General features: G+C 47.5%; 3 protein-coding genes across 4 annotated transcripts in view; all 3 read right to left on the bottom strand.

The window, feature by feature from the left end:
• Positions 1-9,760, bottom strand: part of LOC119432744 (uncharacterized) — a 10,169-nt gene extending 409 nt beyond the window's left edge. Inside the window, exons 1-3 of the mRNA XM_049658636.1 lie at positions 9,411-9,760; positions 4,949-5,282; positions 1-128 (exon numbers count right to left, since the gene is read on the bottom strand). The exon at positions 1-128 is cut by the window's left edge and continues 409 nt beyond it. Coding sequence (XP_049514593.1) covers positions 1-128; positions 4,949-5,282; positions 9,411-9,752 — 804 coding nt within the window. The 5' untranslated portion in view covers positions 9,753-9,760. The remainder of the gene's footprint in view (positions 129-4,948; positions 5,283-9,410) is intronic.
• A 12,107-nt stretch (positions 9,761-21,867) lies between these two features.
• LOC119433506 (A disintegrin and metalloproteinase with thrombospondin motifs adt-2-like) lies at positions 21,868-32,237 on the bottom strand. Its single transcript, XM_037700745.2, has 9 exons — positions 31,927-32,237; positions 31,041-31,450; positions 29,607-29,724; positions 29,404-29,484; positions 28,570-28,716; positions 26,726-26,982; positions 25,581-25,740; positions 24,441-24,530; positions 21,868-23,932 (listed from the first exon to the last, which is right to left on the bottom strand). Exons 1-9 carry the CDS (start codon positions 32,050-32,052, stop codon positions 23,735-23,737), a joined length of 1,587 nt encoding a protein of 528 aa, XP_037556673.1. The 5' UTR covers positions 32,053-32,237; the 3' UTR covers positions 21,868-23,734.
• Positions 32,238-40,440: 8,203 nt separating this feature from the next.
• LOC119433505 (A disintegrin and metalloproteinase with thrombospondin motifs adt-2-like) lies at positions 40,441-61,988 on the bottom strand. 2 transcript variants are annotated; one of them, XM_049659402.1, is made up of 9 exons: positions 61,607-61,988; positions 58,865-59,274; positions 57,637-57,769; positions 52,082-52,162; positions 50,527-50,673; positions 48,717-48,976; positions 45,108-45,267; positions 44,551-44,640; positions 40,441-44,089 (listed from the first exon to the last, which is right to left on the bottom strand). In XM_049659402.1, the coding sequence occupies exons 1-9, from the start codon at positions 61,673-61,675 to the stop codon at positions 43,871-43,873; spliced, it is 1,569 nt and encodes a 522-aa protein (XP_049515359.1). In that variant the 5' UTR covers positions 61,676-61,988; the 3' UTR covers positions 40,441-43,870. The 2 variants fall into 2 exon arrangements, with proteins under 2 accessions (XP_049515359.1, XP_049515360.1); XM_049659403.1 differs by lacking the exon at positions 52,082-52,162 and adding an exon at positions 51,811-51,891.
• Between the last annotated feature and the right edge of the window lie 9,348 nt (positions 61,989-71,336).

Genomic DNA, 71,336 nt, shown 5'->3' with positions numbered 1-71,336 from the left:
AACGCCGCGTACGCGACCGTCGCCACGAACACGGGCGCCAGGACCGAGGGCCAGCAGATGGCGAGAGCGCAGAAGGGCTCTCGGGGACCCGTGGGAGTCGACTCGAAGAGCAGCACGAAAGACACCACCTCCGGAACACGTGATAGAGGCAACTTTCAGACATCGACACGTCTATCGCATCTCTGGTCATTACTGTATCATCGTCAGAAATGAAGTCTCTGACACCGGTTCCAGACGAGGGTAATTAACTCCAGCGCCCTCTATGATACTCGTCACGAAATCGCGCTCGCGCTGGACACTACATGGGACGCCTTATCACGCGAGTTGGCACTCCTGTCTATTTTACTCCGTGGGCATAACAGTGATAGGACTACAAAATAGCGTACCTGACGTCATGATAAAGGTGGTTTTTATTGGCGCAAGGGCCAGATATGGCCAAAGAGCGCCATGACAAATGATAGTTTTCCGATGTACTATAGAGTGCATGGTCTACGAATTATAAATGGTTGATGTAACATGGCTGTAAAAAGGCCTAAAAGCAAGTCGCTGTAAATTGCGCAAAATATATTGGCGTTAAAATAATGACAATGACTAATGATTAAAGTTATGACTATAAAAATTCCGTTACAAGTTAATGATGTATTAAAACGTATACAATAGCACTAGTGCCTCAAGAGGTTCCTTGAAATCAAGAGCTGAGAGGCACGTGCTGTACAAACTTTTTGCACTGCAACTGCAGCCTGCAAGACGAGTCTGCGCTACAGATACCCTGGCCAGATGATTTGTAAAGTATTTACATCTGCTAAAAACTTTAAGACTGTATTAAAATCAAAGAGCGCCTCATGGCTAAGAAAGAATGCTGGGTGAAGAGGGATGTGCTTACGATATGCGGGATAAAAGTACTTTTTACGCTGGGCTTCTATTTCAGGGCACTCGACAAGAACATGGAGGACTGTAAGAAGGTCGCCACACCTATCACATTTTGGAGGATCACTTCCAGAAAGGAGGTACGAGTGTGTGCCAAAAGTATGACCTATTCTTAACCTGCAAAGAAGCACTTCCTTGTGTCTTGCCATTTTCTCAGAGATCCATTTCCCTATTCTTGGTTTGATTGTGCTTGATTGAGCTTGTTTGACACTTCGTTGTCCCACTGCCTTTGCCAACATCTCCGCAACTGATGGCGCAGAAAGGCTTTAGTTCTGTGGGAGAGATAGCTATGTTTGTGTCTGTATACTTAAAAACTACTGACGTGGCACTTTCGTCTGCAGCTACATTGCCTTTTATGCCTCTATGGCTAGGTACCCAGCACACTATGACCATTTGATTGCCCATGTAGGCTGAGCATAAGCAGCTGTAGAGTTCGTTAAAAACTGAATTCTTGTATTTTCGTAGACTCATTAGAGCCCTAACGATGCTCAATGAGTCTGTGAACACAACTGCGTTGGTAACATTCATTAGTTTTATGTGTTTAACTGCCGAGAGGATTGCGTATGCTTCCGCTGTAAAAATACTTGTATGTGGATTTAGTGTACCAGATGTTGAAAAAGACGGTCCCAGAGCTGCGTACGCAACACCAGCAGGAGATTTGGAAGCGTCTGTGTAAAATTCTGCACATGAGTAATTCGCCTGAAGTTCGAGAAAGTGTGAGCGTATATGAGTCTCGGGTGCGTGCTTGGAGATTTCTATGGAAGAGACATCGCACTCAATAGTCTGCCACTCCCAAGGTGGTGGAAGTCGACTGGGAGCAGTTAAGACATTCTCCTGTAGTAGTATGCCTGTTTCTTCAGCTGACGCTTCTAGACGCATGAACAAAGAAGTCCTCACAGCCGGCCGGTTTTGATACAGCCTGGCAGCCGATATGTCGCTTATGGTGAAATGGCATGGTTGTGCTACATCTGCCTTTACCTTCAGGGAGTAAGATAGATCTAAATATGCTCTTTGGAGGTGCAGGGACCATTCATCCGACTCAACATACAGGCTTTCTACAGGGTAGTCCTGAAGGCGCCTGTAGCAAGCCGAATACCCAGATGGTGAACAGGGTCTAACATCTTTAAAGCACTAGGTGTTGCAGAGTTATAAACTATGGCTCCGTAGTCAAGGCGTGACCGTACAAGGCTTTTGTATAAGCTAAGAGGCACCTCCTGTCGCTTTCCCATGATATGCGTGACAAGAGCTTCAGCAGATTCATAGCATTCAGGCACTTTGTTTTCAGGTACTTGAGGTACGGGACAAAAGTTAACTTAGAATCTAAGATGAGGCCTAAAAATTTATATTCATGGCTCACAGATAGCCGTTCTCCATTAAGGTCAATAGCGTGGTCTGGTTGCAGACCTCTTTTGTTCGAGAAGAGGACACACGTGCTTTTTTGTGGGTTTAGTCTAAATCCATTCTCGTCCGCCCATTTGGAAATTTTGTTGAGGCCAAGCTGCACCTGTCACTCGCTGATAGCAAGATTACAAGATTTGTAACCGATTTGCACATCATCCACGTACACCGAATAAAACAATGTGCGTGGTATGACACTGTGGAGAGAATTCATTTTTACAACAAATAGAGTGCAACTCAGGACACCTCCTTGTGGCACACCAGTCTCTTGGGTGAATGGACGAGATAAGACGTTACGAACGCGTACACTGAATGTGCGGTTCGAGAGATAACTTTGAATCACGTTCAGCAAGTTCCCTCAGATGCCCAATCCTGCCAGATCACGAAGGATTCCAAAACGCCATGTGGTGTCATAGGCTTTCTCCATGTCTAAGAACACCGACAAGAAAAACTGTTTATGCACGAAGGCATCCCGGATATTTGTCTCGATGCGGACAAGGTGGTCTGTTGTGGATCTACCTTCCCTGAAGCCGCACTGTAAGGGATCTAGTATTTTGTTACTTTCAAGAAAATGGATCAGGCGCCGGATAGTCACTTTCTCGAAGAGTTTGCACAGGCAACTTGTTATGGCTATAGGCCTATAACTGCTGGCCGAAGAGGGGTCCTTGCCCTCTTTGAGAATGGGAATTATTATTGCCTTTTTCCAGGCAGCCGGGATATACCCAGCAGAGAATATGGAGTTAAATATCGACAGAAGTGTTTTGTGGGCTTCAGGGTGTAAGTGTTTGATCATGTCATAAGCTATTCTGTCTCTTCCTGGCGCTGTCTTATTACAGCAACTCAGTGACGCCTGAAATTCCGCCATGCTCAATGGACGGTTGTAAGGTTCATTCTTTGTTATTTTCTGATCCAGGGGCAATCGCTCTGCTTGCCGCTGGTACCGTAGAAATGTATCTGTGTAATGGGCCGAACTAGAAATGTACTCAAAGTGGTAACCCAGAAAATCAGCCTGGTCTTCACGAGTGTTTCCCTGGTTGTTGACTAATGGCAGATGATTAGTTTGCCGGCCGTTTAATTTGGTAACTCGGTTTCAGGCTTTCTCTCAGTCTGTGTAAGAGTTTATGCCTGATATGTATTTTTGCCAGCTTTCCCTTTTGGCACGGCGACGCGTTCTTTGTCCCTCACTCTTTACTTTCTTAAAGTTTAAGAGATTTTCTGTTGTTGGAGAGTCACGAAGGCGTCCCCAAGCCTTATTTTGCTTTCTTCGTGCTTCCCTACAGTCACCATTCCACGAAGGAACACGTCGTTTCGAATGCTTTCCTTGTGTTTCTGGGATGCATATGGAAGCTATATTCACAATAAATGCTGTGAAATATGCTACCGCGTCGTAGATCACCGCGGAATCATGACAGCCCAAGGAGCAACGAACACTCGGTCATTAAAGTATCTGGACGCTTCTGGACGTTCAAAAGGTTTCACTCAGTTTCGCGGGCTCGTAAGAGCGGATCTTCTGCGAATCACCGACGTTTCGCCGCCGCTTCCGCGGCGCGACATTCGTGATCGGACCGAAGTCGTCTCACTCCCTCTCGAGTAGCGGCTCGGCGGCTTTCGCGCCGCGCTTCCTCTTCTTCAGGAGTGACGCTCTTCTTCGGCCGCCCCACCTGCGCCGCGATGTGCTCGGCGCGGAGACGGCGGAGCTTTGGTGTCGCTGCGGAGACGACACGGAGCTATATATCCCGTGGGTCGGCGCAGTGACGTCACGGCTTAGCTCCGTGTCTGCTCAGCCGCGGCAACCACTCCGCACGGCGCGGTGACGTCATGGCTCGGGAAAGCTAAAGCAAAGCGATGCCGCGCGCGCGATGTCGTCACGGCTCACCCAGCTGTGGCGAGGGTCGGCGCGGTCAGCGAAACTGGGGCGAAGCGTTGCTAGGCGACGCATGGTGACGTCATCGCCAGGTGGAGCTTTTGCGGCGTACACTGGACGGACTATCCTCGAGCTTAAACAGCTTCACAAAAGGCCGAGTAACACGTTTACACTCAATGGCCTGTTGTATAATTAGCGCTAACGAAGAAGTCAATGCGTGCCGTTCACAGTTACACGGGGGAGAAACAGCAAGCACGTGCGCCAATGTCTCAGGTACTTTGCACGCATCATAGTCTGGCGAGTCCACCCGTCGGATGCGGTTGAAATATTGTCGCCTAACCGCAGCGCCTAGTCTGCCTCCTTGCGCGATATGCTGGAACTCCTACTAACGGTGCTCCCACTTCTAAAACCACTGAAAGATGTGTATTTATAAATGAGGTAGCATTTAACACCCGTTATTTTTACGCGCAAGCGTATATGGCCCGTGTTAATGTTCATGTTCGCGGCGTCCATACGCTTGCGCGTAACCCGCATTCATGAAGTGAAACGTCCCTGTAACTTTTTTTTTTTCAGTTTTGCCCCTTAAGCTTCCGCTTAAGTTCCGGTTGGGGCAAGAATATTTGTTGCGGTATTCCGTTCAGTTCCGGTTCGATACCCAGATGGTCTTGTTTGTCCTTCACTGCGTATACGTGCCAATTCGATCACGCCCGTCTTCCAATAACCCAACATTGTATAATCGAAACTTGCCCGTTATCTCACCTCCAGCACGCTGACGGCCGCCGAGGCGACGAATCGCAGAACCACGAACGCCATCAGCGTGGGCGCCAGACAGGTGGCGCCGCATGCGCACAGGAGAGCGCACACCGAGAACCACATGACAGGCCGGCGGCCCCAGCGGTTGGACGCCAGGCCCTGCAAATGGGACAGACAGCGCTCCGCCGAACATGAACGCCACCTGAATCAGGTACCCGTACCAGGCGCGGTCGCACACGATGTCCCAGTAGACCAGCACGGTGGATCCCGTGTGGCTCGTGTCGTAGTCCCACGCGTCGCAGGCGACCACCGCCCGCGTCGAGTTTCCCGCGTCGGGGTCCTGCGCGAAGTGCGGGGAACGTTTCATCGCAATAGATCATCGCGCAGGAGAACGTTAAATGCGACGCATTTCTTTGCCTAGTCAGAGCCAAGGTCAAACGCAAGGCCGTCCAAGGTCACAGATCTTGTCGCCGATTCGCTGGCCGCTATTGGCGCCACGCCTCCTTACTCCACTCGTCGATACGGGTAGTGCTCAGTTGCGCTAGATGCGCTACGTATCACGTAGACCTCTACTTGCAGATAACAATGAGCCCTCTATAGAACACGCGGAAGAGAAGCGGAAGGGTGCAATGGTTCTGCAGACACTACAAACGTATTCGATGCGTACCGAAGCGGCGAGGCAAGAGGCGAAGCAACGGGCTGACGAGACACACGCGACCGTGGAGCGCTAGCAAGAGACGCGACGTGCAGCCGCAGAACAGCGGCACGCCAAGCGAACGGCCACAGAACAGGCCGCCAAGACCGAGCGGCGCCGATTGGGGGACCGGCACTTTGGTGCGGGGTGACTCGACCGCCTGTGGTTCGACCGCCTCTGGTTCGACCGCCTCTGGTTCGACCGCCTCTGGTTCGACCGCCTCTGGTTCGACCGCCTCTGGTTCGACCGCCTCTGGTTCGACCGCCTCTGGTTCGACCGCCTCTGGTTATGATCATACGTCTTCAGGGTGTTCCGTTTTCTCGATTACAGTTTATTTTATTTTTTATTTATTACATACTGCAGACCCTTGGGTCCAAGCAGGTGGGTAGTTTCAAAAAAACAGTCATATTACAAAAAGCGACAATACAAACTGTTTGAAGATTAACGCAATAAAATAGATAATAAAACACAAAAGAGCAACAATAGAATCTGTTTCAAGATTAGTGCAATAAGATATAATACAACTGAATGCAAAACAACAACGGAATCTGTTCCTAGATTTTTGCAAAAATAGTGCTACAATAACAGATGTGAAATGGTGCAACAGTGATACTTCGGTGTGGTAGGAGAGACTAAGATGTCTGGATTAATTCGTTCCAATCTAAGACCATGCGTGGAAAAAAGGAATACTTATAAGTGTCAGTTCTAGCAAAATAAGGTGTTAAAGAGTTGGGCTGATGGCGCCTTGTAGGTCTGGTTAGTAAGGGTGATAGATATGGTGATGGATCTATAGCAATTTCGTGATTAAGAAGCAGCGAGAGGAAGTCGATTCGGAACTGTTTTCGGCGCATTTTAAGAAGAGGAATGTCATTGGCTATCATTATATCGGATGGAGAGTCAGTTCGTGAGAATTTGTTATAAATAAATCTGACTGCTTTCCTCTGTATTCTTTCAAGACACTTAATGCTTATTTGAGTATACGGGTCCCAAACTAATGGCGTACTCCATTTTAGGTCTGATTAAGGAATAATAGCAAAGTAGTTTAACATTGCTTGGGGTGGTTTCTGATTAAGGAATAATAGCAAAGTAGTTTAACATTGCTTGGGGTGGTTTGAAGTTTATGTTTCAGGAAGCAAAGCTTTCGAAAGGCTGATGAACAAATATTGTTAACATGTATATTCCAGGATAAATTAGTTGTTAATGTAACACCTAAGTATTTGTAATTGTCAACTTTTTTCAATGACGATGGGCCAAGTCTAAGTAAAAGACAGAGGTATTTTTTTTTTACGTGTTATAGGGAGGAATGCAGTTTTGTCGGTGTTAACAACCATCCCCCAATCTTTGAACCACTTCAAAATGTTATTCAGGTTGTTATTCAGCTCAATTTGATCATCGGAACAAAAAACTTTGAACAAAACGCAGTCATCTGCAAACAGCCGGATTTGCACACCAGGAGTTATTACATTTACAATATCATTAATATAAGCCAAGAAGAGCAGGGGGCCCAGGACACTACCCTGTGGAACCCCTGACGTGACTGGAAGACTGCCAGAAAGTTGTCCTCCAATGTCAGTGTGTTGCTTCGTGTTAGTCAGGTATGCGGAAATCCAGTTGATAAAGATTTCAGGGATGCCAAGGATTTTAAGCTTTAAAATTAGTTTATCATGCCGGACCTTATCAAAAGCTTTACTAAAGTCAAGAAATATTACGTCTATTTGGCCGTTACGATCAAGAGATAAAGCGAACGAGAGAACTACCGTTATAAGTTGGGTTACCGTAGAATATCCTTTTCGAAAGCCGTGTTGGTACTCGGTTAATGCAGCATTATTTTCCAAACATTTGTGTATACAATTAGCAATTATATGTTCTACAAGTTTACATAATTGGGAGGTTAGTGATATTGGTCGATAATTCTGCATAAGTAACCGGTCGCCTTTCTTAAACACAGGGACAATCCGGGCAGTCTTCCAGTCATTTGGCAATTGTGCTGTAATGATTGAGACACGGAATAAAATCACAAGAAATTTGGCAAGAATTTCATCATATCGCTTGAGAAATAAATACGTTAGGAATTTCGTCCGGACCACATGAGCTCTTTGTTTTCAAGTTAAGCAGCATATTAAATACACCAGCATAAGATATTAAATTTACATCTGCTAAATGGGGCGGTGTGACGTCGCATGCGCACACCGTTGAAGCAGAGAACACACTTTGAAAGTAATTGTTGAAGTGCTGAGAAATGGCACTCCGATCCGTCACTGCATTCCCGTCAACTGATATTTGCGAAACTGGTTTCTTCTTTTCTTTTATGTACTGCCAGAACTTAGCAGGATCATTTTTTATGAAGTTAGGAAGCGATATCTTGAAATGATAATCTTTCGCGGTGTGAACTGCACGTGCGAGGTTGTCTTGCATCTCTCGTATTTTGTTGCACTGCGCATGCTTCTTTTTAAATCTTTTTATTCTGCGTTTCAGTTGAATGATATTCCGATTCATCCAAGGTGTTTGTTTGTTAACTTTCTTCCGTTTGTTTGTATAACCCTTTGGCGCAATGTGTGTCATATATCACACACAAAAATCAACTTCATCAAGCTTAGTAGATAAAAAAGAAATTCTTACATATTTAACCCGAATCTATATCACATGTCTAGCAATGAATTACGGAGTGACCGTAACACCGACCGCAACTGAAAAAAAAAAAAATCAGTTGCCTTTTTTTTTTTCTTGAATGTATGGTGACCGCACGTTATACAGCATGCAAATATTTCGTAAATAAACAGGTTATTTTGACAGTTCTTACTGTTAAAATGGGCACATAAAAATGCCAATGGTTGCTCTTCATCAGCCTGCTGCAATGTGTTGAAAAATAAATTCAGGTGGTTCTCTGACGTATACATTAATTTCGACATCATGTATGAAACAGCATGCAGTTATAGGTTGTTTTGTGGAGGGTAGAAGGAATTTTGTGTTCTCGCCAGAGGACAAATTTAGTATTCAAACGTATAGCTTCACTATACGTGAAATTTAGTGGAAAAACAAAGTTTTTACTGGCCGAACTGCTTCTTAGCAAGGTCATTCCACGCCAAACACTTTGCTCAACTTTTGCTCATAATTTAACCGTGCGTTTCTTTAGAAAAACAAACAGAAATATGGGGTTTTACGTGCCAAAACCACGATCTAATGAGGCACGCCGTAGTGCACGGGTGTTTTAGGTGCACGTTAAAGAACCCCAGGTAGTCCGAATTATTCCAGATTACCCCACTACGGCGTGCCTCAGTGGGGTAATCTGGAATAATTCGGACTACCTGGGGTTCTTTAACGTGCACCTAAAACACCCGTGCACCTAAAGTGCACGGGTGTTTTCGCATAAAGTGCATGGGTGTTTTCGTATTTCGCCTCCATCGAAATAAAATTACAAGTAAAATTATTTGGACATATCTGGTCTAAAAAAAAGGATCGTCTAAGTACAAGAAAATAAAATTTCGGGCAGGAAGCGGTATGAGTTCCGAACATAAACAGCAAGAAAAAAAAAGCAGTTATAACGGTCTTCAATGTAGCTAAGGCGTTCTGGCACGCTTTATGATGCGACAGTAGTTTCCGCGTATCATGCGGGATCGGTTGGCTGCTCAGCGGTGGTAGGGGGATCGGCTTCGGCCCTTAACATTCGCCGGCGTCCGCCAATGAAATACAGCAGCTCTCAGCCTTCCCACGTGACGCCGCTCCTAAAAGCGAGCAAAGCGTGTGCGTGCTAACGAGATGATTTGCATATCGCACCTCAGTGGCAGCGGACGCCGGCGCCGCAAGTGGCGCCTCGTAGCGGTGGCAGCTGTCGTATCCTCGGCCACCCGGTCTTCGGGGCAGGTACAGCTCCTTCCAGGCGTCGGCGCTCAAGTTGGCGTACTCGCTGCCCTGGTGGCACCAATGGTCTACGGGGATGAGGTCGCCGGTTGCGGCGAAGCTCTGTGAGAAGGACGCAAACACGGTGATCTGCGCGCACAGCAGCATGAACCTCTGGAAGCGACCGAAGCCGAACACGACCATGCCCAGCATCTGGGTGTCGGTGGCGCTGAGCGAGCCCCGGTCTATCGACGGCTGGCACCAGGATGGCAGCATCATCGACGCCAGGCTTCGGGAGCCCCGCGGCTTCTCCATGACTTGGCTTTTCTTTCTCGCTGCGTTGTCTGGTCCCAAGCTCTTGTAGCTGAGAGAGCCGTGGCCGCCGCCGCCGCTTGGAGCAGGAAGTCTTCTTGAAGCCGCTCGCTCCGCGCGCGTGATCGCGAGCGCTCGTGATGATGATGATGCTGATGATCCTTTATCATGGCTCGCACCCACTTCGGGGGATTGGCCAAGAATTGAGCACCTGAACTTCTAGATATGGATTCTGAAACTACAGTTAATGTGCAATTTAGTAATCAGAACAGACAGATTAATTTTCCTGAACTGCATAATTTATAATAATAATGCCATGAATTAAAACTGAAATATCTCAGAGAATTGTAAAAGTAGGGATTTAAAATTTTGTTCGTTTTGTTGATTGAATGAAACCACAAACGGCATCAAATACGTCCCTGTGGCTAAAGCCAAATACCGAGGCACCGAAAGTGAGTACTGTTTCTGATGTTAAATTTACCCCTAATTTAGCAAGCGGTATTTCAAGAAGTCTTTTTCTTTGTAATTTATACCGACGACATATTAAGAAATAATTGTTCTACGGTTTCTATTTCTAGGCAGAATTGACACAGTGGCGATATCGCCAGACCAGCCCTGTGTAAATTTAGGTTTAATGGTGGGACACGGCAGCGTGATTTTGTAATTATTACTTCCGATTGTCTTGATGGACACCAATGTATTTTCTACGGAAATTTTAGGTGCTGAAATTCAGCACATAATGTTATTGTTTCCATGATATCTCTACGAATTGTAAATTTCCGATATCTTATCGCTGTTATTTGTGCCACCACTGGAAGGACCGATATCATCGGTCCATTCAGGGATGCTCGCGCTAATGAATCGGCCATTTCATTGAAATGTAATCCGCAGTGTCCTGGTACCCATAATTTTACAAGCTGGGGGGGGGGGGGGGGGGGGGGAACTAATGTTAGAAACGTATTTAGAGCTGGTGAATTTGTTGAAGCTGTAAGCGCAGTACAGACAGAAAGGTAATCTGTTATAATAACCGCGCTTGATTCATGTAAAGGGAGTTTACACAAAGCTAGAATCATTGCTAAAAGCTCAACTTCAAATACGGGAGTAAAATCTGGCAGTCTCAAGGAAAATGACCAGCCAAGCGAAAGCGAGAAAATGCCTACGCCCGCCTTATCGTCGTTCACGGAAGCGGCTATTATGCTAATTGTGTGTACGTGTGCAAGGTAATCTTGCAACATATTATTTAACAACCTGACTGAATGAAATTTAGGGTTCTCTGGGAAAATTTCATCGAATTCAGTCTTTAAATTCTGATTGCTTTTGTAGAAAAATAATCTGTCGGGTGTGAAAACGTGGCCAATGAGCAAGAAAGAAGGAGTTTGGATCGTTTATAAATACATATTCAGATCGTCTAATTGGAGAACTGTAAAATTTTAGAAATTTTTGTATCGTTAAGATGCGGAATCTGGAGGGCAATGTAGGTAGGCGCGCTTCCCGATAAAGAACATTGTTTGCTACAAACCTGGGAGTCCCAGGCACAGGCGCAGGGCTTCACGCTCCAAAAGAACCAGAGGCTTAGTTTTATAAGCAGGGCTTCCCAAAAACAATACACAGCCGAATTCCAATATTGGACGCATGTACATTTTGTATATCATTATGAGGGCTTCCCTACGTAGCCCATATTTTCAGTTGCTCAGTCTGCGTAGTAAACCGAAAGCACGCTGAGCCTTAGATGCCACGTTTTCTACATGTGGACTCCAGTTCAGTTTTCCGTCATAAATGATACCTGGAAAATGGGTTCTTGATTGCAAAATGTAGAGATCGAAACCGGATCCATAAGTGGGCACACCAATATTGTGCTTTTATTTACATTTAATGACATGCAAATTGATTGAAGCCATACCTCAAGCATACTAAAGTATCTCTGCAATTTTTTGGTATTAAGAATTAATATATGTCGTTGTCGGCCGCGAAGAATGAAATATCGTCTGCATAAACGTAAACTTGCACGTCCCGACTGGCTGGAATGGAGCTCATTAATATGTTAAATAATATTGGAGATAGGACTGCTCCTTGGGGGACACCACGAATCTGTTTGAATTTAGACGAAGAGCAGCCATCCTTAAAACAATAAAATTTTCTTGATCTCAAAAATTCTGCCAACCATGCAATAATATATTTTGGGACATTATGATTCCGTAGTACATTCAGTAAAACTGTATGTTCCACGGAGTCATATGCTTTAGCTATGTCTAATGTCACTAGAGCGCTCGTGGCCAATTTTGCTTCATCTTTGTGCGCTAATAAGCGGCTATTTGCTCAACAGGGTGGCTCAGTGGATATGGATGTCTCTCCTTTAAGGCAAAGAGTTGGGCTAGTTGGAATTTAGACAAGGACATGCTCCAGCGCGTAAGAAAAATGAAAAGAGGTGCCATTAGATACCAGAAAGTGCGGGGCGCAGCAGCGTGCGCTATAATGTATACGGTTTTTTCAGTAGCTATCATGGCACGTGGACATCCCTGGCCTTATCGCCAAATTGTTGGCATTTCTAGACAACGTTGGCGCGAATAGAGGGCGATGATGGTATCTCGGTTTTACGTCGCATTTTCGCGTCTTCTGTTTTTTCTATGTAAACTTCTCTTCCCAAAAAAATGAAATTTCAGTTCCGTGTCTTGGAAGGTTTCGGGCTCGAGTGGCTCTTACACCATCCGTTACCTGGGCTTCGGGTTGACGAGACGACCAAGGAACGTGCCAAACGTGCTCGGCACCTGTGGCAACGTCAGAAACTCGACACGTGCTTTGGATGTGCCCAGACCTAACATCTTAACACTGAAGCCAGACCTACCAGAAAAGTAGAAAACCGTTGGGTGACGGAAATTAACCTTGCAGAGACATTACTGCAGTTCCTGCCCAATGCCGAGTTGGAAGCTCTTATTTGACTTCCTTTCATTCCCCGTATGACCTGCGGTAAATCCTCCCAAATTGAATAAAAAATATGCAGATCCAATGCAGATGTTGGAATGTATGCAAAGCTTCGCGTGATGTCTTGGATAAAGTTAGCTGGGACACCCTATGTAGTCGAGCTGTGTTGACGCCAGACAAACGCACTCCGGCAAGGCTACGACGAGAAACAGCACTACGAGAAACGAGAAGTACGAGAAACAGCCCTTACTTCTCCGGCAGGTGGCATAAAACGCCGCGCCGCTTAAAGCCCCCTGGAGAGCGCCGCTGAATGGCGCCATTCTGCAACTGTTTTGGCGGGAATTTAAACGACGTATTTCCATTAATGCGACATAGATGGCACCAGCAGGTGTCCTATACACTGAACAGCGGGGTTTTATGAGGATGAATGCCTTGGCATAGGAGTACTGTCTCATTACTTAGTGCCCAATTGGGCACTAAGTAATTATTGGACAAATCCCCATAGCGGGGTCTAAGGACGATAATAGAGTTCAAGGCTAGACATACAATAATAACACGTTGCACGTATGTTTCGTATGGACAATGTTCAGAGTTTCCTCCTATTTCAAAAGCGGGCAGAGCTGTGGCAGCGCCTCTAGGCCCGTCGCTATTCGATATTGCGGCTGTATCAAAGCTTAGTAACGACACGCTAGGAGGTTTCCCAATCGCAAAGGCCTGTTCAGGGCCGGGATTTTGAAGCGATGCCTTTCCGGTAATAATGCCTTTTCGCGCTTATATCGCGCTTTGTCAGTGGTCAGAGCGACGGTCCGCTCGCGTTATCAACGGGATCAGCCGGCCGTGAGCGCTGGATGATAAGACTAGTATGGAATAAGTCATAAGTCATCGCTACAAAATCGCGGCCCAGTTGTCTCGGAACCGACGAGGGGGACTCAAAGAAGAAAGCCTTCTCCGTCTCGTGCAGTCCTTTGTCATATGCCACATCACCTACGTTGCTGCGTATCTCAACTGGTACCGGGCTGAGCAAAACAAGCTCGACACCCTCATACGAGGGGTCTACAAGCAAGCACTTGGCCCTCCCGCATTACACCAGTACTCTTCGAGGGTGACGTACGCGCGACGCTTACAAAATGGCGCTGATGGCCCCGTTTTTCTTTCGTAACGTGACGCAAGTTTGACGTTTCGCCTGAGAAACTAATATAGGCATTGAACCTAGCAATCTTGGTAAATGAAAACAGTTTTCCTCCCCAATAAAAATAAAGCAGCTAGCTCAAAGCGCACGATTATTCCATCAAAATCGTTTCTCGCTTCCGTCGTCTGCATGCGCACAAGCTGTCGTCTACTTGATTAGCTAGGATGCGTATCGTCGGGAAATGGAATGAGTCATCGTATATTGGTGCCCACGCGCTTGCTTTCTACCTTGAGACAACATACACGACCTACCAGTGATGATGAGCTCACGCTCTAGGCCGCGTTATCGCTATCTCGTGAAACGCAAGTGACTCAGCCCGACTCGTCTGGCCGAGAAGCGGCCGAATATCATCGATAGCGTTGCGCGCGCCACAGGTATCCGCTTGCACGACGCAAGCGCCGGCACTGCCATCTCTTGTGCACTTCGCTGCTTTCTCACACCGCGAGAGAAAACTTCAATATGCTGCCTTGCGTACATTTATTTTTATAAATTAAGAAGTCGCCGTTGTCATAGCCTTTGATGACGCGAGAAGACATTAATGTTGATTACAATACAAACGCAGTAGCGAAAAGTACAAAAAGTCGCGAAAAGTTTGCTAGTTTCAACCAATATTATTTCAAATAAACGTGTTTTTATAAAAATGATGGTTCAAAACACAAATGCCAACACCACCCGAGAGCGATGCAAATGCTAAGAGCACGCGTAGTGAACAAAAGATTTTCCTGACCCCAAATGACAGGGAAAATGCGGCGATACGCATGCCTCTCGACCGTCATTGCATATGGCCGCTCATTACCATAATTCGCGCGGCTCGTCACACCACAAATTATGGCGGAAAATCTCTGCAAAGGTGGCCCAGCGCAACGTGAAAATGATGTTTACGATACAGCCCTTCCTGTGACGCTCCTCACGGTATATTCCTTCAGCCAATCAACAAGCTGACATGCCGGCTATCTTGGAACGCCACCACATATTCGCGAAATTGCAGATGCATTGCACGGGCTTATGAGGCTCGCATATAGTGTTTTGTTTATGAGGCTCGTATACGAGGGGGTCTTTTATGGGCTGACGCAGCGAATAGTTCTCACTTCGTATAATTAAACACCACTGTGGATCGAGACATCGTCATGCAGACGGTAGTATAGTGACGATGTTGCATGACGAAGCTGCCTGGAAGAGGCAGCCGAAGCTGCACTCTAGTGCCTCGAGTATGTTATAGCCATTCCAATTGGCGCTGTAAAGGACTCCTTCATGGTTTCAATTCGACGTTGTAGTGAACGGAAGGGTTTCGCGAACAATGCGCGCCTCGTCATAACTTCATAATGATTGTCGGTTGCTTCCGTTGCGGGAGCTGTCTACCAATTATAACATCGCAGTTGGAACGTACAAAACTGAGCTCGTTTTGCGTCGCGGCAGAGTGCTAGTTGTGATATATCAAGCACAATTACTATCACAAATAAAAACAGGGAAGTAAACTGCAAAGTGCTCACCTGTTGTCTTTAAGGATGCGGTAGAATTTCACGCCGCATGGCTCACTTCCTCTTGATGTGTTCGTACACCATCGAGCCATACACGAACAGCGACAGCTGCGAGACATTGCCCGAAAAAGCCGACAAACGTGCAACGGTTGGGTACCACATGGACCATACTGCTAGCGGGGAAGGCGAAAACCGCAAAACTGACCGCATAATGCGAGAAAAAAAATTGCTGCCGTTTTGGCCGTCATCAGCACGGCCGATGGCGAGCGCGGGCCGCGCCGCCGATGGTTGAAGGCGAGAGAGAAACGACAAAGTTGAGAGAGGGTGGACAAGAAAAAAAAAGTAAACGCGATTTTGGGCCGGTATTTTGTAGCGATGCCTTTCCGGTAATAATGCTTTTTCGCGCTTATCGCGCTTCGTCAGTGGTCGGAGCGACGGTCCGCTCACGTTATCAACGGGATCAGCCGGCCGTGAGCGGTGGATGATAAGACTAGAGTAGAATAAGTCAACGTCTCGCTACAAAATCGCTTCCGTGGTTTCGCATCCATTTCATGGATGGCGCTGCAATTCGCGCAGACATAGGGTGCCTCGATGGCCAGCGCCTCAGGCATCGAGGCGCTCTACGCAGACAGAAAACCAGCGGAGTTTCCGAGGCCTGTGCTGGCTACGTGGTAACGCTAGAGTAGAGTTGTAAGCGGTTGAAAAAAAAAAAAAGCATTGAAATTTTCGGGGAGAAAACTTTAAGGTCGACGTTGAGCCGTGCTGAACGTACGCCAAGAATCAGCGCAGCTGTGTGAGGAGTGCGCGCCAGGGTGCGTATTTTGCGTTCGGCGGATGATTCCAAACGCGAGAGATAAAAAAAAGGAGGGCGAGGAGGATGGCTAAGGGTGAGAGAGGAGGAAGGCGCGCGCTGAGTAGCGCTGAGGGTGGAACTAAAGAGAGGGTAACGATGACGTAGCGGTAGACAGATTGAGGGAGAGAATGCGCCAAGCAGTAGTTAAGGCGGAACTTAAGAGAGAGAGAAGAGATGACGTCAACGTGACGTGCAGGGTTCTTCACGCCGAAGAGAGCGTGCGCTGCGTCTACGGCGTAGTTACGGTACAGCGTACTAGAATGTAGTTAAGGCGCGCGCGGCGATGCCGTGGGCGCTGCCATGTTTGATGACGTGGTGACGCGTCCATTGCTTGCCTCAACTGCCTCCTTCTTTACAATGGAAGTGTATGACGCCGGCGCGGCTTAGAAAACCTCTGTTTTCGGAGATATCGTAGACGGTGACTAGGTGGACGACACGAAGCTTTGATCACAGCTTCAGAGAACATGCAAAAGCGCTTTCGGAGCTGATTAAGCTATGCCCAAACGGCGCAAGCAGCGTATATAGTGCTTGTTCTAAAAGCGGGGCTAAATATGCATTCCAAGCTATCCAAGCTTTCCGATTATGAATTCAGTCAGGATTAGTGTTTTGCTCTTTGTTCTTTATTCGGCAAATATTTTGAAGCAGTGGCTTGTCAGTTACTGACTCAGTGAAGTTCCTCGGTGCGGCCACTATCTGATTATTTTCTGCCTAATCACCCGCGGGTGTGCTCAATTCCGATAGATTTGTTCTTGCTGCGTACAATGCTTGAAACGTAGCTGGTTTGTACATTGTAATACCCTGTAGCAAATATACATTACAGCTAGTAACTCGCTTACTCTTGTGGACCATCACGAAACATTCAGCTTCGACCATTCGTGCGTCATATGTGTAGTCCGTCATTTATTGTGCGTATACAGTCCGCATATATTCAAGTATGCGCCCATTCACTTATTCTTGATACGTCGGCGTTAGAGTTGGCGTAAGTTTTCCTGCCATTTGGGACAGATGTCTATAAATAACGTGCGCGAAACTTACTATGAAAGGAAGCGGCGCTACTCCCTTTGTCATTGTTTAACGAGTGGTACTCACTCTTGCCGACGTTCTGGGGATGAAGCCCTTTCTTTGAAGGTTAGCGATACAATTAAGGCTGGCGGATGAGCAAATTTCTGTATCCTCGAGGAAAGCCGTACATCACGAAGTGCCGGTAACACGTTCGGACAGCTTCAGCAGCGGTCCGCGAACACAGATTCATTCTATTCCTTTAGATGCCAGTCACTATTTTTGCAGCCAGCTACTGCGCACGTCTTCAATCCACATGATTCAATCTAGCATGATTGGAGCACAGTGTGTTAGCTAAAACTCAGTTGCATTTCCGACAGCTGATCGCACAGAAGCAAGGTAGAAGCGGTAATGGTTTCGTATTCGTGCGCGGTCGCTGAGGAGAGGTATGGCGCGCCGCCGTGAGCGCCATCTCGTTTCTCTAAAACAAACGAGCGCACCGGCGCAGCCAGCGTAACCGGCGGCTTCAGACGCGCCCCGACGGGCCCGTCGACGAATTGGCTTCTGACCTATTCGCGCGTTGGTCGCGCCGACTGCGCGGACCCCCAATGCAATTCGCGCGAAGAAATAACGGCACCCACGCCGCTTCGCCGATGGTTTAAAGCGGCGCGCGGGCTTGGGATCGTTCTGCGCATGCTACGAAGATAACAGCTGACGGCGTTTCGGATGGCGCAGCGCAACCGGCGTAGCGTGGCTGGCCGCGAACGACGCTGGCCAGCGCGCCAATAACGTCGGACTATAAACGGGCCTTTAGGCGACTCGGGAGCGGCCTCAACGACTGCGCGCAGATACGGAATTCCGAGCAAGGGGTGCTGAAGCAAAGCGACGGAGGAGGGATGGAGATCCAGAGTTTACAGAGAGAGAAGCTGGTTCTCGGCAACGCTAAAATAGAGGTTAAAGCAAAGTTAACGCTAAGTAAAAGCCAAGTTAACGCTAAGTAAAACCCAAGTTAAAGCTAAGTAAAAGCCATTGTATAAGCCAACAGCTCCGCTGTTTCATCAGTCATCGCGACGTTAAGTCTGTGAGGCTGGCAAATTGTTTTCTTTTTGTTTAGTTTTTGTCAGCCAGGAAAAAATTGAAAAAAAAAATTTGTCAGCCCTTCCTCTGGAGTAAGATGGAAGACCAGCGAAGCTGTACTATGGTGGGATTATGTATTTCCAATTATGACTATTAAGATGTGATGGTGTAATTGGTTATTTGAACTATTAAAGAATAAGAAATATGATCCGGCTGTTTTCATTTATTTAGTGACCACAGGGACCATGGCCTTATGGTCGCTACGGTATACCGCCATAGCTAGGGTGTACGGCAAAGGTTGGCACGTTCTTCATAAACACGTCACAAACGCCGCGCGCGTTCGGTGCGAGCGTATATGTATTTTCACGTAGTGGTGACGGTGAAAAAAAAGTCGTAAAACTGAATGACGAAACGGACTTTTTATTGGGCGAACGGTGCCCACAAAAGCAAGTTGCACGACGATAGCGTCGAACACAGTCGGCGATCGTCGAAATCTAATCAGCGGCTAAACGCGTCGGCTTTTATACATGAGTAATCGAAGGTTCCAGACTAATCCCTGGTACCCGCGTGTCAGATTAAAATCAGATTACATAAGCGTCGGTGACAACAGACAACGTATAGAGGCATCGATAACGTTCGAGAAACTTCTGATACAAGCAGGCGCGTCCTGCGCCGGGCGATAACGTTTAACATTTGTTAGCCGGTGAAAATCGATCACCGGTGACACTTCGCCGATCACCGGTGACACTTCGCAATGGCGTGCCTCATCATCAGATCGTAGTTCCGGCATACTCTAACCCCGTAAATTATTTAAAACAATTAACGCGTCATCAAACGTCAAAATGTGGGGCGATGCCGGAAATAGTGCAGTTTCAAAATATAAGCCGAGCCCGAAGTTAGTAAAGTAAAAAGAAGAGTTGAATCCCCTTCCAACTTTTTCCATAATCATCGATAATTACGTTTTAAAGCGCGACATCGGGACTCCTACGCAGGCTGCATGTTTGACTGTTCCGTGATGTTTGTTTATTTATTTATTTAGCAATCCATCATCGTCCTGGTGCTGCGGCAAAAGGCAGCAGTAAGTTGTCTGACCATAGCTTCTAGCACCATACGACAAGCTTCACACCAAGCAGGCCCCCGCCGCAGGAATACGGTAGTGGAAGTGCCGTTAACAACTTCGTGCTAAAACGAGCGTTTAACCAAAGGGAACTCACCTCGATTCTTGCCTCTGGACGTTGCCACAGGTCTTGTGTTGGACCCGCAGACGCACGCAATCGCTGCTGCAGTTGACCCGCCGCCCCGTTGCCTCGTCGAACGAGCACCACGTGCGTCCTGATGTCTGTGCCAACGTTTACCCGGTTCCTTGGCGCTATCGCGCACTAGAGTAATTGGCAGGCAGTGAGCGTTCTGGGTATAATCCGGGAGCGCGTTGCGCCGACTATTGCTTTGCTCGAAAAAAGGCGAAAGCTTGCACTAGGCCGCGCAAGACACAGCGAAGCTGGCGGATTGATTGCGTCTCTTGGTGGTAGCTATAGTTGAACTTGGCTATGTCGAGGTTTAAGCTTGGTTGTAGCTAGGCCTATACTCGTGTACGTCATCTGTGCTAGTACTGCAAAGGCTGCGGTAGTACTGGAAAGGTGCGCGGCGGTAGCGCGACGGTGCGGGGGAGCATGACGTCATACCAGCTGTGACGGCTGCGATAGCGCGGCGCTGACGTGGTGGCGCTTTCCCTGGGCCGGTATTTTGTAGCGATGGCTTTCCGGTGCTAATGCCTTTTCGCGCTTATCGCGCTTTGTCAGAGGTCAGAGCGACAGTCCGCTCGCGTTATCAACGGGATCAGCCGGCCGTGAGCGGTGGATGATAAGACTAGTATAGAATAAGTCATAAGGCATCGCTACAAAATCGCGGCCCTGTACTACCGCAGCCTTTCCAGCAACAGGATACTTGGCATCAATGTGCCACAACAGCCACTTGCTCCTCCCTTCCAAAGTCAAGTGCGTCATTCCCCCCCCACCCCCTCCCAAAAATATCCCTGGCTACGGCACTAGTCTGCGTCTATACCTATCGAAATCATCGACACCATTCCTGGGCGGATTGAACAAAATGCGGCTGCGACGGCCCGCCTCCGCAAGGGCTACCAGCCCTGAAACAGGGAAAGGTGTATGATTCGGTTCTGTGGGAGGAATTTCGACTACATTATTAAGTTTTCACTGAGTAGAGTTCCTCTTTAAACTGACACAAAAGAGAAACCCTAAAGCAGTTCAGGCTGATAAAGTTTTTTTTTCAAAAGTGTATTTTATTGCGATAGCAATTATATGGACACTTCAACCGGATTTATGCCGTCGCCGTGAGGTTCCGTATAAAGTCCAAGGGCGATAAAATCGTCGCCGCGCGCAGTATGCGCGAGTGAAAGCACGCGGGGGACGCGCGCTATCACGGAGAGCGAACGCACGGCGGAAAGCCAACGCGACTGCCGTCGCGCGAAAGGCCGTGGGGGTATGGAAGGGGGGAGGCGGGCGACGCTGTGCTGCGGCACCAAATGCGTATCTTGCAACCCGGCGCAAGGGGAACTGGCCACTCAATCTCCCACGCGAAAGCGGGAAGGCAGCGCGGGAGGGAGAGGGGGGGCAGCTTCCTACTCTGCCATCAACTGCGCTTGTACTTTGCCCTGCTGTGGCGGTCGCTCGCACCGTCTCTTGAAAGCGATCTCCACACGGCTTTGACCTTTGTATGCGCTGTGCATTCGCCGCTCAGTTTCCGTTGGAGCCATAGACCGCACGAACCTTCGCTCGCTGCGGCGGCTGCGCTTGCTGCCAGCGTTTTGACAGTCGTTGTCTGCGGTCATTGGGTGTGGTCTATTCATGTTTGCTTGTGCGCGCTGACACCACGCTTGTTAATTCAGTTAGTAAGCGAATGTGTCCAAGTTTATGCAGCCGATAAAACTACTATCCCTACTCCGAATAGCTCTCTACTAATTTGCTATTGCAATTGATACTTCGCCTTTCGGGCGAAACTGCGACATCTTTTTCTTGTTGTTGTTGATCAAAAGGTTAAAAGTTGATTACTACGTACACGACAAGTGGAACGCTAGACTTACATTTCTTGCATTTCGCGCCGAAACCCGAGTGCCGGTATATCAGTGTGACGTCACGGAGGTCAATGTATTTTCTCATATCTTGGGCCATCGCCGGCACTGCAAACGTTTTCCAAACTTCCTAAGTGTAGTCTTTCGCTCCTTTATAATACCCTGCAGTTCATCTATACCGACAAAATAATAATAGCACTAGTCATAATAATAACAAACTGGACGCGAGCACACGCCGTCAAAATTCAACACGACGACTTGATGCGGGAACTTCAATACGGCGTCGCCACTTGCCTTTCGTTCTTGCTCCTTTTCTGGCTTATCGAGACTTAATCTCTCACCGTAGAAGTGGTTTTGCCGTCATTGTAGACTGTACTCTGCTAACACAGCTCAGCTTAATGGTCTCTTTAGTGCCCCTTTAAAACATCGTTGAGAACGCTCCCTCACCCCTTCAAAAAGAAGAAAGAGTATGGAGTACTGGTAACTCCTGAATCTGGGGGTAACATCTTTTATTTCACACCATTTCCAGGAATTATGATAACGTGTGGAATAAGCTTACTCTCCTTGTGCCTCTCTCAGTGCGAGCGCATTCCATCAGAAGTTACAACTCGAAAAATGGAGCAAGGATGAAACGAGGAATTCCAAGAGGAGTTCCTGTAGCATCCCTTCGTTCGCTCTAGAGCGCCCAGCGCGACTCTTCCGACCCGGACTGCTACCGCCTAGTAATGTCTGTAGCTGGTGAGAGAGGCATCGATACTTCTCAAAGTCATGTGGGTGTATGCTGTGTTTAATTTGTTTTGTACTAGTGCGCATTGAGGCTAAGGAACCAAAGGGCGAATTCATGAACTCGAAGGTACATACGCCACCGCAGACCACGGGTCCCTGCTTATATCCAAATGACACGTTTGAAGAAACCTTTAAAAATGCCGATGGGTTTCATGACTTCACTCTTGCACATGCTTTATTGCATTCTAGTCACAAGGCCACGATAAAGCCCAAGAGGCCAACATGATCGGAATACATCGTTTCGCAATAATATGCGTACACACGCTAGCAGGAGAGTTCTCTTTCGTTATCTGTACATGGCACTCATACGTTTCACATCACCAGGAGAGCATCGCCACCACAATCCCCACCACGAGGTGTCGGCCAGTGCCAAATCGCGCGCAGTCGTGGACGCCTCCGGTGGCGCTAGGTGACCTGCGTAGTTTTGATAGATGCTGTACGCTATCGAGAAGGCATGGTCAGCTGTAGGCTGTGCATCTGAAACGTATAGCCAGGCATATAAATTAATTGATTAAATTCTGGGCTTTTACGTGCCAAAACCACGGTATGATTATGAGGCACGCCGTAGTGGGGGACTCCGGTTTAACTTTGACCACCTGGGGTTTTTTAACGAGCACTCAATGCACGGTACAGACTCGGGAGCACGGTGGCGTACAATTGGGTAGCATCATCTCTCGTGAAGAATGTGAAGCCCTGTGGTTGCTCTTCGCTCGCATGTAAAATAAAACGTGCTTTCCGAAGTGTGCTTAAACAATGTGCTTAACAATGCGTTTACAATAAACAATGTGCTTACTAGCCTGTTGAACAATAAGGTGCAAACGGATATAAACGTGCTCTGCGTCCAGCACACACGTGCTATATTTTAAAGCGAATACCTTTCTTCGCCTCTTTCGCCCATTCTCACCGTTGAACTCTCACTATCAGTACAAAAGGCCACCATGCTAAGGGCGCGCGATTTTTCACAACCGAGTTGAGGGGCGCGTTAACGCGAACTAGCTCTTGGAGACGCAGGTGCGGTGGCACGAGAGCTTTGTGACGCCCGAAGGTTTAGACGCCGTGGTGGAGTGCTCCGGAAGGACAGCTCCTCCTCTCTCGCCGCCCTCTCCCAGAGTGCTGGCTGCGGGAGAGGGCGCCGGCGGGAAAGCAGGGCGGCAGTGGTCTTCCACGCCGGCACTCGGCACTGGAGACAACGCACGTACGAAGACCGGCTTACATGTGCAGCCACCTACACTACCGCTACAGATGCTCTGGTTAACGGCTCTATTGAACTCTTGCGCGACGTGGCGCTATGCCGAACGACGGGAATTATGTGCGCGGCATGGCTTCAATCAGTGTCAACTGAAAGCGATACTATCGAAAGCGACAGACCGAAAATGCCGTTGTTGACTCGCTATCCGTATAAGCACGTAATTCCGCTATCCATGTGCTACACTACAAACCCGCCTGGTAACAATGGGCTTCCATGCTACACACGGTGCTATTCGCGCCGAATGACGCAGGAACTGTCGTCAACGGCTACGCATCGGCACGTGGCGTGATGAGTCGCAAGCGTACGATTTCCGCTCAGAACCACCTAGAAATCCCGCGACCGAACCAGCGGTCCCAAATGTTCGTGACGTCAGGGAAGAAGAGGCCAGGGTTGCGTCGCCTCGGTCTTGGGGTGGTGGTGGTGGTAGTCCTAGTGCTTCGGGTGGCCGTTTTCGACGTTGCGCCGTTGCCGCCATCTTGACCTGCCACCACGCACGAGCCCTCGCGGCAGTACTGCGCTCGAGAGAGAGAACGAATAAGGCGTGGGATTAATCAGTAAGTCCAGCGATGCTGACTCAGGTTCGCAAATAAAAATGCGTAGCGCGATGCTACAGAACTATACAGGGTGTTCCAACTATCATGCACCAAGATCTTAAAATATTCAAATGCCAGGTAGCTGGACAGAACCGTCGCGTGGAGATACTCATCTATTTTTTCGCATTCCGACTAATTACACAATTAGTCTTAATTTATGAATCAACTTCTCAATTATTATAATTAGATTAAAAAGTGTCAATGAGAAAATTGTAGGGCAACATGAAAAACGCGCGATACAGCTTTCCTTGCTCATTACGTGCTACATAAAAGTTTTTTTTTTTTTTTTCGAGCGTGAAAGAAGTTCGCGCATACACGTAAAGTGCCTCGAGCGTCCAGTCGCGTGGCAATTCATTGTTTTTTTACTCTTCTCGTTATTTTTTTTTTTATTGGAGCAACTCTTTGAATATAAGGGACGTGAATATACCTTTCCAGTGGCACAGGTTGTACCATCCAAAGCGGGGTGCGCCGAACTAGCCCACTGCCCTTCCTGGCACCACAGTTCTTGGCACACGTCCTAGAGACAGGCAGAGAGAGAGAGAGAGAAAGTGTGCGTGTAATCAGCATCACAGAGTTAAGGACTGTAAGCAGACTATTACATAAACGAGCGCGTTTCTAAGGCAACTTATCTTAATCGCACGCGACATGCCGGGGAAGGGTACATTGTTCGTGCGCGCCTGCACGTGCTTAGCAAAAGTATAAATGCAGCATTACTTGATTTTTTTAACTGCCTTTTCACTAAATATTATGTATTAGCTACGTCTTTAGTACCACAGAAAAATGACAGGTGGCATGCGTGCTGCGTTAGTGAAGCCTAAAGAGTGGTTCTTAGGAATTAGTTCGATATAATGCTAGTTTTATCTTAACACCGATATAACAGATGTGTTGGTACTAAGGACACATAGATATCGTACACAGTTCAAAATACGGGTGAGCCCATTGCTCTGAATTCATGCAAAACTCTCAACGCTCACCAGTGTAACGCGTGCCGTTATAGACCTATAAATATAGATGGGTGTATCAGGTTAGATTGTGACGCGATGTTGGGACGAATATTCTCGCTTTCTCTCTTTTTCTCTAAAGAAAAAAATATTTTTTCTTTATTTTCGAAAGGTAATTTACTGATACAGCCCAACGTAATTTCTCTATTGGGTATCCTTTAAGAATACGGAGCTTTGTGAAACAAACAACAGACGCAAAGTTAGCGTATACGCTTTCGACCCTGGCGAACAAAAAGGCGGTGAGTTCGGACTGTGCGCATGCGTAGTCAGTCTTACGACCTTTTTTCTCTCCTTTTTTTTTTTTTTTTTCAGGGTGGAGGAAGTATGCTGAGGTCCAATTAGCGCGCGAATGCCACTTTTCCGCCCCTAGCTACTTCTAAAGCTCTCCAATGTTCCTGCTGAGACAACAGCCAGTTGCCGCGGAATACTGCTGTACTCAGCGACGTTATTCTCGACTTATGCAACCTCAAGCTGCCTTATTATAGCTGTACCACAAGGTGAGCTGTTGGCCGAGTTGTGAACGGAGCAGCAAGGAAGGACGAAGCCTCAGCAAGAGGTGCACTTACATTGAAGGGGCTTCTGGACGAAGTGTACGCGCTGTACTTCGTCCCCAGCGCCAGCTTGCACTGGTCGTCCGCCGGAAACACCTGGCCAGGGAGCGGGTCCTCGCTCAACTTTTCAACTGGCCGACTGGTCTTAGACGCCAGGCACGACGACGTCCGCCTCCTGCAATAGAATGTAATGCGTAGTATGGATAACCCGTGAACCATTAGAGTTACAGAATGGATACCAAGAGAAGGGAAGCGCACTTGAGGACGGCAGAAAACTAGGTGGGGAGATGAAGTTAGGAAAATTGCAGGCGCACGTTGGAATCAGCTAGCGCAAGACAGGGGTAACTAGAGATCACAGGGAGAGGCCTTCGTCCTGCAGTGGACATAAATATAGGCTGATGATGATGATGATGATTCGATGAGGTGGACATTAGTAGCACGAGAAATCGAAACACATATTCAACTAATTAACAAAATTCACTAATCGACTTCTTAGTTAATTACATTACGACACATTGCAATTTACAAATTGCAGCCGGTGAGCTTGTCAGACGTATTCACTTAGAATGAATTTTCAGAATGACACCAGTTTGGAATGACACCAGTTTACGCCATCAAACTTGCCGTAAATATGCACTGTTGTTCCACTTACTTTTTTGTCAAACTGCTGTTTTATACATTGAAGCATAATAGCATCTCGCCCATGTATTTCTGTCCCACACTTTGGGAAATAATATCTCGAAACTGGTGTCATCCTGGAAATTTATTTCAAGTGGATGCATCTTGCAAACTTACCGACTCACCGGCTACAATTCGTAAATTGCAATATGTGTCGTAAAGTAATTAACTAAGAAGTTCATTAGTCAATTTTTGTAATTAGTTGAATATGTGTTTCGATTTCTCGTGCTACTAATGTCCGCTTCTTCGAATAACCCAGCTCGACGATAAGAATTATGCTAGCTGCCACAGGCGATTTTTTTAAATTCCGTAAAGCTTAATTTTTAAAACTCGGTATATTAAGGACGAAATGGACCAATCTGAAGGAGGACACCCTAGCCAGCTTCACAGGTAATTCGAACATAGATTATATACAATAACTTTCCCGTAAATACCGTTGCACTCTGCCGTATTTTTATGATGAATGACGTGACAACACTCACGCCAGAAAGTCGTCGAGGTACTGTCTCGAGCAGGCGGACCAGCTGGTCTTTCCAGGGCCAGTGCTAGGTGACATGATGAAGCGGCTCGGGTCGCATCGGTTTCCGGTGCCGTCATGCTCCATACCCAGATTATGTCCCATCTCGTGTGCCGCCTCCAGGGCCGCCTGGAAGCTCTCAGCCTGGATGATGGTGCAGCTGAAGCGGCACTGGCACATGCCTCCCACAAACGCCAGGCCTATCACGTTGTCGTTGTTGCCCTGCATGCGCGCGTGCGATGCACAGATAAGCTGCACGTCCGCAAAGAGGGCACTGGCTTCTTGATTTTTTTATTATTGCGATAGCATCCAGACGAATTTTCACCGTCTGCGTTGGCGTCGACGTCGCCGTGAGGTTCCACATAAAGTGCAAGGGGGAAGCAGGGAGATATGCGCGCGCTAGGAGGGGGTGGGAATGGGGCAGGGTAGCGTGCGTCACCGCTCCTACTGCAGGTGCGCATGCGCGGCTGAACGCGGCTGCGCGTGTCCTATCTTGCAGGTAATTTGTGGTAGCATCGAAGGCTAGCCAACCTGAGATAGTAGATGGCTTCGTGCGCGCTGTGTTCTCGCTCGCCTAGTTCGCGTTTAAGCGAGAGGCCGCACGAAGGGGAATTCACTCGCCGTTGCTGCCACTCTTCATTACGCCAGCGTTCTGACAGCGTATGTGCCGCGTTCGCCGAGTAAGATATATGTTCAAGTTTGCCTGTGCACGCGTGCCACCATGCTCGTTATTTAGTTAGTAAGCGAATGTTTACAGTAGATTACACAGATGATAAAGCTGCTAACCTTACGGCGTATGGCTGTTAATAATTGGATAAAGCAATCAATGCTTCGCCTTTCGGGCGAAACTGCGACTTTTTTTCAGTCTATGGGTAGTTCACAGACAGACAACGTGAGGCATAGTCCAGGCAACATCATTACGCGGTCGTAGCCAGAGTTGTGCGCCGTCGCACAAGTCCCTGACTAATCGCTAGCTGTATACTTTGTTATGTTTGCTAATTCATTTCACCGGAGTTGGCTAAAGAACTAAGTTCGGCCAGAGAAGTGAAGCTTTATTCACATTTTTCAGATTAAGTTACACAAAGTGGGAGCCACGTCCGGAGAGTACACACATAGTAAGCAAGTCCCGACAGCGTCATTGCGTTTTCACATATTCCCAGTCCGGGGATAGCTATCGGCTTTAGGCTTACTTCGCTATAACCGACAATTTACCACATCGACGTTCGCTATAGAACGTGATCCGATTTATACGCTGTACGCTAGAGCAACTGGTGCCCACATTCGAGCAATACACACACTGTGTAGGTCGAGCCCGGTCATTAGTACGCGTGGTCCCACTGTGCACGTCCTTGGCTGGCCGCTTGCTGGTTTCGTCTGCACTGCCACGTGCAGTTGTCTAAGTAGCCGTGCTGCCTCTCGCTTCAACGAGAACTAGGCGAGCCATACGCAGTAAGGTTAGTAGCTTTATCATCTGTATAATGTACTGTAAGCATTCGCTTACTAACTGTATTAACGAGAACGGCGTCACTCGTGCACAGGCAAACATGAACGCACCCACTCGACGACCGCGGACACTCGTTATCAGAATGCTGGCGGGATGAAGAGCGGCAGCAGCGGCAAGTAAGCAAGTCCCGACAGCGTCATTGCGTTTTCACAAATTCCCAGTCCGGGGATAGCTACCGGCTGTATATATATAGGCTTAATTCGCTATCACCGACAATTTACTACATCGACGTTCGCTATAGAATGTGATCCGATTTATACGCTGTACGCTAGAGAAACTTGTGCCCACATTCGAGCAATACGCACACTGTGTAGGTCGAGTCCGGTCATCAGTATCGCGTGGTCCCACTGTCCACGTCCTTGGCTGGCCGCTTGCTGGTTTCGTCTGCACTGCCACGTGCAGAAGTTGTCCAAGTAGTCGTCGATCTCACCGCCAGCCGTGCTAGGACCAGTCTGCGATGACAGTATATGCATTTGCATTAACTGCGTAGCGCAATCTAGATGCTTGCTTTGACTGCTGCAGGCCCATGCAAGTGCCTAGCGCCTGGTTCGGCAATTGTCTCATACTTTTCGTACACTAAGTTGATTAAAGACAGTGATAACATCGCGAGATCTGTGACGTCACACGGATACGCGAAAATATAAAACAAATGGAAGCTTAATGTTTCTTACGAAGTTATTTCTTCTCCGCACCGAAGAGCACTATATAGAAAGTTCCAGAAACGTAACCTGGAAGCCTAGCCTGATGCAACAATTCCTCAAGTTTAGTGACAATTTAATCGAATTACTCACGATTTAAGAACTCGTCTGATAACCAGCAGGCTAAACGGTACATTTAATTAAAGTTATCCTAAGGCCATATATGAGTCTATATAGCCCGGAAAGCAACGCGGTCATTGCTGCACTTCCTGGATCTTGATGTGCAGTTCCGTATGTGAAACACTCGCTAGTGTCTTCTCTGTCCCTCTCCTTGCTCGCCTTTTTAGTTTTATCTCTTTATCCCTCTCCCTGTATATAGGGTAGCAAACTGGACTTGCGTCTAGTCGACCTCCTTGTCCTTTCTTATCTCTCTCGCCAAAAGGTTATCTGCCGCGGCATGAATACCACGCGGGTACCGCAGTAATTCCGGCATGAGCTCACCCTCGAGTCGAGAACTTCAAGGTGGACGATATCCAGCCCGATCGGTGTTCCCAGTGACCTGTACTCCAGGATAAGCTGGATCTGCGACGAAACGGTAACGAGAAACGTTTCTCAAAGAGGTATTTCGATAGTTCAAACTCCCGAAATAGGAACGTCACGCTACTAAGGGCCTCATTTGGCCGGGTCGCTTGGTGAACACCCACCTGTTCGAGCATGGCTATTAGGCGCTTGTGCAGCTCGTTCTCGTTGGGATTTCTATTCCTGAGAGCGTCATCCACGAACACCGCCAGCTCGATGGCACGCTCATTGGAAGCAGTAGCTCTGCAGTAGAAGTAGCGGCCATCATCATCAACCGAATGTGCTTTAAACTTTGCTGCTCCTTACTCACTGCGTAGACGCTAAGCTTCATTGTGCTGTAAAATGACTAAGAATTGTCCGAGTTTAAATCTGCTTGCAGGTTGTACTCCCTATAAATGCCTGTATCCATCAATGTGTTTATAACAACTCCCTCACAACTAGGTATATAATTAAGGTTGAGTGAGTAAACAATAGACGGCAATTATTATTCATCTAAGGAACTACTTCACATATTAGAAATATAATTGGATACTGAATATCAACAGAAAAATCTGAACTGAACGAGCCGGGGTAGTTTCATCAAATTTCGTAAAAAATAACAAAATTATATCCGCAACTCACGTCCCAACTTTAAATTGTCAGTCGTTATATAAGCATTAGAGCACCTAAAGTAACGCTTCTACAATGATCTCCAGAGGCATGATATCAACGAAACTGATCGATTCGCAGAGCTATCCCTGGGGCTGATAAGTACGACATCCAATGACAAGATGCAATTTTATAGTTATAATACTACAAAGAACTAGACAATGGTGAAAACTCCTTCCAAAGAAGTAGCGCAGTCACAAGCAGAGTTGCAGGAATGGGTGCAACATACGAACGGGTGCAACACCAGATCATGCAGGAGCTTCAGTCAGCTTCTGTAATGGAAATCCCCTTGAACCAACGTGCCTAAGTCAGCAGGGTGGTAACTGCGGAGCGCAGGCCTTCTCACAGTACTCCCGCAAAACGAGTCCCCAGAACGATATTTGTGCTTAAGGTGAGAGAGAGCAAGGAGAGGAAAGGCAGGGAGGTCAACCAGACGAGCGTCCGGTTTGCTACCCTACTCTGGGGGTAAGAGAAAGGGGAATAGAAAGAGGAAAATAGGAAGAGAGTGAGTACTGAGTGCGCGTGGGATGATGTACAGGGACACTATAAGCGGTCTCTTAAACCAGTGCACTTCAAATACTGTACTAATGCACGACATCGCTTTTTGTGCCAGTGACGGGTGTAGCTACGGTCCGAGTATCTTTGACTCAGAGAACGATCTCGAGCCCAGTCGGTTTAAAGTTGTCCCGAGAGAGAGGCGTTGTACGTCGTAGCGAGAACAGGTACACAGTAGGTGCTCGATGGTTTCCTCGTACCTACAGGAGTCGCACTTCAGGCCGGAAGAGCGATGGACATGAATATATACTAGACACACGACGTAACTATAGGCTCAAACGAACCGGCGATGCCGTACGTCACGAAGTGGATAGAACAGATACAAGGGAAGCCTCCTGGATAGGATGTTGGCTTACCTGCGTCTTCTGGTGGACAGCTTGCTCCAAGAAGTCAGCAACTTGGACGTTGAGGGCACACGGCGCACCACGTGTCTTCCTTCGTCTTCGCTCCCGTCGGTGACGCCACTACCGCGGTTCTGGTTGGGCGCCACGGTGATCGCCTCGCCCTGAGCCGTGATAATCATAGCGTGCACTTCTTTGTCGCCGGGACACGCGATCACCACCGCCCTGCCAGTACCGCTGACACCCTGCTCGTAGACGATGCCTTCGAAGGTGCAGTTGGCCGGCGACACTGCAGCTCCGGCGAGTGATTCGACCGCGGCCCGCTTGCGGCGAAGCGGCACGTACAACCTGCGCTCTCCGGTGCGCAGTGACAGAATTTCTGGCCTGATGGCCACTCGGGCGTGCTCGTCAGGGATTTCTGGTTCCTGACAAAAATACAGACAAAAATTGAGGCGAGCGCTGTGTTCGAATATTAAGAGGTATGTACAGAGAAATGTTTGTCCGCGGGCTAGTTGCTTCAGCATAACTTCAGGTCGCGCACTAAGTTACCAAAATACCTGGACTGATGGGGAAAATCACAGACGCGTTAGACAGCGGCCGTGTGCCGCGTCATGTGTCTGCGATACTCCCCATCAGTCTAGTTTTCTGGGTAATATAAGAGTACAAAGCCAAGTTACGAACAGAGTCTGATTCAGAAGCCCACTCTTTTATAAAAGAAACACACCGACCTGCTACATAACCAACACATCCAATAATAACAAGCAAATTGTAACGTGGGATCAGACAGTACTAACACCGTGCTTCGAAAACCAGGCACATTCACTCTCAGCTTAAAGTAAAAAAAAAAAAACTATGTCTTCGATCATTAACTGTCAAACAAAATAGATACGTTTCAACTCACCTGATCAGCGGACACTCCATCCAAGAGAAGTAACTGCAGTGCCGCGCTGATGGCCAACAAAGCTAACGTTATACTCGGTGGCAAATGGACGACGGGGCGGGCTGAACGTGCTTCACTAGTTGCCATTCTCTTTTTTTCGAGTAGTGCTCGCTGAAGCAATCTTCTACGTTTCAAAGATGGTACACGAAACGAGAGCAGAGGAGCGTACGTTCACCAGCGGCTGCAGAACTGGTGTATAGCCTTGGCCCTGACTCCTATCGATGGCTCGCTGCATACGCTCATGTTATATATCCGCGGGCGCTATAGACTCACGCTGTCTCACGGGAACCCGCGCCGCCGCGCGTGGGTGGTGTGCGGAGTGAACAAAGCGTGACTCCGCGGTACCGTACACAGCGGGGCGCGCGGAGTCACCTGCTGTCGATAATGTCACCACCGGAAGGCGTTGCCACACTCACGTGCATGCCAGTAACTCGGTGTCGAAACCCTGCTCGTTACACGCCCTGCGGTCCTGGTTTGACGAATGCGACTTTTTTTTGTTGTTGTTGTTGTTTTTCGCCCGAATGTGGGTCTGTCTCCCTTTGTAGAAAAGTGAGGAATTCTCGGTAGCCATCAACATTTGCATATAACTCCTGAGTTGCAATGAGAGTCAGATACAGGCTTGCTTTCCCAGACCATATGGAATTTTGTTTGGCTACACTTTCGCGACATTGCTACTGCCGACGCATGAACTTTTCACGTAGTTCCATGGCAATACCCATTGGTATGGCATGAAAACTATAAAGGATGTCATGTATTTGTTATGGGTGAGTTAGAGAATGGGTGCAAAGGGAAGGGGAGAGAGAGAGAGAAATCACTTTATTCTACGATTTAAAAAAAAAAAATCATAGATGCCCTCAGTCCAGGGGAGCGCAGCCAAAGACGACAGAAAAGTCAGTGGGGTGATGAGATAAGGAAATTTGCAGGTGCAAGGTGGAATCAGCTAACGCAAGACAGTGATAATTGGAGATTGCTGGGAGAGGCCTTCGTCCTGCAGTGGACATAGAAATAGGCTGATTATTATTATTGTTATCTGTTATGGGCGTTCTTTAGCGTAGCATGTGACAGCTGTGCTATTATGTAGTTGCTTGTCAATCTGAAAATCTCTCTTCCAAGGAATGAACTTGTGACCCAGTTGAGAATGTCGAATGGTAGGCCGCGACTCCGCGCACCTAATTTCACTATCTGAGAGAAAAAAAAATTAGTTGTGCTACAGGCATGTCGATTCGAGTAGTTTTTTAAATCTACACACGGTTGAACCGGGTACTCACACGGGCTGGTCGGTCACCGGTACGGTGAGGTTCTCGTCTCAGTTTTCAGGGTTTTCAACCAATTTTGCATTAGTGTTTACGAGTACTTTCGAAAGTCACGCAAAGACTACACTAGCTGCATAAATATCGTTGCCCTGTATCTCACGCTTTATTACTATCAGGTACTTCTACTGTGCTTCGTTCCGTTAAATACTCCGTCATGTTAACAGGATAGTGCCGACTGCTAGCCTCGTTTGAGCCCCACTGTCACTTTCAAGTGTCCGGCGTCATCCAGGTGGTTACGATCGTTGGTCCCTGACTCTCTATTTTCTTTGATAAGCCGTAAGTGCCTGTCTGAATTTCTGTTTTCTATAGCCTCTTCCAGACTTCTTGCCTCCGCTCTCTATCAATAGCTTCATACAGTGAAATGCAGAAAACACAAGATTCTGGCAATCATCAACTATGGTCGCACAAAGAATGTCTCTAGGCCCCAGCGTTTCGAGAAATAGACTTGTCTTCGTCCTGACGAAGGCAAATACGCTTGTCGGAACGCCGGCTCCAGCGACGTTCCTTGTTTGACCACTCTTGATCAATTCAAACCCCTCTCTTCATAAACTTCTGTACTGTAAGGATTCTGGCAAATTATCTGTTAAGGATACTTCGTCGATGTTTCCTGACCTCTCTCACAGGTATTATCATGTTTGTCACAATCGTGTTGCCTTGGCAGAAGACGTCGCCAAACATTATTTGTCTCCGCCAGCTTTTAATCTAATGTACATGACGTGTGAGCGGTCATGATCGTCGCTGTCGTCATCGGATCTTCATTTTCATCGTAGACGGCTGGCCATATGGTATGGTATGAGAACTTTATTGAGCCCTGAAGGTCAACCCTGGGTTGACGCGGGCCGCTCCCACGTTGGGACTGTTAGGCCGAGCCCTTCAGCCACATCGCGGGCCTTCTGGACTGCCCGTAATTGGTCAGAGAGTGATTCACTCCGTAGCATTTGTGGCCGTCTATCTATTTTTTTTTTTTTTTTTGATGTCACTTTAGGCTTTCGCGGCTTGAATGGCCCTCTACAATTTTTTTCGGTTGCAAGCTTTTTTTTTTTTGTGTGTGTGTGTGTGTGTGCAAGATCCCGTACGTAGCAGATCCAGTTCGAGGCGCAAGTCCGAGGCACACTGTTGGTGTCCAAGGCTTGTTTTTTCAGTCTTCTGTCGAGGATGTTTTCCACATTCTGTGCGACCATAGGCTCGCTCCCTCTGAAGTTCCTGTAGTTATGAGTACCGTCTTCATTGTTGTGGGGCTGAACAAATGCGCTTTACTCTCCGTTCATTCGAGATACATTCATGCTCCCGAGGGAGCAGAATAATGGCGCAAGCAAAAGACGAGGACATCGTTGTCTTTGTCCCTGTCGTTTGCTCACACGATTATTCTGTCACGGTGAGTTACAACATAGTTCAAACCAACACTTTGCTTAAATACATAATGATGGAGCGATGTTGCTAGCCGTTGGTGTTACTACGGCCGCACCTAAAAAACCGTACCGGGGAACATGACGCTGGTTTCGTTATTCCGATGTCCACAATGCGACCCGTTTTCTATCAAGACAACCCGCTCGTTGTGGCTGAAGGTCGCGTTGTCTGACAGTCATGGCAATAAGCAAGAAAAAAAATTTACTTTAAAAGGGTTCTTAACCTAAATTACAGTTTATATCGCGGTCTAATTAGATGCTGTCCACGGACGCCTGATAATTTCGTCTGGACAAAGCGACCGTCTGAAAGTATTAGCAGGAACTCAATGACTCCAGCCTAAATTTTCATAATTTTAAGCTGCATGCATCTTTTTACAGTTTAGTATTAAGCTTTCTTCTAAAGGTTCTTATTCGATCACCATAACGTAGTGCTGAGTGCATCTTCACTCAGCCTGCTTGTGTTCGACGTTCTTTTTTTTTTTTTTTATGCACGTGCACTATCTAAAAGTGTGTTGCTCCGTCCAAGGGTCGTGGTATACACGTGCTGTCGACTATTGTCTTAAGCTTGGTTGAAATACTCGCGTGTATGCAGAAATTCTGAAAGCCTTCGACTCACTTTAATACAATTTTCTCCTGGATACTTCGTTTCTTCCACTTAAAGATTATGCTGGCTTTTGCAATGAACGCTGATTTTTTTTTTTCGTTTTTCTTTTGCAAACAATCAAACGACGAAGAAACAGACAGATCGACTGCTTGCTTCCATACGTGACGTGCTTGCGCACACATGCCATCATCAGCAGAGCGTTACATAATCAGCGCGAACGCTCTCCACGGACTGTGCAAGCCACGCGAGGGTCGCATTATTACGTACTGATCTATGCTCCCGTTGCGCTACCTGCGCGTGCAATTTACGTCAGCTGGCAATGTTGGCGCCTAACGGAACCACGGTAGGGGCGGGCCATGGAGGATTTCCTTCGCAGTAAACCAGGCATGAGGGTGCAGGCAACACACAATGGTTCGTCATGCGACTGGGAGAACAAACAAGCAAAGAACTCCCTGCTGACGAACCATCCGGCGAGATAGCATGGCGCGCATGGGCGCGTGGCAAAAAAAAGAAAAAAAAAAGTGTTGGAATGTGGCGCGGCTTCTACGCAGCATTGCCTACGGGAGGACACCTACAGTGCAAGCGCGTGTGCGAGAGAGTGAGGAACCAAGGTGCAAGAGGTGGAGAACAAAGGCTTTGTGACTCAACAATGTGTCAGCGGTTCAACCGCGTCATTACAGTGTGAGACGTAGTGGGACTGCAGTACCGTGTGAGTGCTAGTAAAGAAATGCGCAACGTATATCTAGACATCGCGGTACGTGTGACACCATCGACTTCAGGGTGCAGCGGGTTGAGGTTCTTCTTGCTGACTACGCGACCATGAAAGGTAAGGCAAACTTTATTCATCCGGAGTCCGGCGCCTGGAGTAGGCTTTTAGCAGCTGTGGTGGCTCATCGACTATGATGTTCTGCTGCTGAATTTGAAGTCCGGGGTTCGATTCCTGATCCCGAAGGCCACATTCAGATGAAGCGGAACCCCATAGACCCGTGTGTATTTAGATAAGTGCACGTTAAACAACCCCGGGTGATTTCCAAAATTAGTGGTAGGCTTTCCCGGGACCTATACGGGGTCTTTCATAGCACAGCTGATGCTTTGGGACGATAAGCTTTATCAATCATCGTGTGGGAGTACGCTTCAATACTTTGCACGTAGTAACTATTGTTACTCATAGTGTACGTCGGAAATGTAGCAGATAAATCTATTATACACAGTGCTTATAGACAGTAGGGCTATTTTTTTTTTTTTTACCTACACTGGCTACACGAGGGTAGGTAGTGTAGGAAGTCGTCATTTTTTTTTTTTTTTTTTTTACTTGGTGTAGAAAAGTGTAGCTCCACCCACCTACACGAAGCCATTTTTATAGCTGCAGTGTAGCATGAAAACTACACTTTCTACACTGCGGTTTCGTTGAGTCTAGGCAGCAGACGACAAACAAGCAGGCTGGCGTTGCAAATGCATGGCGCCATTTTGTCTGCGACTGTCGGCGCTGATATAACGACGATAGTGAATATTCGCTGCAAAGACGGTAGTGTTGGCTTGACAATGTGTCACAGAGAAAGGTGAGCGAATTTTCCAAGAAGATAAAGATGTCTTGTTCACGAATGGTAGTAGCTGTTTCGGATTCGATCCGCGCTGTATTACGCACATTGAGACGTTGCCTTCGTGCCCTGCGCATTCGCGATGTATTTCGCTGCAGTTTGTCTAGATTTGTTGATGAAAGGAAACTCACACACATTTTCATTTAGTTTCAGGCAAGGGCATATACGCAGCCAGTAAATGCGAAGTCAGGCGAAATGCGGAGTCGGGCGCTTTTCGTCTGCTGATGCAGAAGACGAGGCGCTGTCTGCTCTGATTGGCTACAGCCCAATGAGTCAAGTGCAGCACACGATGTCATAGCCTTTGCCCTGCACTACACTCGCCTACACGAGCCTACACGAAGTGTAGGTAAAAAAAATAGCCCTAGTGCTTATACACTTATACAAAGCACTGGCGCTGAACGCAAAGCAATGGACGAACGACATTAGTCATAGCGTTCATTGTTGTGAAAGGTTAGGCCTCTCGCCATTCTTATTTTTACGTTCAACCTTTTGTTGTTATCGCGAGACAGGTTGCAAAATTTTCGGCAAAATTAGACCTGCGTTAAAACAAATTAAATCAGGCGCGTCGTAATCTTGATAGATAATAGTTTTTAAGTGAAGCTTTATAGGCTCACAAGTTGCGGCGGTGGTGGTGGTGTCACGCTGAAAAGTGGGCCGATCCTGGTGACAAAAAGAGAGAAAGAGAGAGAAAGTAAGATAGAGAGGAAGAGAGATAGAAAGGAAGAAAGAGAGAAAGAGAAAGAAAGAAATAATAAGAGAGAGATAGAAAGAAGAGAGAGAGAAAGATAGAAAGAGAGAAAGAAAGGGAGAGAGAAAGAAAGAAAATCGCCACGAAGGTCAGATGCACACACGACAAGCTTCGCTTACCCTCATTTTCTCGACAGGGAAAAGGGCTGGTGATTTTTTTTTTATGACTATCTATATACGCGGTGGTAGGCTGATGCTAAATCCCTTTTGGGTCATTTGAATGCTCCTGCGAACCAATGCAGCAAATAATCCGAGTGGTGAAGTTGGCACCTATACAGGCAATAAGAGCTCCATTCAAGTACACATAACTGAATTAAAGTCATTAAGATGATTACTTGTTAATGACAATAAAAAAAGATCGACTAAGGTGGATTTGTGTGCTCCCTGACGTATATGTATAGTTGTTCATGCAACTCGTCGCAATTCTCGCGGATTCTATTGCTATTCTAGATTGCTATTCGTGGCAACATGCTCCAACAAAGGGCTCTAAACTCGATTTGACAGCCCAATCCGATCTTCATTAAACACTTCGATATATCAAACGACATCGCATGCATATATAATCAGAATGATGGAATATGTTGCATGTTATCATTAAACGGTAAGCAATCAACGTTGAAATCACCCCCATTCAAAGGCGATGGTGTGTCAACCTTGTAGCTTTGCGAGTTCAATGTAGTGCAGTGTTTCCTTTTTCCTTTGAATACGTACGCTTTTCTGCCCCTTCAATATCGATATGCAACGCCTTTGTGCGCCAATTAAGCTTAATGCGTCGTTGATGCGCATCGAAAGCCTCTTTGCGTATATGCATCGTCGACACTCGTTTGTGCAGACTTCTTCAGGAACGTGTTCCAGTGTAGATCTTCTAACTTAACATCTCTTCTCCCACTACGTCGGCTCACTGTGCCGATATAGGCCGATACGATGCGACCGCTAGCAAATTATGTTGGTACACGGTTTTACGGTAAGAATTCCAGGTGCGTTGAGATGACATCGCATACTACAGAACACTCGGGTACAGCCGTCGTTTGCGGCGTCTCTCTAAGGCATGGCACCAAGCGGTACAGCAAGCGCAGGCGTTCTGAAGTCTGCAGCGAATCGAATATCTTGTTTGGGCGTTATGGCGCGTAACCTTGCGTCGAGACACCCAATCGCAGTCGCTATTCTTCCACTCCTCGGGAGCAACACCACAAACTATAGCTTTCTTTCCCCCTGGTTATAAAATTAACGACACCTCACAACAGCAGGTGCAGGCATAGAATTGGCGCCGCTTGCGTGTAATAGAATACGCACACGCAGACAACCAGAGACGTGCTATCGACGTCGCGCACCACTTGTAAAGCCGTCAGAGCAGATGAAGGGGTGAGGCTCACGGGGCACTCCTGATTTTCCTAAAATTTGAAGGGTGAGAAGGGTAGTGGCTACATCGGAAGACCTGATGATGGTTTAATGGCATCCCCTTTGAAAGCCATCTAGCCGGCTTGATTTAATCAGGTATGCTATACATGTTTTTAATCTAGCATTTTTGTATACATCTGTTTAAGCATTTTCTTCCCCTCAAAACCTACCTTGTATCGCTACCTACGACTGTAAGAGATCCGGTCGTATCAATCTCTTTCCTGCTTTTTTTTCCACCAATACTCTAAACTTCTCTTGCTTATCTCCGACTGCTTACCGGTTGATGCTTCCGTCCACTTTGAACCCAAGCGCTTCCGGAAGGTGCACGTTACTTACTGTTGTCAGTGGGTGAGTCCCTTCACATTCCATATGTGTTGAAACTTGAGTGGTGTCCGGATCTTTGCTGCAGAATACACATGCCTCATCTAGTTCCGAATATTTGCTCCGTTATGTTTTCGTCCTTAGGAAACCTGCTCGCGCCTCAAAAAGCATCGCACTGCCCTTTGTGTTATCGTACAGATTTCCCCTTCTAATTCCTTTCCTCTCATTCTTGCACATCTTTATGGTCCTTTTTGTTTCCATTCTTTGCATACAATTCACTGTCTCTATTTCTCTCACTTTCTTTCTGATGACTCCTGGTTGTCCATATAAAGTTTCAGTTAACAGATAGTGCCCCAACCCTTCCCTTTCAAACAAACCACTTAGTAGTAAGCTAGGTCCAAGAACCTGCTCGTCCTCACAAGGTCACGAGCTAAGCGGACAGTTTCTTAGCACATGCACTCGTGCCTATAGCTGTCGTTGATGATAGTTGTTGGAGTGCTGGTGACGATGATGACGATGACATAGCTCTATACGCTCTTATGTCCGAGTACGACTTTCTTGACCTCTTATACCTTTGTTTCCGCTTTTGGGCGCAAGCACGTCCATTGTAATGGTTCTCCCACAGGCTGTGCAGCCTGCGAGCCGCGTCACATTCTAATCCATTTAGCGCAGAAGCGGTTTTTGGCTAGATATCCTGCAGAGATTCCGTTCCAGAATGAAACGATAACTATTTCATGGCCTTACATTAAAAAAAGAATTACACCTCGAAAACTAGATTTCACAAGCGAAGCCATTTCAGTTTTGAGAAGATTTTAGCACATTTGAGCGCTAACATTCTTTTTTTTTTTTTTTTCGTTCTTCTCTGATGAACTTCAGTTTAGACTAAGCGCTCGTTCTGTCTTTACTTCGCCTCGTGCGTTCGCTTTTTTTTTTTTTTTTTCCGCGCTGTGTACCAACCATGCAGTCTTACGAACTCGCTCAAGTTTCCGAGCTCCCAAGTACGAAATATTTTGACACGGAAGAGCATTACCCCTTCTCGAAAGGAGCTCAAATCACAAACACGCACGAAAATCACGCAGAGAGCACACTGGAAATACTTCACATTTTATTACATCGGTCAACAAGAACTTCTGGGCAACATGAGAAATTCCGCGTCGTTCCCAACGACAGTGACGTACAACAAGAACAGGGCGTCGTAGAACTAATAAAACACACCTACGAACAACAGTTCCGCTGTTCTTAGGATCGTGCAAACATTCGTACAAAAATGGACACCAGCTTCTGTGTATAGTCGCAATAACAAACGAGTGAGTTCACGGAGTTGGAAATACACGAGCACGACAAGCTCCAATCCCGGACGCGTCTAGGCACATGTACTACAGAATACTCGGTGCCAACCTTCGGCGTCTGTATAAGGCATGGCACCCAGGTGTACAATAAGCACCGGTCTGCTGCAACAAAATCCTGGCAGCCGCGTATTCAGCGTTCGGGCGTGTAAGCTTGCGTAGATGTGGTGGTGGTGGTGGTGAATTCTTTATTTTATGGCCAACTTTTCATTAAAAAACTGCTCTGTCACGCATCGACGCCATGTCGACGCTGGTAAAGAGAAATTACATGCTTTAGGCAGAAGGGCGTGCGACACATAATAGCAGTGGCAAGAATACAGTGCAGTGGCAAAATAAACAACAGTACTAATTGACGGTCCGATTCGTCTTTGTTATATATTTGCTACTTCGTGCCTTCACCAAGAAACTTTGAAAACTTGTCCCACCACCTCGTCTTTTAAAAATTTATGTATTTCCAGTAAGATTTGTCAAAAATTACGTTCTTTTTATTTTATTTTGTTTTTGCAACAAAGCAGAGGCAACGCCACCGCGTCTTCGTGACGTCATTATCCGAAACTTGTCATACTGTTGTCGGCGAGGAGTCTTTGTCGTCATGGCCAAAATTATCACGGGAAGAATAGCTACGACAAACTACGGTCTATACAGCGCCTGGGTGCGCTGTACGCCGAGGAAGTAAACAAAAAAGAGTGTGTTTATGTCTTTGCAATCAAAGGCATTAATTATTGCATTCAGTGTTCATGTATGCGGTAGCGACTAGATCTACACCACGGGCGCATCTTACTTCATATCCTACTTCAACTTTATCTCTTACTGGAGCTGTAATGAGCGCTGGAATACCAGTTAGATGCTCCCTTTCGGTTTGATCCGTTCTGTGCATTCAGAATAGTTATTGGTGATCATATGGACAAAATTAGGTTGCTGGTCCACCACCAGCAAGCAATTATACTCGATGGTGGGGCCGCCTGATGCCAGCCGTTCATGTTTCGCTAGTGTTCAAGGGCAGGGCTAGCACATAAACGACCTTGGTCCATTACGTATCGATCGCGCCATCCGTTGTTGGCTACACTGCTCTCGATCAACCAACGAGGCGCCTAACTTCTACTAAGTTACCAGTGACGCGACACAAAATATCGTAACGAAGGCGCACACCGGAAAGGACAGATATCTCGCCTAAGTTGATGTCGCGGTCAACAATAACGCAAAATCTAGCCTTCTTTCCTCCGGATTACGAAATGAGCGACATATTCGAAACAGCAGGTGTAGGGTAACTGCCGCTCGCATGTGCACGAATATACGGTATACCATATAATACACACACGTAAATAATTTGCCCAAGACACCCCGTCGTTTTCGCGCACTAACGCTAAATCCACCTTGGCCTGCAAGTGAGGCTCATGAGAGCCTCCTGATTTCACAAAGGTCTGAAGGGTGAGCTCTCTAGCAGTCCTATATAGAGTAATTCTACTCTCCTAGGGCACAGGTAGACCTGGAAAGCGACAGGGGCGCCACCACGAGGCCAGTTGGCACGCGCTGAACGGCCTGCGTATAAGAGTACTTTCCACATCGACTTCACGTCTAACAAGAAGATTGAGTCAGAGTTGACAGTAAGCGGCGCTTCTCAAACGGGAATGGTCCACTATGCAAGCCACGACGATTCTGCATTATCTAGGTCTGGTCTAGCAAGTATATCGAGTAAGAAACGAGTAACATCAGGCGTCGTGTCTAACGACTTTCTCCGGTCGGTTCTGCAGCGCACATTATCAGCGACTAAGATAATTCCACTGCATCAGCGCTGCAGTCATGCTCCTTCCTGCACTACATATGTACAACTTAAAGCACAAAGACCAAGACGAATCTCAGCAGGATAAGCGCTCTTACGTTGCCTATCTTGTTTGCACTGTAAGCAGCGCAGATGAAACACCAACTAGGCATTTTCATCGCTTGACTTGCGGTGTGACAAATTTTAGAAGTACCAGAGCACTTCGAACGCGAAGGCTTTGCAGCCACTGCAAGTAACCACGATGCAATTCGCCCGTCTGTTGGTTTTAGAAGCAGGAAAAAAGCGATGGCTTCTGTCTCACTTTTTTTTTAATGCTTTCAGCGAAACTGAGCAGCAATAAATAAATCATTGCATGATTTTATCTGCATATAACGGGTGGCTTGGCGTGGCAGATGTGACGACGAGCTGCTGCGTCACGCGGTGGGACACATGTCCAAGAAACAAAACTTTTGAACAGGCCTTTCAGCAGGTCCTTCGCGTTCGCGGTGCACGACTGCCATGACCATGCAAACAAAGCCTTGTGGCGCAACGCACAGCGCAGTAAGCAGCCCGCGGAACTGATCGCAGAAAAGTGTATAGCGAACCGATTTTGTCGGTATGTGTTGGACCTAACGAGGGAACATTAAACAAGGCATCGAAAGACAGACTACACGAGCGCAGAATACGCAACAGGCACATGGCTAGTACTTCCTATCATGCGCTTCGCGTAATTCACACGCAATAGAACTTGCTGGCACGCCACACTCACGGCAGACGTCATACTTCACCTTTAACTGTGACGGCGGCAAGTCCCAGTTCTGCAACAAATGGCTTCTTCTGCGAAAGACGAGACGTCCCAAATAAGTGCTTAGGTCAAGCCTGAACGAACTTCATACACTGTTCCTGCGAGCCAGGATTAGCTCCGTGCCCATTTGTTTATGTTTCGCGCCCGTAAACATGCAAGACAACCCTCAAAACTACGGCTATACCACGTCTTTCCACATTCTATGCGATTCTCTAGCCCTTGCCTTAAATTGCGCAGGAACCTTCAACTAGAACTGCTTGTACTATAGGCCTGCCGGAACGCAACTTCCGCCTTAAGGCCAACCTACACGTACACGTACCAGAGCACGAAAACTCGAGCCCACACGCCTTGTGTTTGCCGCGATTCGCGAGTAATGGCGGTTCGAACCTACAAGACGCGCGCCAGCGCGCGTTCCCTCGGCTCACTATTTGCGCCTTGGTCGACATCGTTTCGTATTTTTGTGAGATAACCGGAGCACTAAAATTTGCCTGGATAAGATAACGGGACTCTCGCCGGCGCTTGGACGGGTACGATCTGTCCTGCAGCATCTGCGCATGCGTGAGGCACGCGGATGCGAGCTTTCGCGCGCCGGCAAGCGTACGTGCAGTTTAGCTTTTAGAACCAACTGGGAAACCCGCGACGGAACCAGTTGTTCCAGATTCTGGTAATGTCGGGAAATACGACGTTGACCACGGAGCGCCGCGTCGTGGGGTTAGTCCGTCGTCGTGGTGACCACGGTGCTCCGGGGTGCCCTCTTTGTCGAGGCCGCAGGGTCTGCCGCCTTCCTGGCCCGCCGGACGCACCACGCACGACCCCTCGCGGCAATGCTGTGCACGAAGAGAGGAATTAAAGCCTTAGAGCAGAGATGGCACTGACAACTGAAAGCCCAGAGATGGCGGTACATAAGTTGGCAGTGAAAAAATGTTTAACTTGGAAAAAGATCGAATACATTGGTGTTGTGTTTTTCTCGAAGGAGAGTACCGTGTCAAGACTAGCGCAGAAATATAACCGGGATTTTAGTAATCCTTCAGATCTCTGCACACCTTCAACACTGAATAACCTCTTGTTCACATTTCCTTCTAGCGTGCCTTCGCTCGCTCTCGGTCCTTTAATGTTTAAAGGTCATCGCTAAAATCGTGGCACCGACGCGCTATCTGTGTCTGGAATTATTTTACTACGTAGTTACCATGGCGGTGAGATCTAGCGATCCTGGGTGGAGATAGAAATTTCTTTTCTAGCGGGTACCAAGCACATACACCCGTCGACTAAAGCGCGCGTGCATGCTTACCTTGCCCTTAGCGCATATGGTGCCGTCCAGGGCCGGGTGAGCGGGGCTGGCCCAGGATCCTTCCAGGCACCACAGTTCACGGCATACGTTCTGTACAGAGGTACGAAAAGGAAAGCGTTACGCATGTTTCTACTTAACATGATCACAAACGTCGAGCGCGCTTTCGCTCCTTCAGTAGTGGAAACTTAACAGACTGCTCGGTGTTCAATCAGCGCTATGATCAACAAAACCTTGACTGACGAAGTCCCCGTGTCCTTTCACCCCCCAACCCCTTTTCAATAAAGCTATTCCTCCTCCTCCTCCTTCCCGTGTCAAAACGCTGACTCCAGGCCGACGTTTCCCTCGTTCGCCCTCTCCACCTTCATCTCCTCCTTCATCTGACCCACTTAGTCTTATTTTTATTAAAACCGTACACAGTAGCATCAGTTCTTCCCAAAAATCTGAACGTTACCACTGCCGAACAACAGTTTGACAGATTGAAACAGGCTGAATCGCGCAATCTGCATGCAACGTCACACGCTGTCACACGGAGTGTCCGACGATGGGCATGTACTTGCATTGAAGGGGCTCCTGGACGAAGTGTACGCACTGTAGTCCGTTCCCAGAGCCAGCTTGCACTGGGCGTCCGCCGGGAAAAGCTGGCCGGGCAGGGGTTCTCCGTCCAACTCGGCCACTGGTTGGCTGGTACGTGACGCCAGGCACGACGACGTTCGGCTCCTGCGAGCGGACGCAACTATACTGTGCGACCTTGACCGCTACGTCATATCAGCCCTACACTGCTACTATATAGTGGTAAACTGTGCAGACCAGGAACCCAGTAGAAGTAAGGATTGATTGATTAATTCATTGACTGATTGATTGATTCATCCATTAAATGACTGATTGGGTTATGTCATAAAGCAACTTTGAAGGTTACGAGAGACGCCGTAGTGGCGGGCTCCGGATTAGTTTTGACCACCTAGGGTTCTTATACGTGTGTATAAGTCACACTAGCGTTCTTGCATTCCGCCCCCGTCGAAACGCGGCTGCCGGCAATTGGACCCTCGACGTAGTGCTCAGCAACACAACGCCACAGCAACCGACCCAGAGCGGTGGTTTACAAAGTATCTAACTATAGCAGGCTGCTACGAATGTGACTTTTGCGACAAGAACGTTCTGCGAGCGCAAATACTCTTAAATTCTTGCACTGCACGTTACCATGTACCATGTTTGCACTGCATGTTACCAGTACCATGTTTCTTTAAATCTCTGAAACCATTCCACGCATGTGGTCGAGCTCGGTCTGCTTTGAGGGGGGCAGACAGCGACACCTTGAGCATGAACTAATGGCGGCCCACTAAAGAATCACTACGGCTCATGGACACGCAGCAGGAGTCGGATGAAACCTCGCTTATACGGCATCGTCTGAGCGCGGCCTTCTCGACGTCGTCAACTGACGACGACCGCATCATCTCTGTTTACCAGATTTTCTTGGCGCACAAGATTGACGTTTGAGTCACTGACATATGTATATAAACAAATATATATCTCTCAATGTGCGGTATAGTCCCGTCCGTGGGCTGAGCCACTCTAACGTTCGCCAGGCTGAAAACGGCGCCGGTCCTGTGCATACCCTTCGGCGACTACGCGTGAAGTCAAAGCTAAAGACGCTGTCACACCGGGCGAGATTTACCCCAGCAAACAGCCCGTTGTTTGGTGGCTTTGCCGTACATGCTAATTGGTTGAAGACGCTTAACGCCTTATAGGGCGACGCCTAAGGTATGAGAGATCACCACAGTGGAGTGCTTGACATGATAATTTTGGCCACACAGGACTTATCGCATGAACCGAATCTAAGCACACGGACGTTTCTGCGCCCCGCATGCGTCGGAAGAACGCTGCCGCGACCGGACACCAAACCCGTGGCCCCGTGATCAGCAGCAGAACGCCTTAGCACACTGTACGTGTCACCGTTGCTGGTCAGGCTCTGCCATGCCGAATCAACTGTTATTGTTAAGATTCATGACGGAAAACATGCATAGTAGGTTTCGTTAATTCGTGGCGACACGAATCCCAGAATTAACAATTACACAATTTCTCTTTACGCAATTTTACATTACGCAATCCGGTCCCGGAGATAGTGTGAACTGAGGCGGCCTGAATTACCAGGGGCATTATATATACACCGCGAATGCAGACGCGAGCTTCCGCAGAAAACAATGACGCAAAAGCGTGTACCAAGTGCAGAGGCGACAGAGCATCCGAAGAAGCGTCGAGCGGAGCAAGAACGTCTACGATAGGTTGCGAAGCGTGATTTAAAATGCGATCGCATGCTGGCTCGTAAACGCGAAGTGAAGCAGCGTCGAGTGGCGGCGATGAGCACCGAGGAACGTGAAGATTTCGTCCAGAAACACAAAGCAGAGCCGCATCGATATGCAGCGGAGAGCGGCTTCGAGCACTAGTGCACATTTGGTCGTAAATGCGAAGCCGTACAGTGTCAATACGCAGCGAGGAGACACAAGTGGTAAGGGCCGTGTGTTCGGAACGTATATGAGTCGGTATCGTTTACGCGTGTGCAAATGGAGTCTGGTTTCTGTCGGACGTGTCTGCGGTATTAGGACGTTATAAATCGTCGAGCGACGACGCTTGCATTGACAGAGCGACGCTTCCTGGTTAAGTGTGTTCAACTAGCTCGTGCGGTCTATACTTACAAATGGTCGCTAAACAAAGAACAGCGTTCCTCGCAAACAGCGAAGAAGACTTCGCTTAAATCGAGTTGCGCAATGTGTGGTGATACGTGTGACTTTTGATGCGAAAGCGTGAAATAGCCCATTGAACGAGAAAAAAAATTACACCATCTTCCCGTAGGGGAACCCTGAGTAGAATGCGAAGCAGCTACTCAGGGTTCGACTCAAGTTCCCATTAGTTTTCAGATCGGCCTGTCGCCGCTGCCGTTGCGTGGCAGCGGCCGAGCCCTCTTCTCCGCGGCGCTGTCCACGGCGCTGACACTGGCGTTGACGCTGGCGCTGTCCGTGGCACTCATCGCGGCGTTGCGGGAGGAGAATGAGAGGACGAAGTGAATGATGATGAGTGGGCGCAGCACCGGGGGATCATTCGGGCAAAACGCCAGAAGCATTCTCCGGAAGCCGGAAGCTGGCTTCCGGAACCAGAAACGGAAGTGGAAGCGGAACCGGAAGTAGACGCCGCACGGCGGAGGGAGGGAGTGACATAGCCCCGAGCATAAGATGCTTCGCATCTAAAAAAAAACGCCGCCTGTCGTCCGTAGCAGCGAAACGGCACCTAAACTAGCATTACCATTGGCTGCGACGCCAAGTCAAGAGCACGCCTCGACGAAGTTCCCATTGGCTGCGACGCCACATCACGAGCTGCGTCTCTACGGTGCAGAGAGGGCGGAAGGAAACATCTGCTGCCGCGAAAGCGCGCCAGGTGTTGCGTGAGGGGAGAGGGCATCGCCGTTACGCCACGTAACCCTCGCTCTCTGCACGAGCGCTCTTCGACGGAGCAGAGCCAATGCCTCCTAGATAGCAGGCGCCTCTTGACAAGCACCCTTTACTTTTGGCACAATGACATATGCATTTATTAGTGTATCCTCACTTGCCTTGACTGAAAAGGAGCATTCGTATTTAAATGGAGTGCCGTATAGACTTGTGTAAGGGCCGCACTTTTTTTTCACAACTTTGACGAGGTGCGGCCCTTACACGGGACATAACCATTTGGTTCGGCCCCGTATAAGGGCCGCTACTAGATGGTTCTAAATACTATAGGCACGCGGAAGTACGCAGTGCGCAAAAATTCGCCGGTGCACGCGCGTGGCATCGGGGCACCGAACGCGATTACTTCTCCGCTGGAAATTGTTTTCCCCAAATTTTGGGCTGCCAAGTTGGGGATGCGGCCCTTGCACGAGACTATAGGGTATTCGTATCTAGAATATTGAATGCGATAGTCAGATTGAGTGATAATGCGCGTAATTCGTGGTGGTTATAGGGTTGCTTTATGCTGGCGCACGCGCTTGGCAAGACTTTGCGGGTTTAGGTCAACACTAAAGTTCAGTTAGTCTGGCATCATCCCGTGTACTCCATGTTTCTTGTGTAACCGTTTCTTTCGCTGGTTTTCACCTTAGTTGAGTTAGTTTTTCGAGTAAACACAAGGTGTGAAAGCCTACTCACGAGAGGAAGTCCTCGAGGTATTGTCCCGAGCACGTGGACCAGCCGGTCTTTCCGGCGCCCGTCTTGGCCGACATGATGAAGCGGTCCGGGTCGCAGCGGTTGTCGGGCGGCCCGTCGTGGTGCATGCCTAGCGAGTGGCCCAACTCGTGCGCCACCACAAGCGCCGCCTCGAGGCTGCGCGCCTCGCTCAGGGTGCAGCTGTATCGGCACCGGCACATGCCGTTCACCCACGCCAGGCCCAGCACGCGGCTGTTGTTGCCCTGCCCCACCACGTGCGATATGCATACGCTGAAACACTCTTCACACTTGCATCACAAAAGAACTCGGGTGTCACTATAGACGGTTACAACTTAAGGAGCCAGGAGATGCCCCGCCCAGATGACCGAAGCACGGCAGCCGATTGCCTCCGCGACTAAAAAAATAGTCCATCCGACGCGACTCAGCGCGGGCTGCCATGTTCTCCGTCGGCGGGCTCACCGGCCGTCCGGCTCAAGACGTCAGTCCAGAGTGCGCGCCCATTGGCGGAGGCTCGCGTGCATCCGCTTTTGAGGGGTAAATGCCGCTGCCTTCTAAAGTTGTACCCGACGTTTTATAGCGGTGTCACTTCCCATTCTGACAGAGCGTCCCTTACTTTTCGCCTAGTGCCTACGGCGTTATGCGTTGCGTCATGCTTTGGGATGCGGTTAGAAATCGTCACGCTGTTACCCGTGAGAGTCTGAAATTGACTCCCGTTCATCTCTTTCAATTTCTGTGACAATATATTACGGCAGCGAAATTAAGCTAGGTTTCTATGACAGAAAAAAAAAAAAAGGCACCGCACTCCTTCGTGAATCCTTAGCCGCGTTTCCGAATCCTTACGAATCCTTAGCCGCGTTTATGGGTCAGTAGCGAGTCCCATTATCTTAGCGTATCACGGTAATTGCTATGCGAATGCAATCGTCTACACGTGGCTCACTTACTTTCCTCCGAAACTAATTTTCGATTATTTGCGCTCCGACGTTCTCCCCTTAACTCGTATAAATGCCCTCACTGTGGCGACTACGCCTCCCTCTACCACACTACACGGGAATGTCTCCAACCTGTCATGACCATAAAGTGATCTTGCGATGACGTTGTGCTTAATTTGCTGTGTGAACCTCGTGTTGCCACTGTACAGTTGACCGATTCTTGAACAGTACAGCGCGAGCGTCGACTGGCCGGCTGGTGAATGCCTTCTAACGGCGCGAAACGACGAATATCAGCAAGAACTTTTGCATCTCTCGAAGATCTGTCTCGCCCTTGCTAATTTCGTCGCTTCGCGCCGATAGAAGGCGTTCACCCGCCGGCCAGTTGATGCTCGTGCGGTACTGTTAAACATTCGGTGAACAGTAGCACGAGCCTGCGCTGGTTTCACAAGTTATTCTTTTTTTTACTAATCATTCAACAATGTTCACGACCACCACCATCACCATCATCAGCCTATATTTATGTCCACTGCAGGACGAAGGCCTCTCCCTGCGATCTCCAATTACCCATGTATTGCGCTAGCGTATTCCAACTTGCGCCTGCAAATTTCCTAACTTCATCATCCCGCCTGGTTTTCTGCCGTCCTCGACTACGCTTCCCTTCTCTTGGTATCCATTCTGTAACCCTAATGGTCCACCTGGTTATCCATCCTACGCTTTACATGGCCTGCCCACGACCACCATAACCACCACTAACGAAAACGACAGGAGGGGCTTATAAGATCGAAATAGCTTACAAGAGCTGCCGCTACAAAATATGAATCGCCAAGCTTATCTTGCACCAAGATTGTCTTAGGAGCACGCACCTTGACGAGGTCAAGTCCCGAGAGCATGAGTGCGTGATCCCAGCGTCCCAGTCCCTGCTTCGCGGCCAGCTGGTTGCGGTTGCACTGCCACACGCAGAAGTTATCCAGGTAAGCGTCGATGTCACCACCGCCAGTGCTGGGACCCCGCTGCAATGGAGACAACACGACCACGCGCCATCGGTTATACGTGTTACATGAGCAGAGCGTCCACAAGCAACACAGTTTACCTGGCAACGAGGGCAGAGTGGCACGTCATAAGTACACGCAAAATTTATAACTACGCGAAAAACATACTTCTCACATGCGCCTCCCCGAGACTGTCCCGTTAACCAGCATCGTTAAACCATGTTTATGCCCCCACCAACCCCCTCGCACACGCATACAACTAATTCATAAAAAAATTGGTGCACACTTAAGCTTCGCCTTTAAGAGTGGAACGCGATAGCATCCAAAGGTCCCCGACTGCTTCTCACGCTTCCCGGCAACTGCAGCTTATGTAATCGCAATGTTTACCGGGAAACGCTGGCGGCGAACGCTATGCACGAAGGCGAGCTTACTGGTAGAAACGCGCCCTCTTGCGTGGGCCCATCTTCTGTTACTGTTTCGCACTTTTAATATTTCAGTCTGAGAAGATTTAACATAAAAGGCTTGCGCTATCGGTGTTTTGTTTCATGATATTTGTTTATGGGCTGTCGTTCTCAAAATTTTAAGGAATAACTTTGTAAAGAATGTAAGACAAGGTATGAGCAACTTCAGTGACAGAATGGTGTGGCAATATAACCCGCATATACCGCATGTCATATAGCAAGGCGTGGCATATACATATACCTAAATATAATTTTTCTCTAGCGGACAACGCCGAAACCGGATTTTCTGGAACACGGGGCGTTAGAACATAAAAACTTACTTCGACAATGACCGGTTCTTTTCTGACGTTTGCCTGGTCATTATTTTGGTTATGCGTTCGTTTGATGTGTTACGCTGTTACGTTTACAACAGATCAGTGTCACTCAATCAATGCACAGGATAACTTATAAGCCGGTACACATGTCTAACACATTTTACTGGGCGAGTAAGGCGTCACAGTAAATCAGGTTAAGCACACTCGGCATCGCAGAAATCCCACGTTCGGTGCCTCGTTATTTAAAAGATCAAGTTGCAAGAATTTTTGAAGAAAAAAAAAGTCAACTGATTTGTGCCATTTGTGATTTGTGTTGGTGCTAGTACTGGTACAAGTTCTATAATGCGAAGCATCTACCGCGGAAGTACTCCGTGCCAGTTCACCTTGGAGTCGACGAGTTCGAGGTTGACGATCTCCAGTTTAAGTGGCTTTCCCAACGATCGGTACTCCAGAATCAGCTGGACCTGCAGCGAAGAGACGATAGCGGCTGCATTAGCAAGATCAAGTTGCAAGAATTTCTACAAAGGTCTGCAGACATTTTGAAGAAAAAAAAGTCAACTGATTTGTGCCATTTGTGATTTGTGTTGGTGCTAGTACTGGTACAAGTTCTATAATGCGAAGCATCTACCGCGGAAGTACTCCGTGCCAGTTCACCTTGGAGTCGACGAGTTCGAGGTTGACGATCTCCAGTTTAAGCGGCTTTCCCAGCGATCGGTACTCCAGAATCAGCTGGACCTGCAGCGAAGGACGATAACGGCTGCATTAGCAAGACGCGTCTTCGACTGCGAAGCTCTAAACCTTGACCAAGGTCTGAATCTCAGATAGTTGGCAAGGTAACATCTTTGAACGAAAACATCGAAAAAGAAGGGACACAGCGAGTGGCAAACACACACAGCGCTGACTTCCTGCTGATTTTATTGACGACAAGTGACACGTCTTTAAGCATTCACAAAGAATAGTCCAAGCCACTACGCACGCGTAAAATGCTATCTGGGGCTGTAACTTTTTTTTTTCCTTGTTCCAGTGGACAGTCACTGATCAATGACGGTAACTGTAAGATTGATTAACACTCGGGCAGATTTCAACCAAACAGGAGGCCCTTGAAAAAACTGGAAGTGGTCACAACCACCACCAACCAAAAACCACAATAAAAACAACAAAAAGAACAAAAAAAAAGAAAGCAAGAATGTGTAGCTCAGAAAATGTAGATCGTCAAAATGTAAAAGTACTAGTGCCAGCAAAAGTCGACATACAATAAAGCGCTTCTCCGACGACGATTCATTTTCTTCAACTACGATTAATGGACGGATAACATTCGCATACGTGGTGCACCCTCTGAAACGGGGAGGGGACAGGTGTCGCACGAAGCTCGTTCGTTTTAAAGCGGTCGACTTCGCCGCCACATTCTGAACACAAGGACAAGTATACAGACCCCTAAAATATAGGGCAGAAATATTGACGCATTTTGTTTTAACAAAGTGGGCTCCCGAAACTTATGTGGTGTAAGTGCACTAACGCATGATGATCTCTCTACACAGCTGCTCCTTCGTGGAATTGTGTTTATATTGTGATGTGCACGGCATCGTCACTGACATGATACAGAAGCACTACGATATAAACCACAACAGCGAGCATGCACATTAACACGGGCACCTCTTCCAACAATGCAAACATGTCTTACAGCGCATACATAGACAAGGAGACAGCAAGAATGACGGAAGACAAACGCCTAAGATGGCGGTTGGGGTTCGTTTGAATTTTGAGTGCTTACTCATGTTGGCTTCGTGTTCTGGAGGGGGCGCTTTTGTCGTGGTGTCTTGGCTATATATGCATGTTATTCGAAATAAAAAAAAATTCAGTTGGACAGCGCTTGTCTTTCATCATTCTTGCTACCCCCTTGTCTATGTATGCGCTGTAATTCATGTTTGCAATGGAGTACCAACTAGCTCGTACCCAAACCCTCCTTCCAACAAGCGCCCTACGGTGGCTACGTGGCTACGTGGCTACGGCATTCTCGTGCTCAGCACGAGGTCACGGGTTCGATTGGCATGCCGCGGTGATTTCAAGTTTGATAGCTAGAGGTGGTACGCGAAAACGGTCGTGTACTTACACGTGGGTGCAGGTTAAAGAACCCCGAGTGGTCAAAGTTGACCCGGAACCTTCCAATTCGGCAACTGCTAGCCCGCGTGTTGTTTTAGGATGTTCGACAAAATCTATCAATCAATCAATCACCTCCAGAGGGCCTTAATGCTGGCAAGTCTATCTGCACACTGCGAAATCGTGGCATGTCAACCGCAAATGGACATCAATACAAATGCGACGTGGATTCGCAGAAGCGATGAATCCGTGCTCTATGCAATGAAGTTGCGAAATCATGCGCAGCGTCGGTGACTGTTGCAAGCAGGGATGTCGATGACACCATTGTTACCTCTGGCTCTGCCAAGGTGGATGCGCGTGCGCGTGTGTAATCTGTGTCCTTGCCCTCGCGGCGAGTAACAGGACAATGAGAAATGTTTGGACCACGCCCGAGCTTACTGATAAGCGAACGGTCGTGCGACGACGCCGTTATATGACGTCACTCGGCGTACACGGGGGGGGGGGGGGGGGTAATTATGCGTATAAAACTCACACGCTGGAACCTATGTGGAGCGAGGCTCTAGTGAAGCGGTTAATCAAGTGCTATAAAACGTAATGTGACGCGTACGATTATCTTTATTGCCATCCTTCCTGTGCAACGTGTAATCTAATGCAGCGTTTGCGTCTTTGCACCGCGCAGGTCACAACTTCAATGTCGCGCAACGTTAACGTTTATGCACTGCACGGTTCACAGGCTATGCTGAAGCGCAAACAGCAGCTCATGCAAATGCGCACTTCAAGACGCTGACGCCCTGACGTCTTCGTCCGCAGTGACTGCGGATGAAGACGACGTTCGATGTTCGTCGAGGGATGAAGGGTTAGCAGAGCTGACCTGAGAGAGAAGTACAACGCGTAATACAGCGGTAAGGGTGAATAATAGAGAGCTTTAGATTAGGGGACGCAAGTGGCTTACGTAAGCAAGAACTAGAGGCCCACGCTACTGCGCATGCGCAGACCTCTTGATTAGGGGACGCCAGCGGATTGCGTACGCAAGAACTAGGGGCGATGGTACTGCGCATGCCCTCCGTACCCTACCCTACGGACTCCAACGTAGGGGTCTGCGCATGCGCAGTACCGTCGCCCATAGTCATTTGCGTCCCCTTAATCTAAAGCTCCCTATTATTCCCCCGTTTCGGTTCGGGGTCTGTAACCTAATGGAATCTGGCGCGCGCACACGTGCTCTCGCACGAGCGTGGTCCCGCACGAAGATGCTACGCGACGTGAGGTACGCACCTATTCGGCAAGACAGCGGCAGCCACGGTCAGGAAAGTCCGAAAGGGTACGCTAAGAAGCATTCGGCTTTAAAAGCAAAGCACATCGCAAGAAAAAAAAATAATTCACATCTTAACGTTATACGTTACAATCACCCGCCGCAGTAGATCAGTATATAGTTATGGCGTTATACTGCTGAACACGAGGTCGAGAGTTCGATTCCCCGGCCGCGGCTGGGAATAGGGATAGGCGGCACTCCAGACGCGCCAATGGCCTCAGAGAGCTACCTGGCGTCGGCACGAGAGAAGTGCGCATGCGATTGTGACCTAGAACAGAGGAATGATGTGCTGGGAGACCGACGTTCGATTCCGCCAACGCGGACACGCGATTTTCTTATTTAAGTCCCGGAGGGTTCCCAAAGAAATCTTCACTTTAAATAAAGAAATCTCTCACGTCCAACTCGTGTTGGAACTGGGTTATGCAAAGCATTAGGTCTCGGGTTCCCGCGCCAGGACGCGCTCTTTGCTGCGCGACATTGCTACGCCTCAATTGTTTGGCGCGGCGCTTCTTTTGAGCCTCCTTCTCAAGCAGCACGAAGTTCTCGCCTCGGAACCATGGGGGCAAAATGGGGCACGCGCAGCTGCTCTCGCTTTATTAAGCAATTGTTGCTATGTGATGTGACGCATGGCTGCCGTGAGGGAAGGAAAGCGGTAAATTTGACTATTATTCACTCGTTCCATAACTGCATCTATTGCGTAATTAATTGGTAGAGCATCCGCTAGTTGCGTTCGGCGGCTGGGGGATCCGAGGGTTCGAATCCCATCAACGGACACATTACCCTTTTGTTGAAGAGGACCCAAACAAGGCGAAAAAAAAAAACACCTACCACAAAGTGCCTGGTAAGAGGGAAATAATGTTTTGCATAAAAAAAAAATACAAGCAACACACTTGCTACTCGAGATAGACTTCACGACCCGGTCCCCTAAACAGCGTGCAACGTGTCTGGAAAGATGGCTGCTCCGACTGTCAGCAACTTGAAAGGAGTTATAAAACCTATTGTGTACGGCTGTTGGTACAGCTTGCCGTATACGTCGAATCTCACGCGTGTGAATTCTGCTTAAGTCATCGATGCATTCGTATACACAAATCCAGACGCGAGCGGGTAGGTCGAAAAGCCCGGCTGAGACTTGCCGGACCCGACAAGGCGTGTACGTGAACACGTAGCTGACGGGCTGAGATGTCAGCGGCGAGCGGCATCGAAACGAGAAAACTATCCCGCGAGCACAGCGTCTGGTTCTTAGCTCCCGACTACGAACCGTCGACCCAACCACTCCAGGCTTACATGTTGTTAACAGGGCTTACATAAAGCATGCCTGCTGTCAGCCTACACCGCGTAGGCAGGGCTGACTGAGCCCGACCGGCTATAGCGTTTACACGAAGCTAAGCAAACAGAATCAACCGCTTTCATGGAGTTTATGTAAACAGCACGAACGGCCGGACTCAGAGCAGCAGCGACTCGGCCAGCTCAAAGTACGTGCCTGCGGTCTTTGAAGTGTAAGAAAGGTGACACCATGACAGCGCATGCGCAAAGTCACAGTCAAGAACGGATTCGCTCACTGCCACAAAAGCTTCCAGAGCATTTGAATGATTGCATGGCTGCTTGAAAACATGGATACGCGCAGTTCTAAACACGTTCCATAATATAAGTACCGGCCCAGGGCGGTAACGTCCTTTGATAACTAGACATGACCCAAGGACTAAACTTAGAGACGTCTCACTACCGAGCTTCTGTTGAGAGGCTTTTATATACTAGTTAACATGCTTAGCCCTCTCCCTCTTCCTGGGACAGGCTTCGCCCACCATTTCTTTAAACAAACTCTTCCGGTCTGATCTAATGCGCTACTAATTGTTGGTCACCCATCAAGAAGAAGTATTACGGTTTGCGCCACAGGACTGGTCAGCATAGAGTATTTAATGTGATGTATATAATTGAATGCCCGAGGCCAAACTCAAATTACGACATGATTTCTGCGAAAATCTGCAACGTGGCATTCACGACAGGAAAAGTTGACCTGAAAACCTTATTACCTCAATCACGCTAGGCGACTATTTGTCGCTGCCCCGTTTCGAAGGGGATGCTATTAAGGATCCTCATCATCATCGCTAGCGTCCACCATGAATATTTGCGCGAAGCTATAACACATGGAAACACACGCGGATTTATCAGGAACAACAGACTTCGCAGTTGAAGCTTACGGGCCCGGCGATCGAACTCGGCACCATCACCTTTCCGCAGCAGTCACTCTAGCAACTGAGCCATATAACAGGGAGCTAGTCGATGGAAGGGCGAAGGCGAATCAATCGAGAACTCAAAGCGCTGAGTCACCAAGTGAATTACGAGGCCGGAAATTCGCAAGGCGGAAGAAGATTCACCAAATGGAAAGGCAAACTAGTGTAATCATCATCATCACCATCATCATCAGCCTATATTTTTGTCCAATGCAGGACGAAGGCCTCTCCCTGCGATCTCCAATTACCCCTGTCTTCAGCTAGCTGATTACAACTTGCACCTGCAAATTTCCTAACTTCATCACCCCACCTAGTTTTCTGCCAGTCCTCGACTGCGCTTACCTTCCCTTGGCACCCATTGTGTAACTATAGTGGTCCACCGGTTATCTACCCTACGCATTACATGGCCTTGCCCAGCTCCATGTCTGTCTCTTAATGTCAGCTAGAAAATCGGCTATTTGAGTGTAATATCCTCACTCAAATATGATAACTCCAGTATTCTATGTCAGCACTTCGTCAGGGTCTGCCCTTACACTGTCCTGGTGCTAAGCACTAGTGTTGAAGAAGCGTACCTGTTCAAGGATAGCCGTGAGCTTCGTCTGCAGTGCCCGCTCCGTGGCCATCGCGTTGCTGAGCGCGGTGTCGACGAACACTGCGAGCTCGATGGCACGCTCCCTGGATACCGCCGCCTTCGTCTTCGTGGCCCTATAGAAGGAACGCGTGCAAAAACGTAACCGCACACGGCTTTCGTACGCGCAATTTACGCCACTTAGTTCAAGCTTAGTAACCTTAACGCTCTATGTGCAACGGGAGGGATCTTCAAACATATACAGGGTGTTTCAGCGGACACTTTCAGAAATTTTTAAAGGTTGACTCTGGCAGATAACACAATTCTAGTTCTTGGGGTGGTCTACTCGAAGAGGCGGACATTCTTGCACAAAAAATTTAAATGCGTAATCAACTAATTAACAAGAATTCACTAATTAAGATTTTAACTAGTTATCTTATGGCCCATATTGCAATTTGCAAATTCTAGCCGTCGAGTTCGCAAGGTGGATCCACTTGGACCGAATTCTCAGGATAAAACCAGTTACGAGATAATGATTCCCGAACTTTGCGGAGAAATGCACTGGCGTTCCAGTTACTTCCTTAACAAAACGTCGTTTTATGCATTGAAGCACTAAAGTAACTGGAACGCCAATGCGTTTCCCCGCAAAGTTCGGGGATTAATATCTCGAAACTAGTGTCATCCTGAGAATTCGTTCCAAGTGGATCCGCCTTGCGAACTCCACGGCTAGAATTTGTAAATGGCAATATGGCCCAGAAAGTAATTAGTTAAAACATAATTAGCGAATGTTTGTTATTAGTCGGTTATGCATTTAAATTTGATGTGCAAGTATGTCCGCCTCTTCGAGAAAACCAGCTCATGAACTAGAATTGTACTATCTGCCACAGTCAACCTTAATTTTTAATTTTTTTTTTTGAAAGTGTTCCCTGAGACACCTGGTAGGTGAGTATAGCACCATTAAGAGCTAACTTGGGTATGTTGCACGCTTTCGCGGTCCCTTGTAAAATTCTGCAGTATCGCTAGTCACGTTTCCTTCTTCCTGGGTTCTGTTAGCAAATTAGAAAAAGGACGCAATGGCTATACGCCGATCGCTGGTTAGCGTAAGCTATAGCGTTAAGGGCGACGGCTCTTGACTGTTTTTTTTGTTTTGTCACAAGTTTTGAACCAACGGTGTATTGCGGTGCGACCACTTCTAAATCTGTCACCGAGAATGAGCAAGAAACAACTAATACCTGCGTCTTCTGGTGGACAGCTTGCTCCAGAAAGTGAGAAACTTGGACTTCGGGGATTCACGGCGCACCAAGTGTCCGCCACCATCTTCGAGTTCGACGCTCACGTCACCGTGTCCCTGAGACGGCGCCACAGAGATCGCTTCGCCCTGGGCCGTGATGATGAGGGCGTGCACTCGTTTCTCATCGGGACACGCGATCACTACGGCTCGGCCCGTGGTGCTGACACCCTGCTCGTAAACCGGGCCCTTGTAGGTGCAGTTCTTCACGGACGCCGCACCGCCTGGGAAGGACTCGACTGACGCACGCTTGCGGCTAAGGGGCACGTACAGCCTCCGGTCTCCAATGCGCACCGACAGCACGTCTGGCTCGAAGAACACCTGGACTGGCTCTTCGCTGGCCACATTGCCGACCTGGAGGAACGTGGAAGGGAAACCGAGTGAACGTGAATCGTAAAGTGTGACGGGCAGATCATCATTAACATCATCATCATTATCATCATTTATGATCGGCCTATTTTATGCCCACTGAAGCATGAAGATCTCTCCTGTCGATCCCCAATTACCATTGTATCGCGCCAGCTGGCACAATCTTATACCGGCAAATTTCCTAATTTATTCGCACTATATATAGCTAAATCTCTGCCGCTCTCGACTGAGGTTCACTTATCCCCCTGGCAAGCCATTCGGTTACTGGAGTAGACCATCGGTTATCTGCCCTAGTCCTGTCCAACTCCTGTTCTTCTTAATCTCAACTAGCATATCGGCTACCCACGTTTGCTCTTTAATACACGCAACTATATTAACGTCTCTTAACGTTACGCCAATCATCTTTCGTTCTATCGCTGTGATGATGATGATAATGATGATGGTGGTGGTGGTGGTGGTGGCCTCTTACTATGGCTCGTACCCACACTGGGGGATTGCCAAGAATTGTGTGCCTGAACTTTTACTTGACGTTTTGAAATATTACGTAAGCTTCATCATCATCATCATCATAATCATTACTAGTCTAATAAAGTGAAAGGCTAAAGAGAGGCTTCTTTCAGATATATCCGATTATTTCCTGTCCGGTGTCAGCCGCACCGATACTGTGCATGCTAATTTCGTAATCTCATCATTCCATCAAATCCTGTGCCATCCTCGACCGCGCTCCTATTCCTTAGGAAGCAATTTTGTTGCACTAAGAGACCGCATGTTATCTTAATGTTTTATGCATTACATGACCTGCCCGACTCAACTTCTTTCACTTAATCTCAACTAGAACCGCAACTAAACGCGGGCGATGTTATGTTACACATACGTGTACTCCATACGACAAACCACTTCGCATCCCGTGAACCGGGGAAAAAAAGAAATAGAAATTTCGTCACAGCGAATGCATCCGGCCTTGGTTGAAGGATGTGCCTCGCTGTTGTTGTTGTTGCCTATCACGTATATGGCTCCTACCCACCTGCATTCCCAACTACGGTGAAGTGGCGAGGAAATTTAGCTTTCTCACGAAAAACTTGGCATTCCCCTATGGTTCACATACAACTCGACAGTTCAAAATTTTAACAAAGGGGGGAGACATTGGTCATATCATGGGCATACCGCGCGCTTATATCGAACAATGACTACTTCATCAACAGCCTGAGCGTTAGAACATACAGCTTCTTCAGGTAATCCAGTTCGGGTTTTCAACAGTCGTCAAAGTCCGTGGAGGCGAACAAGGCCAGTCTATGAAGCACGCTGAGGGCATCCTCCCAACGGAAAGCACGAATTAGCTTATATTTTAACGTTTGCGCAGTACGGCACCCGCAAACTGAATTATTTGCTTGACCGAAGTCTTATAGCTTCAGAACGTACAGATCGCTCCAGCAATTTCACCCTGTAGTGTTTGAACAGTATCCGCTGCTTATAAGCACGTGCAATTTTTGTCTCATAAGCGCCCACCGAATAGCTGTGCCTAATAGGCTTGAAGAAAAAAGGACGAAAGACATCTTAATTGAGACGTCCCGTATGCACTGCCTAACAATTCCACATATTTTCCACATTATCCTCAAGGAAAGGATGCGATACTAACGCTCAATAGCTGTCAATAAGATGCCGAAAATGGGATGGAAAGCATATGAAGTTCATGGAAGGCGTGCAAAAACGTTTCGGAAGGTATATATGCCGCAAAATGTTCCGAATTCATTATGAACTCTATACTGTGTACTAAACATTATGAATATACTCAGACAGAAAGCGAGGTTTGTTTCAACTGCCTTGTCGAAAACTTGAAAGGGTGACAAGAGCATGCTTCGAATGGGCGCCCAGAATAACTTGACGTTCCGAAGATGAGACCCCAGCTGACCCACAACCACGCGCACGCCATGCGATAAAATGCGCTGAAACTGAAGGGTTAGCTGCGTCTCATGGAAGTTTCGTGTAATAAGGTACCTAGAAGGCTTCTGGTCGTACCGAAAGTCTTTTCCCGGCAAAGCCTAGCGGGTACAAGGTCGTGGACTACCACATCATCAGCACAGCCGATACGTAGACACGGCAGGCCTGAAGCTCCTCAGTAACTGCAGTTCCAGATTTAAGCGTACGGTTCGTTCCATCAATTCGAATCCAGGGCTTGAACAGTTTCCAGAGCGTAACAAGAAAGAAAGGCCGAGTTCAGCCTTGAAATTACGCACGTTACATTAGCTGGACATCTGTCCCCAAGAGGAGAGGACTTCGCTCATTCCCAGCTTGAATACAGCGTAAGATCCGGGCTTACCTGGGCACTGCACGAGCCAACCAGAAGAAGCAGGCGAAGCGTCACGCCGACTGCTAGCGACGTTAGCATATAGTGTTGCGCGGCAAACGAGCGACGACAGGCCGTAGCGCGCGGCGTACGTCGCCGGCGGCCATCCTTTTTCGAATGGCGCTCGCGGCCCTCGGGTCCTTGGGTTCACAAACGGCTGCCTGCTCGGGCGTGACGGTCTCTTCCGGAGACCATCCACCTCGCGTTCGCCGCTTCGCTGTCGGAACCACCGAGAGCGCGCGCGCGCTCCCCAAACCCGACGCGCAGCGGCACGTCGCACGGTTGGTCTCGCCAACAAAGACGACAAGACCTGCGTCCCGTCACTGACGCCGGTGGCGCTGATGTAGCCTTGGCCCTGAATCTCGACGGGAGCTCGCTACATGCCGCCATATATACGCGCCGCTGACTCACGGGAACACGCACGTGGGAGATGCACATAGCGCGAACGCAGCGTGACTCCGCAGTACAGTATACGGCCAGGTATGCGGTTGTCATCCGCCGGAAGGAGTTGGCAAACACAGAAGTGCATACCGTGCGTACCCAGTAACCTGCTGTCAAGACCCCGTTCGTCGTAACACGCCTTACGGACCAACTCTGACGATTTGCTGACATCTTTGTTGTTTCCACGTGAGTTGTCCGCTGAAAACACTGTGCCCTCCAGTAGACGCCGACACGGATATGGACGCAGGTTCCAGGATCACGACGAAACCGGGACCGGTCGGCTTGCTGTAACGCCGTCCTGTAACTTCCTCGCATGTATACCGTGCAAAACCAGTAATTTGCTGTCAAAACCTTGCTCATAAAAACATGGGGCAGTGCATCCATCCTTTGTAATAATTGCGATTTCAATGCTATTGACAATCGATCAGGTGGTTAGTGAGTGATTGCTTGAAGATTTGTTTTATATAATGATTATTATCAAAGGCAGCAGATACTCTGTGACACAAGTTGTCATCAAATAGGTTTACTGAGGAGCGGTACGTGACAAGTGGCAAATACCCTGTGACCCAAGTTGGCGTCAATGAGGTTCACCGAAGAGCACCACATACTTAGTGACCCAAATTGGTCCAACGATTGGTCTTGAACATGGTTCCCTCAGCGCAGCAACCCGATGCTCTACCCATTTGACTGTACCGTGCATTGGGTGCACGTTAAAGAATGTCAGGTGGTCAAAATTAATCCAGAGTCCCCCACTGCGGCGTGCCTTATAATCAGATGGTGGTTTTGGATGGCGGGAAAGAGGTTAGGCGCGAACAGACATGGCGTACCGCGAATTGCGGAAGTTCCCAAATAATGCTGATAGCCTTGCGGCAACTTCGACGCTGACATTTTTGGCTGTTTCCACCCGAGGTGTTCGGTTGTCGTCAACACTAACCTGGGTTCTGAGATCACGACAAAACCAGGAACGGCTTCCTGTAGCAGGGTATGTGTGCAAAGGATAAAGCCTGGGCTTTAGATCTGGCCGGAACCAATAAACAAGAACGAATAGCTCTAGCGAGAAAAAAAGTTCCTGACATAACTTACAATACCGAGAGGTCAATCGCGACATTGTAAGGAGCATGACCTCACGGTGCAGTACAGCCAGATATACGAAGTGAGCTTCCTACCATGTCTGATTGAACGACACTGGGAAAGGGGCACCATGGACAGATGTACAAAGTGCACGCCCACTGCCCGCCGCGGTGGCTCAGTCAGCTAAGGCGTTGCGCTGCTGAGCACGAGGTCGTGGGATCGTATCCCGGCCGCGGCGGCCGCATTTCGGTGGAGGCGAAATGCAAAAACGCCCATGTGCTTGCGTTGTAGTGCACGTTAATGAAGCCCAGGTGGTCAAAATTAATCCGGAGCCCTCCACTACGGCGTGCCTCATAATCAGAACTAGTTTTGGCACGTGAAACCCCAGAAAGAATAAGAACCTCCTGTTAAAACATTACATGTAATATAAATTACGTTCCAGCCTTAGCAGCCTTTTGGTGATTCTGCCTATATTGCTGCTCCAGCTGTGGTTAGTTCTGTCCTCATCGATATTCCGTAAATTCTGATCTTAAGAACAAAATCAAGACCATGGCCTGCTGTAGCAGAGTCTCGGCGATACCGAGCCTGAACTTAAGTTTGTGAGCCGATGCACCAAGAACAGCGGAGCCTTGTTTGTTAAGAACTAAACTTTTGACATATCTTAGAGGTCAGAACGATTTCACAGAGCAGTACGCGCCACTAGGTACCTGCCGGCCATGCCCGACTGTGCCCACCGGGAAGGTTACCACACACAGACACAGTACACGTCCATTAATCTGATTTCGAAGCCCCATCGTAACACGCTTTAATGTCCGACTTTGATGAGATGCAACCTTTCGATATTTGCATCTGAGTTCGCGCGTCGAACATAAACATGTCTACACCCACATAGACTTCAGAACTTGACGAAAGGATGCCTTACTTGGTGTAGCAGACTGCGCTATGTCGAAAACCCTAACATAACATTTGAATCATATCACCACTGTTGAATAACCACCGCTACCAGTTGCCGTTAGCAGTTAACACACACTCATACAGTGCGCGGCCAGCGACTCTGTGTTTAAATCCAATGTCCATATAGCACGCCTTGAAGTCCTGTTTGCACGACATTGTATGCCACCGTGTTGGCCACCAAGGTCCGCGCCCAGCTACACTTGTGGTCATTATCATCATCATCCACCCTCCATTTACCTTTTCTCCTTCCCGAGTACAAAGTAACAGTCTAGAGCACACAAGCTCGGGTTGATTTTGCGGCCCTTCTATAGATAAATTCTACTCTCTCTTTCTTTCTTGAAGACATTGGGCTTTTTTTGCTCTCACCTGGGTGATTTGCTCAATAAGGCAAGGTTGTCACTATCTAGTACACTAACAGTCACAGAGTCACCAACAGTCAACAGAGTCTGTGTAGCCGCTGGGAACACGACAGAAATCGGTTACGAGCGCATGCATGGGACTAAATGTTCAAAAAAAATTAAATTATGGGTTTTTACGTGCCAAAACCAGTACTGATTATGAGGAACGTCGTAGTGGGGGACTCTGGAAATTTGGACCACCTGGGGTTCTTTAACGTGCACCTAAATCTAAGTATTTGGGTGTTTTCGCATTTCGCCCCCATCGAAATGCGGCCGCCGTGGCCGGGATTCGATCCCGCGGTGCATAATCAAGACTAAATGTTCAAAGCCGGACACTTCCTTTTACGAACTTTTTGTAAGAAATTCCAAGACTATCAAGGATACCTTTCAAACCAAGAAATGAATATAACCTCAAATACGGTTGAAATCTCTCTTCAACCAGTAAACGCTATTGCCAACCACACAGTAATGGTTATTACATATCGTGCAGGACGCGAGGTTATTGAAATATGTTTATTGAAATATTTATTCACTCTTGTCGGAGAACATCATTCACATTTTGTGTATTCCCGTGTCAGACGCATACAGCGTCACTGTTCAAGTGTACACCGACCTTCGCGTGGACTTTCGCGTGCGTTACTGACGACTTCGTCCCTTTTTTCACATACAGTTCTATATACGCATTTATGACTCCGCTTCAACTGTGCTATTGTCTTCGGAACGCGACACGAGTACACATGCTTAAAATCTTAATGCAAGTAATGCATATTCATCAAGAACGTTTTTGGGAGCTGCGCAACTTCGGCATATACTCATTAATAACGCGCTACATTAATGTTCCCTCCACGCGAACAGCGGGAATCTTCACAGAACACTCTCACTGTCGGAAACTAACGCAACCACAGGTATATACGCGAGGAATGAAAAGGGGCTTGCTCAGCGGTGATCCGGCCGTGACAGGTTTGTCGGGGTACAGCATGGTTTGTCGCAAGGCCGAGGTGACAAACGCATCAACGCGCAAAGAACGCCCCGCTGATGTGTGGCCTGGCGAGACGACCTGGTGCGTCAGAGCATACGGGGTGTCCCGCGTAATTTGCGCCATAATTTAAGTGTACGTGAGTGCCACGTAGCTGGACAGAACCAAGGTATAATGCTATCTGCCGTCGCTTGGGGCAAGACAGACTGTTTTATGCAGTTTGCCTAATTGCATAATTAGACACTTTTAATTAACTTCTCAAACAGCTCTACGCGAGAAGTGCCGCGCGACTTGTCATGCGAAAATTTTTCGTATTTTGCGGGCTTTCTTTAACGCTTAGAAAAAAAAATCAGTTGGATTGGGAATTTTGCATGACGGCCTACAATTTTCTCATTCACAATTTTGGTCTGATTATAATATTTGAAAAGTTAATTTATCAATATTAACTAATTATGTAATTAGGCAGAATACAAAAAAATACTGCAGTGACTTGCTCCAAGCGACGGCAAGCAATATTACCTTGCTTCTGTCCAGCTACGTGGAACTCGCATATTTCTAAATTTTGGCACAAGTTGCGTGAGACACTCTGTATATGTGAGACCTCCCAGGATGTCCCACGAAATATACGTTTACAAGATTCCGGCAAAGTCGTGTCGAGTTGGCTTGTCGGGCCGAAATTCAGTCGCCTGGTTCCTGACAAACGTCAGCGGGGCGCTGCGGGACGGGTTCGGTGAGCTCACCTGTAAATGGCGGGTCGACTCAACCAACCCTTCAGGCAATGTGCACGTGAACGCGTGGTCGAGCCAATCTGGGTCACTTCGACTTCTGATTTAACTGAACCGCTCCCGTCGAGTTCATTTAACTATAAACGAAGCAATCTATGTCAATCCATGAACTCAAAAGTGTAGACAGCGCATCAGTATGAAGGGGAACACCTAATCTCCGATTAAGCAGCGATTCCTAGAAATGGGTAAGTTAGAATATCACTCACTGTTCTTTGTTGTACAGTGCGCTTTTTCTTTTTTTTTTTTAACAGAACAGCCGTTTCTGTCAGAATTGCTTCATATATGGGGAGGAGGTTATTATATGGCATACGGCTGAAATTTTTTGCGGAAGATTGCGATCCGTCAGTGCTCGGCGTTCTCCGGTCATCTGCCTACCGAACACTGAGCACACTTGACGCTGCTTACATTCGCTTATCTGACGAGAACAGGCGCATTCAGCGCTATACGGCCGATGGTGAACAACTTTTCGGCTTTGATATCTCACGCTGACTGGAATGAACAGATACACATACATGCATGTAGCATGAAGTCATTCCAAACACGACGACTACACCGGAGATTAGAGACACTCTACAATCGGCTACGACTTTACGTGGCGTACACAAACAATCTCATTATACCGCCTTGGTCAAACTACAAGCCCCTGTTGCGACAATTATGGCTCTGTGGAATCGATAGAACATATTCTGCTAGAATGTAGAGCGTACAGTGACTAAAGGGCCACATATGAGGGCACCAAGAGACCGCGATAGACAGCATAGGGGCACCACACCACAAGGACACCACAACCGAGGGCACGTGGTCCATATATGCTTGCATGTCGGCGCGGCGCGGTGTGAGTGTGACGTCAAACATGGACCGCGACCGCCTACGCGAATCGGGAAAGGTGTTGAGCGACATGTGACAGCACGTGGTGCACCACGAAGACCATATAGGGCGCATCCACGAAGCAAGGCGGCGCCACAACCGAGAGATAACAAGGTCGCAAGATCAAATCCCGTTGGACAACGTGCCCTCAGCATTTTCACGCATGCGCACAATTACTCTGCGTCAAACTTCATATGCATGGGCAATTTCAATATTGCTGGTGTCTACTGGCCTACCGTGTCTTATTTCGGTCGTGATAATCACTTAGCTGTAGACGTTATCGATTTTTCTTTATCTCTTTGTACATCTTTATAGTGGTGCGCGACGCTACCAGGGAAATTTCGGTTCAAGACCTTCTAGTGTGAAGTCAGTGAAGATATCTCCGACCACAGGGATGTCTTGGTTACTATTAATTGCTGCGTTCCAAAGCCATGTTTTATTTTTAGCAAGCTTCGTGACTTTAACAAAGCGAATGACACTTCAATTACAAATTACAAAACGCTGGTTCGTCCAATACTGGAGTATGACTCTGTCGTATGGAACCCACACAAAATATCTGACATCGCCAAAATTGAATCTGCCCAGAAGAAAGCCGTACGCTTCATTTATCGTCGCTTTGACAGGTACTTTTCACCCAGTTCTCATCTTCATAGTCTTCAACTTACCAGTCTCTCTTCTCGCCGTCACGTTGAACCTTTTAAGTATTTCCCCACTCCTGCGATAGACCTTAGAGGCTGCAGTATGTTGAAATAAATAAATAAATAAATAAATAAATAAATAAATAAATAAATAAATAAATAAATAAATAAATAAATAAATAAATAAATAAATAAATAAATAACTTTGCTGGCAATCTCGACACGTTTAAGACACTGAGTGTTCGTGGTAATATTTATACCCCTTGTAAAATACTTTGAGAATATGGTTAAAATGTGTATTGAGCGTTTCGATCCGCTAAAAACAAAAGAACCCCGCGAATTCCGTGGATGAACAGAGATATCCTGCATCGTTCACGTCGAGTACGAAGGCTCAGGCGCTCTAAAGACTCAAACAAACACAACACCTTTGCCCGCTTTGCTAACGCAAAAGAGGAGCTTCGTCTAGAGAGCCAGTCAGCCCAAAACTACTTCTTTCAAGTTCGACTTCCTCGTTTTGCTCAGGGAAAGGCCTAAAATTTTAAGTTTTAGTCTTCAACCTTACCGAACGAAGATTGGGGTTAATGATGAGGTTGTTAATGACCCTGCAGAAGTTTTAATGTCCAAAATAAATATTCTCACTCGTTTTTGTTTTGTTTTTTTTTTTTCACAACGCAATGACGAGGTTCCTTCTTTAGGTAGTAACTCGCAAAATTCTATGCAAGATATTGAAGTCACTGTTGTAGGTGTTTTGAATCTTGCATTGAAACTATAGATACTACAAATTATTGTGGCCCAGATGCAATCCTAAATGTGTTCCTTTATCGTTATTCCATGTGGACTGCACAGTACGATCACCATTATTTTAAATAAATCTCTCACTTCTAGTATGCCTCCCGAATAATAAGTAGCTCAGGTTATCCAGGCATATTAATCGGGTAATAAATAAGCAGCACCTCTGTAACTATGACCCATTTCATTACCCTCTCATTACTGCAAGATATTAGAACACGTCATTTACAAGCACATTATGGAATTTCCGGCAAGAAATACCTTACTAACATTCATCATGGCTTCAGACGTGCGTTTAGCATCGTAACATAATTAATTGAATTCACCCATGACATCTGCCTTGGTTTGTATATTGGAAACCAAATAGACGCTATCTTCGTTAATTTTGCTGTAGCAATCAACACAGCAATTCATTCTGAGCTCTTATATAAACTAAAGGCTATCCTAAAAAAAGCTATGTCTCAATTAACGGGATTACTAGTGCTTTTTTTTTTGTATCAACGTTCCTAATACGTAGCCTTTGTTTCAGCTGATTCCTGCGTTATCGATGTCTGTTCCGGGGTTCAACACGGGTTAGTGCTGGGCCCATCACTGTTTTTATTATATATTAATGATGCGCCCAGCAGCACCGCCTCAAAAAATTCGTCTGTACGCCGATGATTGCGTATTATATGAAACCGGCAAGTATCCTGTTGATGATCATCACCTTAATGATTCATTTCCACACTTCATACGCGTCGTGCGATTCACGACAGATGAAAATTTATATTCGAGAAACAGTTGTCATGAATCGAGCCTCACCTTCCATGTTTAATCATTCCTCCAATGAAATAACACTACTAAGTGTTCGTGAATACAATTACTTAGGTGTTACTTCCAATCATACTCTCTCGCGATCGAAGCACGTTTACTATATATGCAATAAAGCACTGAAGAAGCTTGGCTATACTTCAAGCGAACACCTAAGGGAGCACCCGGGCCCACTAAACTATTTTATAAATCCCTGATACGGTCAGTGTTGGAGTATGCGTGTATTGTTTGGTCTCATGAGTAACATGAAATAATATGTTAGAAAGCGTTCAAAGGAAGATAACACGCTTTATCTTTCACCGCTACGACTGCGACATTTCTTTATCCCCAGCTCTAGTCTCACTGAATTTAATACTAAAACATTATGTCAATTCTTCCTATCACCTGTCAAACACCTTCTTGACGTTTGATAAGGAATCATTAACTCGGAGTCACTATTAACTAAGCATTACACTCCTATCTGCACGCGCTAACATCTTCAAATTCAGCTTCTTTCCCCGTGCAACCGATATTTATGGACCCACTTTTTATGGCGCAACGAAACGCTCACCCTTGGTAGTGTTTACACCTGCAGCAGTTACTTCTAAAAGTGCGTGGATATTTTGTAAGCAGAATTTTTCGATCTGAGCAGCCTCTAAAAAAAATAAGAGTCCCTCCTCCAGCAACGCTGAGAAGTGATAGCGATGCCGATAGCCCGCCTCGCAAATTGTGAAAGCCGCCCATCGTCCTGCTTTCACTGGAGGAAGTGCACCTGTGGTTAACCACCTCTTTTGTCACCTTTCCAATCACATTTAAAGGTAAACAGACTGGTACAATAAGTTTGCATTGCTGTACATACCTTTCGTATAGTTGTACCGCATTTTTTATATTTTTATAGTTCTACCGCATAGTTGTACCGACGGGGCGGGCTGGGCCCCGTCGTCGTTATTCAGTCGATAGACGAGCCAAGCCAAGTTATCGAAAACGAAGGCGAAGGCAGCGCCACTTTTCTACTCACTACAAACGAAGGCTTATCTGCACATGGTAAGTTAGAAAAAAACTTATAATGTAAAGAATGTTACTGCATTTCAATATTAATAAAAAGACCAGGAACAGCGTACGCTAGTAGAAGATCACGTGGTAGACCTCATAAGTACGTTCATGTTTTTGCCGCATGGGGCGCCAAAGGTCATTTTTCGATAGTGAAGAATAAAAAAAAATAAATCCATGTTTAATGAGAGAAACAGGGCCCGTTCTAGTCAATACGATAGACGATCTTTCCATCCGTGGGGTTATCTCAATTGATGTTCTAAGCGGTTGTCTGTCCCTTTAATCGGCGCTGCTCGTTGTCTGCCCCTCAATAAGATTGTGTCTACAGTTACCGACAAGCAACCACGTTTTTAAGTAATTTATTTTGCTGTACTTGTCCAGTCTTGCTTGATTTGTTTGTTATTTAATTATTACTTTTTTCTTTAATATTTTTGTTCATATATAACCCCTCTCACTCCTGCGATAGCCCTCACCGGGCTGCTGTAGGTATAAACAAATAAATAAATAAAATAAATGTACAAGACATATTATATGAGAACAATTGGCCAACGCCCTTCGACACTACGGCGCATACTAGCTACCTGGCACTCTCCATGCAACGTCAAGCAGTTGACTTTTTGGTTTGATTGCCTTCAATAAACCGGTTTCCTCTCAAAGCTCTAACTGCTATTCCAACGATTAGATCGTATGAAAAGCCAGCAGTGAAGTCAAGACGATTCATATTATATGCAGACAAGCAGTACTCAAGCGCGGACTGAAGATATCGAGTGATGCACTTTTATTTTATTTTATTTTTTTTTTTTTTTGCTTTCTTCTACCCTCCTTCCTTTGGGGCTTTTTTTCCTTCCTTCTCCCCTTCCCTTGCAGAGTAGCATGTAGGTGAATACTTTTACCCAGGCAAATATCGCTGTCTTTCAATGAATACTCCTTTTTTCTTTCTAAACA

The sequence above is a fragment of the Dermacentor silvarum genome, chromosome 11 (genome assembly GCF_013339745.2).
Source record: "Dermacentor silvarum isolate Dsil-2018 chromosome 11, BIME_Dsil_1.4, whole genome shotgun sequence".
Classification (NCBI taxonomy): Eukaryota; Metazoa; Arthropoda; class Arachnida; order Ixodida; family Ixodidae; genus Dermacentor; species Dermacentor silvarum.
Note: the sequence above shows the minus strand (reverse complement) of the source record. Positions and strands in the feature narration are given on the sequence as shown.

Coding starts and splice junctions, on each gene's coding strand:
- LOC119433506 (XM_037700745.2), bottom strand. CDS start 32,052: ATGGCAACTAGTGAAGCACGTTCAGCCCGCCCCGTCGTCCATTTGCCA. Junction 29,485..29,606: donor TAATAGCCATGCTCGAACAG/GTGGGTGTTCAC, acceptor GTTTCGTCGCAG/ATCCAGCTTATCCTGGAGTA. Junction 26,983..28,569: donor CCGGACTCGACCTACACAGT/GTGCGTATTGCT, acceptor GCGCGCATGCAG/GGCAACAACGACAACGTGAT.
- LOC119433505 (XM_049659402.1), bottom strand. CDS start 61,675: ATGCTAACGTCGCTAGCAGTCGGCGTGACGCTTCGCCTGCTTCTTCTG. Junction 59,275..61,606: donor TTGGCTCGTGCAGTGCCCAG/GTAAGCCCGGAT, acceptor ACGTTCCTCCAG/GTCGGCAATGTGGCCAGCGA. Junction 57,770..58,864: donor CTGTCCACCAGAAGACGCAG/GTATTAGTTGTT, acceptor TTCCTTCTATAG/GGCCACGAAGACGAAGGCGG.